A 72,089-nucleotide genomic window follows, 5' to 3' on the forward strand; every position below is an offset into this window, starting at 1 on the left:
TTGGGTAAATTTCCAATACAAGGTTATAGTGCCATTAGTTAAGGAATTTTATTCAAACATTAAATTAAAAAAGGATGACTCAGTGTAAAGGTGTTTGAATACAGTGGATAGAAAAATTGAGTTACAGCTAACACCTTCTATCATTATTGAGATGTTTGAATTACTCAGAGAAGCACCCATTCAAATGTTAGAGGAACAAGATCCTAGTTTTGAAAATGAAGATCTAGCAAAGATATTGGCTGACAAAGAGGATGCAGTTTTCTTAGGACCTAGATTTCCTAAGGCTAGCTTGTCTCCTGATGAGGTTCCACTAGTGTTGGTTATGGTGGGGGCACTAGGCTGGGCTCCCTAGTAGCTGTTGTTCTAGAATGAGTACTTCTCCGCGCTTGGTGGAGTGGGCTTCCCAAGCCAATCGATTAGGTGTTTCTAGTCATTTTGGCTTTTTGTCAGCTTCCCACAGACGACACTAAATTGTTGTTGCCAAATACAACAATAGATACTTGTATGGAGTGAGGGAACCCATCGTCTGAAGCTGTATGAGGTACCATCGATCGAAGGTATAACCATCGAGTGAGCCCTGTCGAAGAGAAGGAACCTCGTGGAGAGAGGTCTCTCAGAGAGAGGGGTGGCTTATAGAGAGGGTTACCTTACGGAGAGGGTCTGATACACCTAGGAAGGCTCAGAATGGCCTAGTATCCGGTTTAACTCAAGGCTCTCGGAGAGGGTCTGATACACCTCTTGGAGAAAGGTAGACTGGCTTCCGGAAAGAGTATGGACCTCTTTCAAAAAAGTTCTAAAAAAGCCTCGGAGAGAACGAGGGCTTTTTAGAGGAACACAGCTGACTTGACCTTGACTTTTGAAAGAGCTACTACACAAGATGGGGGTTAGAAAGCTTGTAGGAATAACCTCCCGCAAGGACCCTCTAAAGTCAGTAGGCTGGGAGAGAAGAAGCTGTAGAAAGAAACGTAGAGTAATAGATACCCATATACTTGATATAATTCATTTTAACAAATTGATATTCATAATTTAAATAACTTCACGTCAATTTAATAATAAAGGAAAATGATATTAATGGGAAAAGCACTAAGAAGCAATGATTACAATGTTTTAGATTGTTCAACAACACTAAGTAAAAAAAAAAAAAATTATTACCTTGGTTTGTTAACAGTGAAGGTGAGAGACAAGAGACATTATAATAAGTAAGTTTTCAAATTTATGGAAACATATTTGCTTTGTACTTTTTTTTAATAGATGAATTAAGATATATTAAGGTAGGTGTTGAGTTTGTTATTAGAATGTTTTAATGATAAATGTCTTATTCCAAAACTTTAATGTTTTCATATGTTATGTTTGTTTTGATAGATTTGTTAATACGTTTCATATATGTGAAAATTATCGTATCCTCCTTTAGGATATGCTAAATTCTCATATTTCTTATGGAGATGTTAAGGATGTGTTAATAACTTTAATATGTTTTATTTGTGATCAAGTTTGTTTTGTTCCTTATCTATCAATATGCCTAATACATTAATAGGTTGTTCAGGATTTCAAGGGATAGTCTAAATATTCACAATGCATGAGTATCTTGTAGAGATCATGATTCTTAGAAGAAAGCATTAGGATCAAGATGATGTCTTAAGTGCTCTAAATGTGTGACAGTATTACTCAAGTTTAAGAGCAATCTGTCTCATATATATATATATATATATTCTTGATGTTTAGGTGTTAAAAACCAAAATTATTAAGTGAATGATCATATTTGCAGACAGTAAATCTTAGGTTTGATTCATAGAGGTTATGTAACGACCAGTTAACAGGGTTAGGTTTTCGTGTCATCTAAGTTTTATAGTGGTATTGGTGTTGTGAAGCATGTAGGATGCTCAAGGGCTAGGTGGCAGGAGGCAACGATCAACCGATTCTTTCAAGGTTGTCGATTGTTTTGCTGAATGCCCAAACTGTTGATCGATTTCCTCAAACTATGGACCATTCAATTGGGAAACGAAAAGCTATCGACAAATCCCTTCAAGGCTGTCAACAGTTTCTATCTGAGTGTAACTTCCAAGGTTACCCAACTAAGGTGGTGTGAAGTGTGTAAGGCGGTGGGAGATCTTCTAAAAGGCCTTGACATGTGTGGAGGATTCCACCAACTCCTTAAAAGGGTAGAGAATGCATTAGATTGAAGGCATAACAAGTTTGCATGGGGGGTGGAAAGAAGGAAAAGAATAAGGGAAGGAATGATATTTTACTCTTGTATTTGGTTTTGATGATGAAAAACAAAATCAATTTATCCCCTAAGTCATTTGTCAAGAATATGTTTTTCAAACAAAATATATAAAATATTGGAGATTAACAAAATGATCAATGATTCTTAATAAATTTCAAATAGGTTGTTAAATCCAAAAGATCTATGATTCTTTTATATTAGTTGGAGATTAACAAAAACAAGTTTTAAGATTTAAAAGAATCTCCTAAATGATTTTTACAAATTGGTTTTGAATTATTGGATAAATTAAACAAAATGTTTCAAAGACAAAAGACCATGTTATTGAGTCAAATTGCTCCAATCATCCTATTGTGTATTTTGATGTTTAACTTCTAGGTCTAGAAGATTAGAGCATTATAAGAACACATATAAGAAAATGTTTTCATTTTGAAAAATTATCTCCCGGTATTTTGATAGCTAATATTCATTGTTGTTAAAATGATTTTTAAAGATTTTTTCAATAAATAGAAGTTATGTATTTTGAGAGTGGTAAATTTGCTAAATCCCGAGTTTGTACTAAAACTAAAATTTTATTTTCTTATGGTTATAGATTTTGATTTCTTGAATATTTTTATTAAATCCAAATGGGTGTACTTTCTTATTTGCATTTATGTATTAAAGTAAATGGAATGTAAAATATAAATTAAAGAAAATGAGGACATTTATTTAAACTAAAGAAATGTAAATATGTTATAATGTGGACGATCGACTACATGCTTTCAATCTGTCGACTAAGTCCCACCCTCTGTCGACTAATTCTTTTAGTTTGTCAACTAACAGAATAGATAAATTGGCTCTATCAACTAACTATTTTCTTTTGTCGACTAAGTCTTCAATTGTTTATAAAACTATAGACTAACTCATCTCATTTGTCGACTATCTTCATGGTTCTATTGACAAAAAAATTTGATTTGTTGACTATCAGTGTGTATCTTTAAAAGAAGTCTTTTCACATATTTGTTTTGTTGACTATGCTTTTAGCTTGTTGACTATGTCTTATTTTTGTTCATATAATTAGTCGACTAACCTCTTGAGTCTGTTGACAGTTTATGTCTCTGACAGTTTCCAATGGCTAGTTTCTCAGTCTCTAAAAGCTCAAAAATGGCTAGTTTTGAGAAAATCTTTTGGGAATCTTTTGGGAATCCTATCAAGGATCATCAAGAAGAGACTAATGGATGGGAATGAGTTAATCTAAAGAGTGCAAATCATTTTACTTAAAGCTTAGAACAGTTTGTGCTTTATTTTTCTCTAAAAAGCTTTGTACTAAATTTGTTTTATTTGATTCAACCCTTGTATCTTTATTGAGAGACATTGTAACTAAGAGTGTATACTCTTAGAAACTCTCTTTTGTATCTTTCTTGTATTTCCTAGCTTGTTGTGCTAGAGGACTTGCTCTTTGAAGCAAGGAGTTGTAATACCTAGCTAGGTGTTAGAGGGTTTGATTGTATAAGCAAGTGGTTTTTAATTTCCCAGTCTTGGACTAGAAGGCTTACTTGGTTAAGCAGAAGATTTTAGTAGATTATTTGCAAAATCCTTAGTGAGGAACTAAGGTAGTAGACTAGACTTGATTAAGTCGAACCACTATAAATCTTTGTGTTCTCTTGTGCTTGTGTTCTTAGATCTTTATCTTTTCAAACATTTATTTATTCCTCAATTGATTCACACATTTATCTTTCTTGATTTACATTTATCATTTTATATGTTTTATATTTTAAATCACTAAAACTTGAATTTGCATCAGAGAGTTTTTCAAGTTCTATCAAGTTTTTAAATTACCCAATTCACCCCCCTCTTGGGTGTGTGCTATAGGATTTCAAACCTATCAAGGAAAAGTAAGAAGAAGGCTACAACCGAACATGTCTAGCCCCTTTCTTTAGTCTTAGACTGTCTAAGGCAAGCTCCTATTTCTTTTTACCCTTTCCATGGTTCGATTTTCCTATTTCTTAATTACCTTTGGGCCTTTTGAGTTATAAACTCCTTTAAGGGGCAAGTTTGTAGTTTTTTTCCAAAAGCTTGAATAAGGATTAGCTCTCCCTATGATTCTTCATGGAATGATGCCTAACCGTGTTGGGATAGGTTCCTAGAGGGTGTTAGGATGTTGTGTGTGCAATTTGGGTATGTATGCATACAGATTTTTAGGTGTTGATTGCAGTGGTTGTCGACTGATTGGTCAACCGTTTGGGTGCATGCGGGAGGGAACTATCAACTGGCTTGAGGAAGTTGTCGACCATTTCCCTCACTGACACAAGCTATCAACCGAGGGTTGAAAATTGTCAACCACCTTTACCAATATTTGTTCTTAGGTATTGTATTGTGGCATTGGGCTTTGGCTTTGCATTATGGGTGGATTATATGATACTTGTGCTTGAGCAAGGACATCGTAAGGTTATTGGGAGCACTGACATTGCATGAAGTGTGTATGTCTCTATGGGCAAAGCATGGCTTGATGCCTAGCTTATGGGGGTTATGATATCATGTTTATGCTTATTCCACCATTGTATTATCTATGTGTTGCATTACATGGTTACTAATGCGGGTGGCAGAATTATCCACTGGGTATGCCCACGAGGTTCGGCTCCAGAGGATGATACGCGTGCTTCGGCTTAAGAGGATGATCTATGAGCATTAGCTCGAGAGCTTGGGTTATAGGAGCTCCAGTCCTTGGACATATGCCAACCAATTCATGGTTGTGAAAAGTTTGTATGCAGAACCCTGGGTGCCAGTATGTGAGCCTTATGTGGGCCCTACGGTTCGTTATATGTGCATTGACGCGTTGCTAATGTGTATGTGTTTTAGTGCCTCATGGCATGTGTTGTATGTGTTGTGTGAGTGATGTCAAGCCCTAGCTCTGTATCCCTTTTATTCCATTATGCTTGCTAAATCTTGTGACTCACTCTTGTTTTACATCATTCCAAGTAAGGAAAATGCGAAGGTCGAGGGCAAGTGTAACAATGTCTGACCTGGCAGGTAGTTATGTGTGTGTAGAGCCATCCAAGCCGACAAGTTCTAGGGGGAGTTGTGTTGGTCTTGGGTGCTGGAGGGCGTCAGTTCCACCCTTTGTGATACACCTATGTAGCTTTTGTGGAGCTTATGCCTTGTTTTTGTCATTTTCGCGCCTTTTTAGCCAAGTTGTATGTGTATGTACACTATGCTTCCTCTATGCGTACTAGTTTCCAATGTGGCCATGTTGTTGTGATCTTTTTTCTGTTTTTCCCTTCCTTAGGCTCCAACTCAGTTTCCCTGACTTTCAAGGTACCCGAGGTAGGGCTCTCACAAGTTTGGTATCAGAGCAAGGTTGGGATGAGTCAGTCCTTGTACACTTAGGAATGTTGGGTAGTGTTGTGGCATCCCGAAGTTGGATCTAGGTATCAATAGGAATTTGTGCTCTAAGTATTTTAATTATGCAGGGTACATGAGTACACGAGGACATGGATGACCGCTTACTCGAGGCTAAGGTTAGGTTACCTCAACACCGGAGACGTTGTGAGACCCTAATGGGGATCTTTAAAAGGAGGTCACCGACATACAAGGGACGCTGGCGGGCATAATGTGGGTAGTCGATAGGTTAGCTGCTAATCAATTGAGGTAAGATCGTAATAATGATAACAGAGGTTAAGCATTCTACTCTGAAGCTCAGGGGTTGGATGGTGGCACTAGGAATGAATTTCTCAAGAATTTTATAGCATTGCGACAACTTGAATTTCATAGGGGATTGGATGTGTCTGAGGCAGAGAATTGGATGTTGACGGTAGAGAAACATTTGCAGACTATGGCTTACACCGATGCACATAAGGCACAAATTGGCACTTTTCTTCTGTGGGGAGATGTGTAGTACTAGTAGGAGACTGTTAGGCAAGGTTACGCAGATAGGGAGCCAACGTGGGGCGGAGTTTCAAGAGATATTCAATGCGACCTGCATTCCTGACTAGGTACATGAGCTGGTTCGGGGGAGTAAGACAGTTGCCCAATATGAGACCAAGTTTATTTCTTTGGCACGATACACACCCATGTTAGTGATGCTAGAGGATAAGAATGCCAATAAGTTCCAGAGGTTTGAGGTTGGATATCCGGCATGTATTGGCTAAGGCTAGGATTACTGATTATCCTACCATAGTGCAGCGGGCTTATGCGATTGAGCAGGACCTGAATGAGTTGAGGAGTGAGCAGGTAGTGCATAACGGAACAATAAATAATGGGAAGAAGAGAATATGGGAAGTAGGCTTTAGTAAGAGTTCAGGGGGACCTCCAGTGTGTAAGTTGTCTAGAAGAAGACACTGGGAACTGTGTCACGTGGGTCGAAGAGCTTGTTATCTGTGTGGGCAACTGGGGCATGTACAGAGGAATTGTCCATAAGCTATAGTTGCAACACCTGACAAGGAGATCATCTTCTTTTTATGTGGTCAGAAGGGACACTGGGTGAGAATGTGCACGCAGTTATCATAGTTTGGTGGACAAAGAATGGGAAGATTGAGACAGAGGTTCACTCTACAGTCGACGATGCCCAAGGTGCAAGGAACGGCACCACCATTACCACTACCTGTAGCCTAACGCCCCACTGCCACAAACAGGCCTTAAGTCCAGGGGTGAGTATTTGCGTTGACAACTGTTGAAGCTAAAGGAGGGAACGACACCGTGCAAGGTATTCTTATATTATATGATCATGATGTTCATGTGCTTTTTGATACAGGATCTATGCATTCTTTCATAACACCGCATATTGCGCATTATGTTCCTATCCTTTAGAGTTCACTACTGTAATACCCCAAGAGCCTAGCTAGATACCTTTTGGGCTGAATGTAGATAAAGAACTCTCAGGTTAAGCGTGCTTAAGCTGGGGAAGCTCAAGGATGGGTGACCCTTGGGAAGTTCGTGTAAGCCCATCAGGGTAAGTTGTTTCGGTCCTTCCTATCGCTTGATTTGCGATGTTACAACTACCATACTATCTGTCTGTTACCACGTCGGATGATGTTGTGTTGTTAGGAAGTGAGGTGATCAGGGGTTGTGAGCTTAGAATGCATGATAAGGTATTACGAGGTGATTTAATGATACTTGCTATTAAGGATTTTGACCTTATCTTGGGTATGGATTGGTTGTCATGGTATTATGCTAAAATTAATCGTCATCAGAAGGTAATCTCCTTTGAATTTCCCCAGCAACCAGTAATTCTATATCGAGGTATTAAGCTAGTAGTTTCGACCTCGATGATTTTGGTGATGAAAGCGGAGAAGTTGATATGACATGGGTGTAAGGTGTATCTCACCTTAGTGACCGTTACAACAAGAGCGAGGAAGGACCTATCGAGCTTTCAGTGGTCCGAAACTTCCATGATGTATTTCTAGACGAGTTGCTAGGACTATCACCACATAGAGAGATTGACTTCACAATTGAGTTACACCCAAGTATCCAACCAATTTTCAAAACTCAAAATAGAATGGTCGTAAATGAATTTAAGGAATTGAAGGTGCAGGTGCAAGACTTCCTGGATAGGGGTTTCATCCGACTAAGTACATCACAGTGTTATTCATGCGGAAAAAAGATGGGTCAATGTGGCTATGTATTGATTACCGACAACTGAACCAAGTTGCATTGAAGAATAAGTACTATAGCGCCCCGCTTTTTCGAGGCATGTCACTATGTTGGGGCTCAACATATAAATATACATTATCTTTTCACGATACAACCCTTAACACCTCAAGTACCGTATTTTAAAGAAAATCCCCAACATATCATTACAAATGCAAAAGCAAGAATCGAACTTGATATGGTACATATAACCGAATTCACTTTAATCATAACTTAGAAAAATGTACCATAGTATAACATCACATCTTTAAACAAAATACATGGAAAACCAACCCTTGAATGTAACAACTGAGTACCTCAGATATAATCAAATGATATCTCAAAATAACATTGAACCATAACGGTATTATATGATCGACTCTCGAACATCATTTGTAATACGTAACATTCTTTTCATTTTACAAGACTGATCATCAATGAAACATAAGTTTCTCAACATGACTAAAACATATTCGAATCCTCACGAAGAAGCAAACACACGAGAACAATTTGCCAAATCCATCAAACACGTCACCTCGTGCTGTTACATCTCAACCACTTCCTTGCCTTTGCTACAAGTCCCAACTGAAACATTTTAATATTTCAGAGACAAAGTCCAATTAGAAGATGAACCTTCTAGTGAGGGTTTAAAAATAGTTACATGAATGAATGATGCAAAGACATGAACAAACAGATGTTCTAGTGTAATTTCCTTGACAAACCAACCTGACACGAAACCCTAGGCAGTCATCCCAGCATGCACACATGGCATGGGAGACCTCTTGTAATACCCAGAAATTTACATATATAATATTTTGAAATTTGTGAATTTTTTGGGTCAAAATGTAATTTTTGGTACATTAGGGGCAAAAGCGTTATTTATGAATTTTGGCCAAAGGTGAAGAAACGATTGTGGCAAAGATGAAAATTAGAGTCAAAGATGAGGGAAAAAGGTCTAGGGACTTGTAAATTCGAAGGATTTGCAAAATAGGGCACAAAACGCGATTTTTGAGCAATCAGGCCTAAGTGCAAGTTTGAAATTTTGGCCGAGAGAGGTCAAGAATAGGGTTTTTTGAAAGTTTTAGGAATGAAATGAGAAGTTTGGAACTCAAGGGGCCTAATGGAAATGTTGGAAATTTCAGGAGCTTTGAGGAGAGGTCCAAACTAAGATTAGAAATTAATCTAGGACCTAAGTGTAATAAATAAAAGTCAAGTGGAAAACCTGCAAAAATTCAATTAGCTGCCCTCTGATTGCCAACCAGCCACCTATAGCCATCAAGAAGGTCGCCCAAGGGGTCCAGGAGATGCCCCAGACAATGATGAACTGATTGGTAGTGGCCATCAGTCGAAATCGGCCACGTATTTGCTGCATTTAATGCCAGACATGGCAAGAAATTTTTGCTAGCAAAACGTGGCGTTTTTCTCATTATTTAGGGCTACTCAAGCCACTTAATGGCTAGATCTAGTCCTTAAGGGGTGAGTAAGCTTGGGATTTGGAGGTTAGTGATCGAGAATTAGCTAAAAATAGAGGGTTCGGAGCTGAGGGTTTTATTCAAAATTTTTACTTCAATTCATGTTGTTTTAGTGAGAATTGAGCGTTCTTAATAAGGGGCCTTTGTTCCTTGAATTTTAAGGAGTGTTTCTGGAGAATTTGAGAGGGTTTGGTATAGGTTTTAACTAGTTTTAGAAGCCTCTCCGAAAAATTGGGCTTCGCTGGAGCCGACCCTATAACTGCCTTTTTGAAATTCGAGGTACCCCTAGGACCGACTTGAGAAGGGCTACAAGGCGGTAAGGTCAGATGGAGCATCGGAGCAAAGTTGTAGTTGTCATTGTCGGAGAAGACGACTGGAGAAGTTAAGATGTGTGTACTGTACGTGCGGACCTCACCCTCAACCACACGTTTGGTGTGTGAGGGTATGTGAGGCATGGTATTTTTCTGAAATTAATTTTATAATTTAAAAAAAATTATTTTAGGAATATTTGTGGAAAAATATTTGAAGAAAATAGATGATAGATATTTATTATGAAATTTTGAGGAAATAAAAGTTTAAGGAAAATAGAGAAAAAATGGGAAAAATATAGAAATATTGATTTCATTGGATACGATTTGGTCATGAGGAAATTTGGCCGTCAGGCTCAAGGATTATCACAACATTCAAAGTCAACACATATTTCAAGGTTTCAGCATAAATCGTGTTAAGGTGAGTGATTCGATCCAGCACTTGATTTTGGTTTATCATAAGTTGGTTAGTGAGTGGTTTCACCCTCCAAACCTTGAATTATACCTTGTGAATGCTTCGCCAAATTAATTGATTTAACAACATATTGAGCATATTATATCCTGTACATAATGCATCAACTGAGTATGTTTCATAAAAATGCATGCACGTGTGGTTTTCATGGCATTGATATGTTGGGATTGTGTCATTATCATAATGTTTAGTGGAACAGGATGGGGTCTTCTTGAGAATATCGCTACGTTAATCCCGTTGGAGCTGTGGAATAGGTTTCCACGGGTGACCACCTATATGCACCCCAGGGATTGAGAATGCTGAGGTGTTTTCTCTAGGTTGACATGTTTATTTGTTTATGCCATGCTCATGATCATACATGCATTTTATAGAATTGTATTGTAATATCCCGAAATATGGAGATAAATATTGATTATTAATTTTGGTGTTTGAAGTCATTAAGAAATATCTGAGGAATTAAGAGAAAATAATAATTAATGTTGTTTGAGGCAGTAGGAAATTAAGGTGATTAATTAAATTAATTGGAAGTATTTATAAGAATAATAAAATAAAATATAGTAGTAATAATAATAATAATAGTTATAATAATAATAAATGTGTAAATTATATTAATTTAATTTAAATGAATGAATTAATATATAAATATATATGTGTATAGGTGCGCAGGGGCATTAATTTGTAAAATCAGAGGAGAGAGAAAGGAAGCCCAATTATTATATATATATATGTGTGTGTGTGTGTGTGTGTGTAATATGGTGTGTGTGTGGACGCGTGGCGTGCTGAGGGCCGTCAAAATTGCCTTGGCCTCCAAGCTCCTGGCTGTGTCATTTATAAGGCCAATTCGGCCACTTTTGCTGCCACAACAGAGAAGGGAATTGAGAGGAATTAATGGGAGAAGAAAAAGGGCGCGAGCAGCCAGGGAAACGGAAGAAAAGTGAGGAAAAATCAAGGGATTTTGGTGATTAATTGGTGTTTAAAATATTCAGGTAAGTGGGTAAAATTAATATAAGTGTTATATGTTTAAATCATGGATTTTATACGGTTAGATTATACAGTTTACGCGTTAGAATTAACTAATTTAAGTCACGGTTGTATTATTTGATAGGAAACGTTTTACTTCGCATCGGGAGCATAAGAGAGTATGAAATCAGCCGTTTTCAGGCAAGATTCTAACCCTCTCCTCGCGTTATTTATTTCTCGCGAAATTGTTCGAGGTTTCTTTTACTCTAAACCCTCCCTCACCTTAATTCGGTGCCACGCATTAATAATAATATTCCGCGTGGCAACCACCCTATAACTTATGTTTTATTAAATGGGATTATTATTAATGGAATGAGTTAAGAAAATGATGATTTGGTGTCATTCTTTCTGTCCGTTACAGAGCTTCGTATCGCTCCGCTTCCCTTGGGAATGATGCCGTACCCGTTGGGCTAGGTTCTTAGAAAAGTTGTTTATGGTTTAATGGGGTTTTATTAATAATTTATTATGTATGTTGAGATGGCTTTATGTGAATTGAAAAGAATGAGAATGGTATTGTGATGATATGTGGATATGTATATGAAGGGTTATGAGTTATGGAGAAATGTTATGTAAAGTTAAGCTGGGAAGATATAAAGTTAATAGTGTCAATAAGTATGTCTAAGGGTATGGGTACAAAGACACTGACTGTTGACCGTGGGTCGTGGCAGTTGATGGCTAGATGTATGGGCGCCAGTTATCGATTGTTACGATAAGCGCTAGACGGCCAGAAGAGCTGGTACTCCAGATTCCCGCCTTAGTTGTGCATTTCATGATGTGTGTGCTACAAGGGGCTGGGTTGCATTCACGTGGGGACATGCTTTGTGTGTGATGAGATGTATGGGCATTTACATGACCCGATTGGTCCAAGAGCCAATTTGGGTATCCTAGATGAGCATATGCATTTAGAGCATGTCGCATGTGTGAATTCTTATGTGTGGGCGTAGCAGGGCCTGATACTTGGTTTATGGGGGCCTTGTCATCACGTTTATGCTACAGAAGCCCTTGCATTTCTTATGTGTTGCATTGCATGGTTCTAATGTTACTGTTATTCTGGACGAGAGTACCGTGCCAGGTGTCGGGAGTACTGACTCATGTGAGTTTCGGCTCGGCTTAGATATTAGCTCGGGGTTGGCCCAAGGGAAGACCAAGATCGCGGAAGTATATGATTATGTGATGTATAACATGATGAACACATGAGAATATGATGGGAATCAGGAAAAGTATGTAACAAGTATCAAGAAAAGACAAATGTTGAATGTCAGGAAAAGCCGACCGTGTCAGGAAAAGGCTGGTCTAAGAGAATGATGATATGGTAGCCTATGTTAGGCTACAACAGATTTGTATGTGGGACCCGGGTGCCAATGTTTGACTTATGTGGGCCCCTGGTTCCTTATGTGCAGTTAATTTTATGTTATGCATGTGGAAGTAAGGTACGTATAGCTCATGACATGGCGTGAATGCATTGGCATGAATTGCATGGGGTGTTATGGGAAGAGTCATATCCTAAACCCTCAGCCTTCCTTTCATGAGCTTGCTGAGTCTTGCGACTCATGTTTGTTTTACATCATTCCAGGTCAGCATATCCTGAGATCGCAGGTGCGTTCAGCGGGGTTTGGGTCCAGACCGTCGAGTCGTGATAGTAAGTGCAGAGCTCTCTCGAATCTAGGTCCTGGGTATTTTTGTGTAAGATTTATAATTTTGAATTAGATATATGTTATGTAAGCTAGATGGGCTCAAGTGGTGATTGGTTATGTAAAAACGATAATGAGATGCTATATAAAAAAATATATGATTTTAATAAGGGGCATATGTGAGTTGTAGTTATATTATTGTTTGGTATTATTTTAGTAATGACCCTCTCACGGATCCTCTATGCTAGCGGGGGCTCCGGGAGGTGGGCTGTTACATGTATTGTACTATCACTTAGATGTTCCTTAGAATATTCAAATAATCCAGACGGGGATTACAGCAAGGATGACGACATGGCTAGTTGAGGGTCGATAGCAGACAAGCGAGATAGTCACTAATTTATAGTTTGAAGTCATGTAATTCCTATTTGTTTTGGGAGGACAAAATGTATGAACGATTGTGGTAATCTATGATATTTAGTCTTGTTATTTTCGTTGTATAATGATACGTCTTACTTGGCTTAAGTTTATTGAACTTGTTAGTTAGGTAGGCAAGACTGGGGTTCTGGGATTTTTATGAACATGTAAAGATTGTTCTTTGAGACACCGCATGAGTTAAACTTTTGTTTGAGAAACAAAAATCCTAGTAATCCCGTATAGTGGCACACCTGGCGAGGTGGGGTGTTACACTTCTATACATTATTTCGGTAAACACCTTTGAGGAATTACGGCTACACTATTAGGGAAACATCCCATCCCATTCACAAGTAACGATATGCTAATAATATCATGCCAAATGAAAAATCACAACTATTGATGCAACAATACACGTACAAATATGTCAAGATGCAAATAAATTACATATAACTTAGCAACCTTTGTGAATAACATGCTTAACATAGGCAAAACATAACATGTATAAGTTTTCGGGGAACATAGTTCACATTGACTTAGCCTCTCAGGCTTCCTCGATAAGTGTGTCCTACCTTAATTTTCAAGTCAGGCCTTAATAATCGCACAAACACTCAATTTTGAGTCTTAATAATCCATAGACATCATATTTATACAAAGGAATATCAACATCTATTTTTTTATAATTTCTTCATATTTTTTTCCTATTTTTTCCTCGATAATTCCAAAATAAATACCTCCTGAAATATTTTTTTTAATTTTTCTTCACCATAATTCATAAAATAAATTTAGAAAAATATTAAAAGAAATTCCAATTTTTCTTCTTTGGCACTAACCACCGGTGACTTGCTGGATTCCATCCTATCCTGATCTACTCAGCACGTTGATCACATTTGTGCCTTTCCTTTCTCGAAAAACCCATTAGAAGGCCCTCGATTGGGCGATTTAATGCTTGACTCCGGCAACCGCCCGATTTTTCAGCCCAAGCTTGGATTTCCCTCATTTTCACTCCAAAACGCACCAAACTCTCCAGAATTATTCCTCTCGACTTGGGGAACAAAAGCCCCTTATCTTTCTCACTCAATTCTTCCTCAAACTCTCGGATTTCTAAGTTTAATCTCTGAAATATTCAGCCAACCCTAAGCCCTATTTATAGTTGATTTCCACCACCTTAAATGTCAAATACAACCCTATCTCGTCCCTTAAATGCTTCAGACATCATCTTATCCCTCTAAGTCATCCAAATCTTCGAGATCTACCTTAGTTCTTAGACTTTTTTGGCGGCCGAAATTCTTTAATTGGCTACTGTCCAATTGGTCGATTTCTTGGCCAACACTCGACCACACATGCCTCATCAGTGCGACTGATCAGTTTCCCATTGTAGCTTTTTGATTTTGCACTTTTGCCCTTCCATTTTGACTTCCTTACACTTAGGCCCTCTTGCACAAACCCTTGGTTTTCTAGAATTCTCACCTTAAATCCTTGAAATTCCTTTTTTACATTTTTAACCCTCAAGCTTTGTTTTATCACTTTTGGCTATTGTTTCACCAATTTTGGCCAAGATTCATAAATTATACTTAGGCCTGAATAAATGAGAAATTGTGCCTTGACCCAAAATTTTTCCAATCTCAAAACACCACTTCAGGGTTGTTCCTTGTGTAAAATTTGAATTCCCTCAGGGTCCCTTTGACCTTTCAAAAGTCCTTACGGCCATTTAGTTTTTCAGACTAACTCATAGCTGCACCAAAAATCGTCTCCGTTCTAACCGCTTTCTATGTCATAAATTATGTCTTCAAACACTTATCAATGACATATATTTTTCTTGGGATATTCACGTACTGGGGCATTCCTTGCAATCAATTCGGTCACTCATAACTGTGAGAAATTACACAATAACATTAAAACTTCTGAGAACTTCATTTTCGCCCCAAGATAAATTACTCTCGAGTCCTTTAGAAATTCTTGGGTATTGCAAGTACCCATTACCTCAAGTGAACGATCTGTTGGATTAGCTTTCATGAGCCTCTATTTTCTCTAAGATTGATTTGAGGTCGAGATATCATTAGGTACGGGTTAGAGACAAAGACACTCAGAAGACGACATTCCACACGTGCTACAACCATTATGAGTTTGTAGTTATGCCATTCGAGTTGACGAAGGCACCAGCAATATTCATGGACTTAATGAATCGGGTGTTTAGGGAGTACTTGTATTGTTTTATTATTGTATTTATTGATGACATCTTGATTTACTCATCGAACCTAGAGGAGGATGAGATACACCTTAGGATAATTCTACAAAAACTTAGGGAGAAGCAACTGTATGCCAAGTTTACCAAGTGCAAGTTTTAGCAAAGACAAGTAGGTTTCCTTAGGCATGTGGTATCGAAAAAAGGCATTTTGGTTGACCTAGTAAAGATCAGAGTCTTGCTTTACTGGCCAAGCCCAACAACAGTGACTGAGGTCCAGAGTTTCCTTCGCGGGATACTATCGACGATTTATAGAAGGATTTGCTCACTTAACCTCACCGATGACCAAGTTAACGCGGAAATGAGTGAGTTTTGACTGAAATGATCATGCGAGAGTTGTTTCCAGGAGTTGAAATAGTGGTTGACTATGACACCTATGCCGACCATTCCTAGGATGTTTCCTATACAGTTTACAACGATGCATATATGTATGCTTTTGTGGAGGTTATGCCTTGTTATCACCTCTGCGCCTTTTTGGCCAATTTGTATGTGTATGTACACCATGCTTCCTCTATGCCAACTAGTTGCCCATGTGGCCATGTTGTTGTGATCTTTTATTTGTTTTTCTCTTTTTGAGACTCCAACTCAGTTTCCCTGACTTCCAGGGTACCCAGGGTGGGGCTTTCACAGGCTAAATTGCCTATTTGATATTTAATATCAAATTCTTAAAATTCTCAAGTCTTGAAATCTAAGAAGGAACTCTTGGATAACTTATAAAGTTAAATGTGTGTTGCTTGATAAGTAAAATCTTCAAAGTATTTGAAAGAAATTAAAATGTTAAATGTTACCAAGCAATACATTCTAGTGTTGTTTGTCTAATCTGTGAATCAAGTTTAATTTCAATGCATTTAAGTAATAAAATTCTAAAGATTTTGTCTTTCAATAATTACTCAAAATATGCATTAGTAGTATATGTGTATGATGGTTTAGAGCTTGTAGAATAGAAATCATATATATGTTTTGTTCAACTTATACGTGTTCTTGGTTTGATAAATATAAATGAGATATCATTATACTCAAACTAGTGCATTTTTGTGTTATATGTTGTGCTTTGTTGTTGAGCAACATATATTGTGTTCAATGTATTTGCAATCTTCTATGTGTTCTGTCTCAGTTAAGTAGCAAATAAGCTATTTAACTTATGTGTGTTTCGTGTGTGCGTATTTGGTAAAGTATATGTGAATGAATGGTTATTTGGATAATTGTATTTATATGGAATATGTCATGTTGTTTGCTAAGTAGAATAATCTTTCTTTGATCAAGAAATAAATATTTTTAGTTGAGTAAGATATATTGTTCTAACTTATTATTAAAGCCATGTGCTTTAGAAATATCTCATTTATCTTCTAAAGCTTTCTATGTAATCAAGTGAATGTGAATAGAAAGTTAGTTTCAACCAACTTTTACAAATAACACTTGTGTTTTAAATGTTTTGGTTTAATGTGTTATGTTAAAGTCATATATTATGTGTTGATATTGATAAGAAGTTTTAGAGATGAAAATTGATTGAATCTTAATTGAGTAAGGCTTAAAATCACTCAAGTATATCAAAATATTAATCGAGTAAAAATTCTTTGTTCCTAAAGTAAAGTGTTGATCTAGGCAAATGAGCCTTTGCATTCATCATATTAATCGAGTATAATCTTATTGTAATCAAGTAAGCCAATTTTGTACAGCATATAATCGATTACAAATTAAAATGTATTCAAGTATGCAAGGATTTATACTCGACTAATTATTCTTTTGTAATCGAGTATTTATTGCAAGTTTCGGTTAGATCAAAAGTATTCGAGTATTATTCTCTTATAATTGAGTATTTTTCCTTTGTAATCGAGTAAAAATTGATTTATAATCGATTCTATTTTATTGGTAATCAAGTATTTAATTTATGTTGTTGAAGTTGATTTGTAATTGATTACAAAAGTTTTGTAATTGAGTAAACATAAAAAATAGTTGATTACAAAATGTTTGTACTTGAGTACAGATATAACTTAGTCAATCACAAAACAAATATAGTCGAGTAAAGATTAAACTTAGTCGAGTAAGCCTCAGTTTGTACTCGAGCAAAGAGTGTGCTGAAGTTTAAAAAACTAATTGTTGTACTAGCTGTTGTAAATGCATTTAATGCATAGTTTTGATTATTAAGGCTTCAAAATTATTCTAAATTTTTCCTCATTCTTTTATCTTGATTTTTGAATATTTTAATGATTATTTTTAGGAGAGTGAAAACTATTTATTGCAAATATTACTCTCTTGACAACAAGTATAAAATGAGAAGATGGAGAAACATGAGCTATTCGAATACTTTCACTACTCTCTTATGCAAAAAAGATATTTCAAGTTTTCATCTTCTATTAGAAAAAGAGAAAAATTATGCTTATCTACTTAATCCTCCTAATCTCTCTTTACTTTGTGAGAAGCTATCTTCTTTGAGTGATACATTATAAAAGCTTATTTGAGCTCTATTTTATTCTTTCTTCTATTCTTGTTCAAAGCTTAAAAGTGTTTGTTCTTAAACTCATAAAAGCATTTTTAAAAAGGTTTTAGTTAATTTTTACAAAAAGTTGTGTATTCGATTATTGTTGAGTCTTTAAAAAGAAGAGTTTTTAACTTATTATAAAAAATGCTATATTAGATTATTGAAATTCTTGGTAAAAAGCTAAGGGAGTGAAGTTGACTAGTTGAGTCGAACCACTATAAAATTTGTATATGTTGTACTATTTATTTTTTACCTTTCATTTTAGTAAATGTGTGTTTGATTGTATTACCTAGAATTTAATTCTAGGTAATATTGCCTAGAAAATAAAAATCATCTCACCCCCTTGGAAAATGAATTTCATAGAAAGAAGATTTAAATGGTTATACCATACATATTTTTCCATGAAAAAATTAAGAGTTTGATTGTTTTCCATAAAAAATGTGTAATAATTACATATTTTTCATGAAAAATGTGTGTAATCAAACACACTCTAAGTTAAATTTTTATTTCTAACATTCAAAATTTACAGTCGCAGTTATATAATTTGATTTTATAAAGTTCTTTTTTTTTTCAAGTCATATTTGCATCATATTTTTTTTAAGCAACAAGAGTTAAAGCCTTCAATAAAATCTGTTATATCTATTTTTCAAAAATTCTAAAAAATCAAACAATTTTCTTTTTGCACAATAAACTTTTAAATTTAAAAATATTTTTAAAACACCAAATTCTCTCTTGAATATATGTTTTTCTCATAATAGGATATGGATAGAGATCCTACCTCACTACTTTACCCATATCCAATTAATTATTTTAAATATTTTAGTATATCATTCTTATAGATATTTTTTGATATCCAAATTTTTTCTATTAACACGGTTGATTTTGACAACTACTTACAAGATAAAATACATATTGTCGTCTCTATTAAAAATAGAAAATTTTTGGTAAATCATTATTTTACTCTAAAGGTGTGTTTGATTGCATTATCTAGAATTTAATTATAGGTAATATTGCATAGAAAACAAAAACGATCTCATTCTATTGGAAAATGAATTCCATGAAAAGAATTTTTAAATGATTGTACCATACATATTTTTTCATGAAAAAATTAAGAGTGTTTGATTATTTTTCATAGAAAATGTGTAATAATTACATATTTTTCATAAAAAATGTGTGCAATTAAACACACTCTAAGTGATATAAAAATATTTTAACTTAAAATTTTTATTTTTATTAAAAATAAAAATCAATATTTTTTTAAATTTTACTTTAAAAGAAACAAAACATCTTCTTTTCCCATTTCACTTAAAAATATTTTGTTTTTTTGGAAGAATTTTCATCACTCCAACAGAGCATGGTGTAACTTTCTTTTGTTACCATAGATTGTAATGAAGGGTAAAATTGATAATTTGAACACTCAAATTGGAAAAATCAGTCTCTCATTTTTATAAGAATAATAATATTTAATTTAAATTGGATAATATTATCAGTTCAGTAAGGTAAAATTTCTACTTGACGCAGTTTCGAGTTTTGACATATTTATTATTAAAATTAGGTAAAGAATTAGAAAAGAGTCAGAAATTGCTTTTGCCAGTCTTAAGACTCATCCAAACCAAATCAGAGAGAGGGAGAGAGAGAGATTGGGGTTTGTATCTTGCAAATGGAGAGGATGCAGACCAACGTTGCATCTGAATCGGCCGAACCGATCCTTGCTGCCCCAGCAAATCCCACCAATATCATCGTCGTCGATTCCTCGTCGTCGTCTGCGTCGTTGTTGTCATCAGGCGGCTCACAACGACCTCAATGGCCGACGATTGACGGTCCTCTGGGCCTTTCAGAAGAAGACTCCATTCCTTACGCCCGCAGGTTCTTCAAGTTCGGCTTCTTCCTTCTCCCCTTCCTTTGGGCCGTCAATTGCTTCTACTTCTGGCCTGTCCTCCGTCACTCCCCTTCCTTTCCCCGGATTCGCCATTGTAAGTAATTGCCTCTCTCTCTCTCTCTCCCACCTATACACGCATACACACATGCATATGTTCATTTGTATCTGCATTTTCATGTATGGCTGCGTGTGGATACTTAAACCCAGATGCGAAATGTGTCGGATCTTGATGAGTCTTTGATGGAATTTTAAGGGGTTTTTTGGGGGCTTTTTGGAGGTGTCTGAACTATCAAATTTTCTTCGATAAGTTTCTTTTCTTTTGGTAGCGTTTGAACTGGTTTTGGTTTAAGTTCTGAAATGGTTGGAATTTGGCTGTTTTTTTTTTGGCTGGGGTGTTTGGATTTTCAATTTTTCATAGGCAACTTTTTTGGATTTTCAGGCGATTTTCTTGACGTGTTGGAATGTTTTGGCCTTCAGTTTCAAATTCGTTTCTGTGTTATGACTTCCCTTTTGGGTGAAATCAAGAGGACCCTAAATCTGCTCTGGTGAAATGGTGATTGTACATTGATGATGAATGCAGTATATTTGAGTAAAATTTTGCGTTTGTGCGTTTGTGGACGGATAATTCGATACAGGGTCTCATTTCTAGCTGTTGAGGTTAATAATCATCCTCGTAAGTAGAAACTCTCACAATAAGTTGCAGGGATTTTCCTACAACATAGACATATTCATGCATCAATAGTCGACTCTAGACACTTTCTTTTTTGTGTGTAAATTACTAAAAAAAATTACTAAACTTTAACTGTTCGTTCAATAGACACATCCAACTCACTTTTTGGTTTCGATAATGGACTGTTGTTTGCCTTTATCAATAATTTCCATTAAACAATGGCGTGGCAATCTTTATTACTGTTTGGATAAAGATATTTAAGATTCAATCTTTTTACAATTAAAAAAAAAATGAAGAATATGATATTATTTTAAAACATATACTTGAATAAAATATATTTATTATATACTTGGACAAATATATTTATCCAAATATAATTTTTAGTTTTTAAAAAGATTCAATATATTATTTATGTAATTTTAAAATGGTATTCTTTGAAATTCTCCTATTTAAATATATTTGTAAGAACAATTAATTTAAATTTCAAAAGAATTAATAATTGATTAGATAAATAATTAATTTTTTTACTTAAAATTCAATTTATTGTTTTTAATATAAATTCACTATAAGAATAATTTATGAAATTGTTTCAAATCTAATTATTAGAAATTTAATATTGTTAGGTTATAAATTTAGAAATATGGAAAAAACTAAAAAATATACGGTAAAAGATCTTTTATATTTTCTCATAAAAGAAAAAGATTTTTCATATTTATATTTATCCGAATAAATCAAATAAAAAATAAAATAAGGAAATCAAAACCAAAAATTTAAAGAGGCAGAGAGGAAACTACTCAATAAGTATACATGAAAAAAAAATATCTATAATTTATCAACAAAATCAGAAAAAATTATTTCCTTATGAAAACCCAATTTGAATTTTAAAGTGAGCATTTTTGGAAAAACTAAAAAATAAATTATTTTCCTACTATTCTTGTGATGGAAAGTCTAATCAATTATTTTGAAATTTGAAATAAACATAAACAATCAGTTGTAGATATAAATGCAAATATTTATTATAATGATAAAAAAAATAATTTACCAAATAGAAGTAGACTTGAAAATTTTACCATAATTTTGGCTATTTGTATTCATAATTAAAAATGGAGGTAGATTCAAAAGTTCAGATGGGGGAAAACATTGGACATAATTGATAAAATTGTATAAAATTGTAGGTGCAAATAAAAAAATCAGAACTGAAATTTTGAACACAAGGAATAAAGAGTAACTATTAAATAAGAATTTTTGTTTCAATGTTGTATCCCAATACCTGTGTCCTATGTTCGGACAAGTCTGACCTCTTGGTAATATAATCGTATCTAACACCTTTACCCGAGTCCATGTAACATAATGATTTCATTTGATACCATAATTTACCCGTGCATGCTATATTGATCATAGACCATCGAACCCAATCTTGCTTATTCTCATTTTTGAGATGCCTTCAACTTAAGCTTAATTGCTTCTCCTTGCTACACTAGGCCAACCATGTTCCAAGTACAATAGCATACCGTCAAGTTTTAATCCCAATAGGGGTTTGGTTGCATGAATTTTTCCTTGTTGAAATTGTCCTTATCCATGGCCGTATATCTTGTAAAGTCATTGCATCCTATGCCATTACTAAGAATGTTTGTTCAGATCTTTTTCTCTCTCCCTCTCTCTCCTTTGCAATAATTTTTTCGCATTTTCTTCCCTCTGCCCACTAGTAAGTTCTTTAATTCTCTTTTCATATGTTCAAACTATCCTAATCATGTCTTGTGCTTCTTATCTTCAAAATGTAATACTCTTAGAAAACCTCATTTTTTATCTTTTTGTTTTTGTATAGTTGCACATCCACTGTAGCATCTTTGTCTCAATTGTGCTAATATTTTTTCTCAATATCATGTATAATGTAAACAAACCAGTCTTATAGTATCTAATAAACCTTTATCCCATTATCTGAGGTTAGCTATATAAATTCTAGCTCGCTTCATTTCATTTTTATTTATGAATTTATCTTCTTTAAGGCTCTTATAGCTTGTGTAATACTAAAGTGTCTCCCATCAAGTTTTTCTTGGTCTTCCTCTACTTCTTTTGTTAGGTACTTGTTTCATTCCATCCACTCTTCTATCAGGGCTCTATTGGTCTTCTTTTCATAAGACCAAACCATTTTAATCATGTCTTGCACATTTTATCTTCAATAAGAGCCACTTTGTTCTTATATCCAAATTTTATCAACAGTTTAGCCTTCTCTTCAACTCATCTCGTCTTTTGGAGGTATATAATGTTGATTTTTTCTCTTAATCATAAATCATCACATCCACCACTTCCATTGATTTTTTTTTTGGTCCTCATATTCCGTGTTCCTATCCTTAATTTATGGTCATGGACTAACCTTTTTACTCAGCCATTCACAAAAATGCAAGAACCTTTGGAGATTTAACATTGCATTTGGGTGTCGATATAGTGACTAGCTTATTTTTCACTGCCCACAAGCAGTGCATTTTTTTGCTATAATGGGTTGCCCCCCCCCCCCCCCCCCCCCCACCCCACAAAAAAAAAAAAAAAAATCATTTGTTTGTGTCAACGATTAGGAGATTGATCTTGTCCATATTCTCGAACAAGATCAAATCAGTTTGATTGTGATTGATTTCTTGATTATATTTTTCTTTCTAAGTTAGAGAATGTAACTTCTAGATGCTGTAAATTTCTATATCTTGTTGTATTCTAATTTGTAAGGTTTCCAAAATTGAATTTGGAAACTATCCTATTTTGTTTTTATGAACTTCCTAAGTTGATAGGAAGGCATGTATATATTCAAATCATTCCCTCTACAGATGAATAAGATTGAAACATTATTTCCATGTCCTCTTAGATATGGTATCAGAGCCATAGAATAGTCATCGTTCTTTGTGACTGTTAAGGCCTTCATCAATCTTCTTCATCCGATATTATGTCTACTACCCCTAACCCTAATCCTATGTCGGATTCGGTCGATTCCAGCAGTGCAACGGAAATTTCATTTGCTGGAACAAATAGTGTATGCTTGGGGTGGAGAATTGTAGAATCTTCAAGTAGCTTACCAATTGAATTGTAAGAACTACTTGAAGTGGTCTCAGCTAATCTGAACTTTTCTAAAGGGAAAAGGGAAGTTAAGTCACCTTTTGGGGATTGGTCCTAAGGAGGGGAATCCCACGTTTGTAGCATGGGATGAGGATGACTCCCTAGTGATGTCTTAGCTGTGGAACTCCATGGTTCCAAAGATCAGCGACATTGTGATGTTCCTCACGACAGCCAAAGACATTTGGGAGGCAATGAAGCTCATCTACTCCAAGGTTCACTATGCTGCACAAATTTATGAGATAAGGACCAAAGTTGCAGCCACCAAGCAAGGAGCAAGATCCATCACAGAGTATGCAAATATATTGCAGACCTTATGGCAGGAATTGGATTATTACCAATGCCTAAAGATGAAGTGTAGTAAAGATGTTGCATTATAGAAGAGATTCGTGGAGAAGGAGAGGACATATGACTTCCTAGCCGGACTCAATATGGCATTTGATGCGGTAAGAATTCAAATCCTTAGTAAGGAGGATTTACCCTCTCTAACTAAAGTGATTTCCATAGTTTGTGCAAAAGAAGGAAGAAGGGGAGTAGGGTAAGGTCAAGTCTATGTGGTTAGCGGCCACCAACAAGCTGAACAAAGGGGTCCAAACCAAGGAGATGGCTTGGAGCTTAACAGGGCTGAAATTGAGAGACTGAGGAGCTTTTTGGAATGTATTGACAAGAAAGCTGAGAAAGGTACTTGTTCTCTCACACTTATAGGTATTTCCTCTTATTCTTTTACCCTGCATGTTTCGGGAATAGTCCAACCTAACTCTTGGATCCTAGATTCTGGGGCAATAAATCATGTGACTCCTCTCTCACACCTTTTTATCACCTATAGTCCTTGTTCAAGCTCTAGAAAAATTGCTATGGAAGATGGTTCTTTAATCGCTGCTACTGGCCAAGTAGATGTTCTTCTTAATGAACATCTCACCCTAAAAAATGTCCTTCATGTTCCTAAATTATTCACTAACCTCATCTCTATCCAAAAGCTTATCCTGGATACTAATTGCAGTGTTAATTTCCATTCTACTCTTTGTGAGATTCAAGAACAGGACACAAAGAGGATGATTGGGCTTGCTAGAGCTAGAGCTAGGGTTGGTCTATACTATCTTGAGAACCCGGGTGAGTAGGAGAAAAAGGAGGAGGTTCCCCTTGTGTCATGCCTAGCTCAATCCAACAAAGATCAGTTATGGTTACATCACTATCGTCTTGGTCATCCTTCTTTTTTTACTCTTAGGGTCATGTTTTCAACTTTATTTAAGAGTCTTGATGTTAAACATTGCTACTGTGCTGTATGTGAATTTGCAAAGCACAAAAGAGTGACCTATCCTTTATCTAACAAAAGAACTATTCTTCCCTTCTCTCTAGTTCATAGTGATGTTTGGGGCTTGTCAACTATACCCAATATTTCTTGGGCACGTTGGTTCATTGTGTTTGTAGATGACTGCACTAGGGTAGTGTGGCTATACTTGTTGAAAAATAAATCTGAGGTGAGTACAATTTTTCCTACATTCTATAACATAATCTAGAATCAATTTGGGGTGAAAATTAAGAAACTTAGGTCTGATAATGCCAAAGATTTATTTAATCAGTCCCTATCAATTTTCTTCCAACGATCATCCATGAATCCTCCTGCCCTTATACTCCCTCAATAGAATGGAGTGGCCGAGAAGAAGAATGGCCACCTACTTCTTATTATCAGAGCACTTCTGTTCCACTATAATGTTTCTAAATATTATTGGGGAGAAGCAGCTCTAACAGTTACTTTTCTTATCAACAGATTGCTTTCTCAAACTCTTGAATCTTATAGCCCAATCCAATTCCTAGCCAAACACTTTCCTGATGTTCATGTCAATAGTTGTTGAAAGCCTAAAATCTTTGGGTGTGTATCGTTTGTTCATGTCCATACTCCTAATAGAGGTAAATTAGATCCTCGTGCTCTAAAATGCATTTTCATTGGATATTCCTCTATCCAAGAAGGTTATTGGTGCTACCATCCCCTTTCTAGAAAATTCTTTATGTTAGCTGATGTGACTTTTGCAGAAAACATTATTTATTTTGGCCATTCACATCACTATCAGAATTTAATCTTAACTGATAAGGGTTCCTTCTTTATATGATCTTGACCTGTTATCATCCTTCCTCCCATCATCAGCTATTCTGAAGGATTCACCAGGTATGATACTGGAGGAGCCCTTACCAGGTACTCCATGCCCGCTACAAGTATACTCAAGGAGAAAAGGGCTGATTTCTTCCCCTATGCAGGTCCCAACATCCAATTCTAGTCTTGAACCTGCTACTGCCAACACTGACAAGTCCAATGGCTCTCCTGACAACTCACCAGGTAAATCTTGTGTTGAACCTTTAATACCTGTTGATGAGCTATTAAACCTACTGAACCCTTACTTGAAATAGAAACTTCTAGGTGTGATCTTGATTGGCCTATTGCACTTAGAGAGGGCACTCTAACCTGCACCAAGCACCCTTTACATCCGTTTATATCCTATTCCGGATTATCATCTCCACATAAAACCTTCCCGACCAACCTTCATACCATTCCTATTCCCAAAACTTTTTCTAAAGCAATAGAGAATGAAATTGGAAGAATGCCATGGAGGTCGAGATGGCAGCCCTACAAAAGAATCAAACATGAGAGGTTGTTGAATTGCTTAAAGGGAAACACCCGATGGGTTGCAAATGGGTCTATACAATAAAATATAAGTCTAATAGGTCATTGGATAGATACAAGGCAAGGCTGGTAGTGAAGGGATATACTCAAGTGTATGGGGTAGATTACCTAGATATCTTTGCACTAGTTGCAAAGTTAAATACAATCAGGGTTATCTTGTCCTTGTCTGCTAATCTAGGTTTGCTATTATAGCAATATGATGTAAAAAATGCATTTTTGCATGAGGATTTAAAAGAAGAAGTTTACATGGATTTACCATTAGGATATGGCTTAATCACTCAGGACAAGGTAGTGTGCAGACTAAAAAAGGCTCTATATGGCCTAAAACAGTCTCCAAGGGCCTGGTTTGGCCGGCTTACAAAAGTGATGCTTACCTTAGGGTATAGACAAAGCCAAGGGGATCATACTCTATTCATCCATCATTCACTACAGGGGGAGTGACAGTGTTAATAGGGTAGGTGGATGACATTGTGGTTACTGGAAAGGATAAGGAAGGCAGGAATGAACTCAGAGAGAGTTTGATGTGTGAGTTTGAAATTAAAGAATTGAGGAAATTGAAATATGTCTTGGGCATGGAAGTAGCACACTCAAAGGAGGGAATCTTTATTTCTTAGCAAAAGTATATTGTGGACCTCCTAACTAAAACTAGAATGGTAAGTTGTAAGGCGGCAGATACTCCAATTGAACCTAATCACAAGTTGGGAAAGGTTCCTGAAGACAATGTGATTGATAAGGGATCCTATCAAAGGCTAGTGGGGAGGCTAATTTATCTAGCCCATACTCGGTTAGACATTGCATATGTAGTAGGAGTGGTAAGCCAATTCATGCTCATTCCTAAAGAAACTCACATAAGGGCAGTGTATAGGATACTGCATTACTTGAAGAGGACACCCGAGAAAGGAATCATGTTCAAGAAAGGAGAATGCATGTCTCTTGAGGCTTACACAAATGCAGATTATGCAGAGTACATAGTGGATAGGAGATCCATATCAGGCTATTGCATTTTCCTAGGGGTAACCTTGTGACGTGGAGGAGTAAAAAACAAAGTTTAGTGGCTCAGTCAAGTGTAGAAGTCGAATTTAGGTCTACGACTCTAGGAGTGTGTGAGTTACTATGGTTGAAAATATTGCTTGAAGATCTGGAAATCGAGTGGACAGCTCCTATGAGGCTCTATTGTGACAATAAATCAGCAATAAGCATTGCTCACAATCCAATTCAACATGACAGAACTAAGCTTGTTGAAGTGGATAGACATTTTATCGAGGAGAATTTGGATAGTGGCCTGATTTGTACTCCATGCATCTCCTCTAATGATCAGTTGGTAGATGTGTTAACTAAAGGGTTACCTGCAGCTAATCAACAAGCTTGGAATGGATGACATCCATTCTCAATCTTGGGGGATTGATCTTGTCCTTATTCTCGGACAAGATCAGATCAGTTTTGATTGTGATTGATTTCTTGATTATATTTTTCTTTCTAAGTTAGAATGTATCTTCTGGATGCTGTAAATTTCTATATCTTGTTGTATCCTAATTTGTAAGGTTTCCAAAACTGAATTTGGAAACTATCCTATTTTGTTTTCCAAAACTGAATATGGAACTTCCTAAGCTGATAGGAAGGCATGTATATATTCAAATCATTCACTCAATGGATGAATAAGATTGAAACATTATTCCCACGTCTTTGATAGTTTGTAATTCATGGTTTTGATCCTATGAGTTTTACACTGGTCGTTAGTTACCCAACTATCTACTCTTTTATTCGGGCTTGGGATCAACTCAACTCTATAGGCAGAGTTGAGCAACCTATGTAATCATTTTTTTTTTTATTTTGTTTTGTTTTGTTTTAATGATTGAGCTGAGATATTTGAACTGGTATTTTTTCAAAACAACTTGACTTTTAAGTCTCACTACAACATCATCCACACTGTTATTTATTCTAAACTTATATTTTGTATGTTTGATTTTCAACTTGTTCAACTTGAAGTCTTTGGATTCTATAATGTCCTATAACTCAACTTTAGTACTCATGTTTACTTTTATCTTGTCTATCAAGACAACATTATCAGCAATCTAATGCTGATTTTCTTAGATGTGAATAGTATAGTCAAACATCTGTAGAACAAAGAGATAAAGGTCCATTGTAGATCTTTGATATAATCAAATTATAATTAGCAAAGTGTTACTATCATTTGTAAATCACATAACTTCCCAAGATGACTTTCTTTGATCTTGTCCATTTTGCTACCTCTACACAATTGCTTCTTAAATGCTTTTTTGTAATGTATCTCATTTATCTCATTCTCAACATCTCTTCTTTCATCACTCAGTGGTTTATTTTGTTAAAGAATTGAAGAATTTATCTACCTTTCATGCATGGTTCTTGTCAAGAAAGATGTGGGAAGGAAAGTTTTCTCTCAATCTTATTCCCCTTTGACGGGTAGAACAAAGTATATATATATATATACACTTCCTTCATAAACTAGGAAGTTCCTAATAAGAAAGCTTCCAAATATGCTTTCGGAAACTTGTACAATTTTAGAATACAACAACTAATGGAAAGATGCAGCTAATAACAGAAAGATACAGCAACAATCTAATCTAGAAGATACATTATGTTTAGGAAACATATAAAACTAAGGGCCCGTTTGATTGGCCACATTTTCTATGGAAAATGGCCATTTTCCACCTAAATTCTAGCTTTTGTAGTGTCTGATTGCCTAATTTTCTAGGTAAATTAAATTCCCACTTGATGGTCACGTGATGGTTTTTACTCACTTTTGCTAGAAAAGGAATTCTTAGGGGGGGGGGGGGGAGGTGTTGGAAAAGAAATTCCAGGGAATTGCAACTCGCAAAGCTGAGGGGAAGCACGAAGGAGAAGAAGAGAGGCCGACGGCTGGCGGTCGACGAAGCTGAGGTTGGAAGCATCAAACTTGGTGTTTGTCGCAATCTCCACAGAAGAACAGCTTCGACTTCTTGTTCGTGGCCATCCACCGCCAAAGATGAGCTCCAACTTCGGCTTCGTTGCCATCTCCGCCAAAGTTCAGGTCAGACTTCGTGTTTGTTGCCATCTCTGAGTTTCAGACCACCAGCGCATCTTCATCTTCTTCATGAAAAATGGTCATCGCTCCTCCGACACTGTCATCCTCCTCGCACTGTGCCTCCAGATGGGTTTCTTCCACTCATCTTGAATGATTTTCGATTTCTGAATTTCTGGGGTTTTGATTTTACAAGGGGAAGAAGCGATTCAAGAAGAAGAAGAAGACAGTTGCAGGCTCAATCCTTGATGATTTTCCTGATTTCTTCTCTTTCTTGGTATTCCCACCCCCGCAGCTCTCAATCCTTCCATGTTCCAACTTCCAAAGCTTTTAGTTGACCCACAATTGAGGCAGTTGCAGGCTTCTTCAATATTTCTTTTTTTTATTATTTTCTTTTCTGTTTTTTTTTGTGAATTTTAGGCTTTAATGATTTTTTTTTATGAATTATACATATGAATGGAGCCTATTTCAAATTTTAAGTTAAAATAGATACGCTTTTCATGAAAAAATGAATATTTTTCATGGAAAAATAGTGACAATCAAACACCTAAACTTAGAAAAGTACAACAAATTCTAGGTAAAAAATTAAGTCAATCAAACACTCTTAATTGACAATTTCTATGCAAATCATTTCTAGGCAATTCAATTACCTAGAACTCATTTTCTTTTCATGCAAGTTCTATGCTTGCAATCAAACACACTCTAATATTTATCAATCACTGATTTGATCTTGTCCGAGAATAAGGACAAGATCTAATCTTTTATTGTTGACAGTTCTGAATAAGAATATAAAAGGTTTCCCAATTCATGAGGCTCCCTATTGTGTGAATGTTTGGGGAGGTGCAAACCACACCCATGACCCTGTTCATGTAGGCACAAATCTTTCTTTTGAATGGCATTTCTCATAGGGCACATGATCCAAGATGTAGCATCTGTAGAGATATGTCCTTTAAACTAGTTCGGAGGCAAAAGTTAGACTCTGCATTGTACCTCTTATGAGTTGGGACTTGTGGATTGTTTTCTAGAGTTCATGATCTCTTCAAGTGACTTCTTCCCCTACCTTCAATCAACCTTAGCTTGATTGGTAATAACGAGATTACATCAAGACAAGTGAAGGGGGATAATTAGCATTCTCTAAAAAGCTTTGTATCATCCAGTGGACCTTGTTCCAAACATGGAGCAGCCACTCTATCACTCACAAAAGTTGCCTCCCATGACATTATAGAGCTAAAGATTAATTATTCATATTGTTGAGCCAAAGAAGATGAGCTAGCTATTCAATGTTGCTATCCAAGTTTATGTCACTGTTCATGATGCTTGGCAATCGATGCTAGCATGCTCTATACAGAAGGTTCTTTCCCTCTTGGAACTTGGAAGATCATTTATCCATCGATCCAGTCCTTGTAAGTTCCAGGATCTATGCCTCATATTTGATTGATGTGCCCTCTGTCTTGTGTTGTCTCCTATGGCTCCATGGAACCATAGCAAATATCATCACTTGCTAGACGTTCCGTACAAGTTCCATGCATGCACAATTCTCTAAGATTACAATGAGTTAAAAGCATAAAACTTTTGGGAAAAATATAACTAATCATTTACTGGAAAATATATCCATAGTTTCGTCACGCTTGTTGAAGATATCCTGGTTCTTGGTTATTGAAAACATCCCTTAACCTTACATTTGGCATTTTTAGGCAACTAGTGCTCACATGCGATGTCAAATTTAGGGATGGTTTTGTGAATAGTGTATTTTAAGATTCATGGTGTTTTCCATGTACTTGGTATTCCTTTGACTACAAGGTTGGGAGCACAAGTAATGACAACTTACTGTGATGAATACTTTTTCCATGGAAAGGGTGATTGTTGATGATATTGGTGATGTTTTGGATAACATGTTTGAGGTACCTTGATAGTGAGAAGTAGTTTGGACTAGAATTGTGAGGCTTGAAACTCTGTTGTACTTAGTAGCTGATTATGGCTGCATCGTTATGTTTTATGTGGCATACCACATTAAATTTAGAAAATTAATTGAGAAAATGTTACAGATAAAGGTGGCTGGTATTTGTTTGAAGTGGTATGGAATATAATTGGATTGTCTTAGAGAAGCTGAAGATGCATTTCCTTTAGAATTGTTTCTCTTTGGAGTAAGAGGGGGGGGTATAAAGTACGCTGTTTTGCCTGCTTGCTTACGCAACATTAAAGCATACATCTTTCTAATTTAAAGTGGTAAGCATCATCCTCAAGTTAAATGTTATTTCCATAATGTGGAGAAGTCAGTCCCCCTCTAATTTAACATTGGTTGATATATGTTTTAGCAAGGATCATGCCAAGTTGCTATTGTGTTAAAGAATAGTATTTTAGTGCCAACAGAAGGATGACTTGGTAACTAGTGGCATATAGATGGCTATAGCTACATCCTTATAGGTAACTAGTGGAAGGTATTAAGAAAGGTAGTGTCACAGGAAAGCACTGTTAGTATGGGGTGAATTGTCATTAGCCAAGTTGTTAGAAATAAGTGGGAAGGTTAGTTAAGGCAGTTAGGCCTGATTTTCAAATTGCTTAAAATTCAAACTATTTGTAATTGGGCAAGTGGCCTTTGGCGCCTATTGGTGAGCCGGATCAGTATAAAAAGGCACATTGATACTGCTTGGAGAATTATCAATACAATTTCTCTCTCTCTCTCTCTCTCTCTCTCTCTCTTGCCAATCTCTCTTTTCTCTCTGATTTCCATTCCCTCTCAATTCTCTCTGTTCTTCTCCCTCATTTCCCCCCTAATTCTCCTCCCTTCAAGGAGAATCCCTCCTGTTAGAATTTGATTTTGGCATTCTGGTATCAAAGCACGATCTCAGGCAGAGATCATTCTCGAAATTCATCATGGCCAATGACACCGGCATGAAGCAAATGGAGGCGCAATTGCAGCAGGTCACGGTGGCGATGGTGACTGACATTGAAATTTGGAAGGGAAGTATGGAGACATCCATGGAGACGGTGGTGGAGAGATGGATCGAAGGAGCAATGGATTGATGGAGGGAAGAGAGTTAGGAGCAACACAACCAATTAAATGAGTAGATGCAGATGTTTGTAAGGATGTTCACAAGCCAAGTCCCGGTAAGACTCTCTTTAGAATTCCCTCTTAGAGAAAGATCTGACCCGATTTTGCTAGTGCACATTCCGGTCACTCGAGCAAAGGATGCCTCTGAATTTGAGGCAAATTCGAGGATAGTAGGGGAGAATACAACGGAGAGGAGGCAAGGAACTTAGGGTGCTCCTCATCACCTTGGCTTTCCATTTCCAAAACTAGAGATCCCCAAGTTTGGAGTGAATCCTAGGTGGTGGGTGTGTAGATGTGAGAGGGTGTTTAGTTTCTATCAAGTGCCTGAACAATAGAGAGTGACCCTTGTTGTTGCTTACCTGAATGATGTGGGAGACGCATGGTTCCAGGGGTGGATTGGTGCTAAGGAAGGATGTCGATGGGTTGAATTCGTGGATGACTTGTGTGAGTGTTTTGGTGATAAGAATATGGTGGATGTAGTGGAGAAGTTAAATAAGCTATGACAAGAAGGATTAGTGCAGTCCTATCAACTGAAATTTGAGAAGCTCAAATCACTGATGTTGATCTTGAATCTGCATTTAATGGAGGGATACTTTGTTTCTAGTTTTGTGAGCGGATTAAATGAGGAGTTGAGACCTACTGTTAAGATACAACAACCCAAAACCATCAAGCAAGCAGCTGAGTGTGCTAGTGTACAAGAGTTGACAATGGAGGCATTGATGAAAAACAGAGGTGGCAGATGAGGAGTTTGAATTGTGGGGCACTCCAGCCAGGAGGAAGGAGTGTAGGAAGAGATGAAGGAATAGTTTGGGGGGGGGGGGGTAGGGGAGTCAATCCATCCACTGCTATTGTTCCAATGCCTATAAACAGTGGGAAGTTAGCTAAGCAGAGGAGGCAATCAGGCTTGTGTTACCGTTGTGGAGACTGATATACTCCGAGGCACTAATGTCGGAGGCAGCTCTTGCTACTAAAAGGAGAAGAAGAGGAAGAAGACAATGATGAAGGGGTGATTTCACGGGTGGAAGGAGATGGAGAGGAGAATGTGGAGATCTCACTCCATGCACTTAGGGGTCTTACTAATAGTAAGATTATCTGAGCGGAGGGAAAGGTGCAGGATAGCAGGTTAGTGGTGTTGTTAGATAGCAGAAGCACAGATAGCTTCCTGGATGAAGGGACTGCTAAGAAATTGAAGTGTGAACTAACAGGCAACCAACCCTTGTCTATGACTGTATCAAACGGTCATAATGTGATGTGCAGGTTTGCTTGTGTGGGGTTTTGTTGGGAAATGCATGGAGAGACATTTGAAGATGATCTAAGGCTGTTGAAATTGGGGGGTTGTGAGTCTTGTGACATTATTTTGGGAGTGGACTGGATGAAGGGGGCTAGTCCCATTAGTTTTGACTTCAATAAAATGGAAGTCACATTTGAGAAGGAGAGTCGGAAAATGACCCTTATTGGGAGTCCAGAGACGAGGGTGTGCAAAATGATCACGTGGAGGAAGCTTCAAAATATCTTAAAGTCCAAATGGGCTTAGGTGGCCCAACTTTTCTCCATCCATGCAATGGAGCATGAGGAAGAGGAGCTGGAGCTTGTGGAAGAGAAGGGAAACCTACTAGACAAACGACATTGGCAGGTACATGAATCAGATTCCCTTTGTAAACTTTTGCTTGAATTTAGGGACCTGTTTAAAGAACCTCACTCCCTCCCTCATAGACATTATGACCACTCAATTGTCCTAGAACCAAACATCGAACCTATTAACATAAGGGCCTATAGCTAAACAAAAAGTTGAGATTGAAAAATTGATCAAGGATATGTTGACTAGGTCAATCATTTGACGAAGTCAGAGCCCTTATGCTTCCCCTATACTTGTCAAAAAAAAAAAAAAAAAAATGGGAGTTGGCGTTTTTGCATTGATTATCGCTAGCTGTTAACTCACACAGTGGAAAACAAATTTTCCATTATGATAATTGAAGATCTTTTAGACATATTAAAGAATGCAATAGTCTTTACAAACCAGATCTTCGATTAGGGTACCATCAAATACGTATGAACCCTGATGACATCCCTAAAACTGCATTCACCACTCACCAAGGGCATTATGAGTTCTAGGTAATGCCCTTTGGCCTTACGAATGTTCCTGCCACATTTCAGGCCTTAATGAACCACATTTTTTAACCTTACCTTAGCAAATTCATATTGGTCTTTTTTGGTGATATCCTTGTCTATAGCCCTTCTTTTCAGCAACACATAGACCACCTAAAGACTACCGTAGAGGTCCTTAGATTCAATCAATTGCTTATTAAGAAATCTAAGTGGCCTTTGCTCAGCCACAAGTGGAGTATCTAGGGCATGTGATATCTTGGGCAGGAGTGAGTACTGACCTTAAAAAAGTGGTAACTATGTTGGCTTGGCCAATGCCTATGAATGTGAAGGCCTTAAGGGGATTTTTGGGCTTGACTGGGCATTATAGATGGTTTGTGAAAGGGTATGGAGTAATAAGCAAACCCTTAACTAATTTGTTGAAAAAAGATGGGTTCAATTGGAACGAGGAAGCAAAGGAAGCCTTTGTGTAGCTCAAAAAGAGCTATGAGTGAGGTACCCACATTAGGGTTGCCTGATTTTTCTAAACCCTTCACCTAGAGACTGATGCAAGCAACACAGGGGTAGGGGTAGTTTTATCACAAGAGGGAAGACTATTGGCTTTCATTAGCCAAGCCCTAAGCCGCCAAGCCCTAAGCCATAGACACCAAGGGCTGAGCGTATACATAGTTTTGAAAGGCGAGAGGCGCAGTGAGGCGCAAAGGGTCTTGGAGCTTGAGGCACGAGGCGCATGAGGCGAGGCGGCGCGCCTTTGCGAAGTGAGGTGCACTTTTTAGAAAAAAAACTCAAAATATTATAAAATCATAAACAATTATTAAATTATCAATAATAACACATTGATATCATTCATGATTCATTATCTTCAAATTCTAAACTAACAACATCGAAATTGATTCATTCATCATGCAAATTCTAAACTAGAAATATCATCAAAGTTCAAACTTAAAGTCTCAAACTCAACCAGCAAGAGAAATTGAAAAACTAATCAAATAAAGTCTCAAACTCTAAACTAGAAATATCAGCAACCAACAAGAGAAATTAAGCAAGAATGCAAGAAATAATCAAATAAAAAACAAGTAAAGAACTCACAAGAGCAGGCTGGAACCAAGAAGAGGGGAGGTTGGAATGGAACCGAGATTGGCAGCTACTTTCGGTGGGCAGCGGGCTGCTTCTTAACAGCTTGAACTTGAAGAGCAGATGAGAAGAGAGGTGAGGAAGAGAGGAGAAGAGCGTGAGAAGAGGAGAATAGAGGAAGAGGGCACGGTTGGAGAGGAAATTAACAAGATAAGAGGCGGGCGTGGCTGGAGAGGAGAGGAAGAGAGGAGGCAGTCGTGGCTGGAGAGGAAAGGAAGAGGAAGATCGGGCCGAGCTGGAGAGGAGAGGAAGAGAGGAGGGGGTCGCGGCTGGAGATGAGAGGAAGAAGAAGATCGGGCCAAGCTAGAGAGGAAGATAGGATGCGGGCGTGGCTGGAGATGAGAGGAAGAAGAAGATCGGGCGAGCTGGAGAGGTGAGGAAGAGAGGAGGCGGGCGCGGCTGGGGCTGGAGAGGAGAAGGAGAGGAAGAGGAAGATCGGGCGAATTGGAGAGGAGAGCCTGGAGAGGATGAGGGTGCGGCTGGATGTTGGAGGAGTGAGGAGTTATCAGGCTGCCAATTTTAATTAAAAGACCTAAGTTTCATGAGGCGCGCAAGGCGAGGGCCTCGCCAAAACCGCCTCGCCTCGACCCAGGCGAGGCGCCAAACTGGCGCCTTAAGGCGCCTTGCGCCTAGGTGCGCGCCTAGGCGCGCCTTTGATAACTATGAGCGTATATGACAAAGAGCTCCTAGCAGTCCTAATTGCGGTGGAGAAATGGAGACATTACCTAGAAGGGGGTAGTTCATCATAAAGACATATCATGAAAGTTTGAAATTCCTCTTGCAACAAAGTTTACATACACACCTCTAGAAGAAAGGGATGGCGCGGTTAATGGCGTTAGATTATGTGAATCACTATCGAAAGGGAAGGGAGAATAAGGTAGCAGATGCTTTATCTAGATGTATAGAGGAAGGATTAATGGCATCTATTACAACAGTTGTTCTTGATTGGTACTAGGAAGTTTTTGCTAGCTATGAAGATGATGTATGGGCAAAGGCAATCATGGAGTAGTTGTTCTTGATTGGTACTTGGATTCACTTTAAAGAATGGGGTGTTGAGATATTAGGGAAGGCTAGTAGTGGGCAATCGGGAGGAATTGAAGAGGAAGATCCTAGAGACTTTACATGGATCCCCACTTGGGGGCCATTCTGGGGTACAAAACACTTACCAGAGAGTCAAGCAATTGTTCTTTTGGCCTAAGTCGAAGAGGTATGTGGCTGAATATGTGATGAAATGTGACACTTGTAGGAGGTGCAAGCATGAGACAGTAGCGTCACCTGGGCTACTCCAACCACTCTCCATTCCTACTCAAGCATGGACTAATATACTAATGGACTTTGTGGAGGGATTGCCCAAGCCCGAAGGCAGGGATTGCATCTTAGTAGTGGTGGACAGATTCACGAAGTTCTCCAATTTTATTGGATTGACTCACCCTTTCATAGCACAAGAGGTGGCCTGCCTTTTCCTAGACAGAGTGGTCCAATTACATGGCATTCCCCAGTTAATAGTGTCGGATAGAGACAAGGTCTTCACCAACCTCTTTTGGAGAGAATTGTTCAGGAGTTTGAGAGCTAAATTGCATATGTCCTTAGCTTATCACCCCAAGTCTGATGGCCAGATTGAAAGAGTGAACTAGTGTTTGGAGACCTATCTGAGATGTTTATGTTTCCTACAGCCTAAAGGGTGGCATCATTAGCCGTCTTTGGTCCAGTGGTGGTACAATTCCTGCCACCTTAGTTCCATTAAGAGGACCCCTTTTGAGGCCCTGTACGGGTATAAGCCTCCTCTACTTCCTGCCATTGATGGGGGATATTACAGTGGATATGGTGGATTCCTACTTGCAGCAAAAGCAACAGGTGCTTAAGGTGGATTCCTACTTGCAGCAAAGGCAACAGGTGCTTAAGGTATTACAGAGAGAACTGGAAAATGCTTAGAACAAGGCTAAGCAATTTGCTGATTGAAGGAGGAGTGACAAAGAGTTTGGGGTGGGAGATAGGGTTTATCTCAAGCTCAGACAAGCTCATCTAAAGGCCTTTGCTCCTGGCCAACACACCAAACTCAGCCCGAAGTATTTTGGCCGCTATCCTATACTAGCACGAATAGGACAGGTAGCTTATAAGCTTCAGCTACCCCCTTATTCTCAAAGACACCCTGTGTTCCATATCTCGCTGCTGAAGAAATCTCCAGGAGCCCATGCAGCAAGCACAGCTCTACCCACCCTATTACCAGATCCTACAGAGGCTTCAGAACCCATGGCTGTCTTGTATAGGAGGATCATATGTCGATACCCTATAGGGCAGGTCTTAATCAGGTGGTCTAATCTCCATCCGAAGAATAACACATGGGAATACCTTTCTAGCCTACTTGGGCAATTCCCTAAGGTGGCTGGCTTGCTGTGAACTTCTTGCGGACAAGAAGTTGCTAAAGGGGAGGGGAGTTGTCACGGGAATGCACTGTTAGTATGGGGTGAATTGTTATTAGCCAAGTTGTTAGAAATAATTGGGAAGGTTAGTTAAGGCAGTTAGGCCTGATTTTCAAATTGCTTAAAATTTAAACTATTTGTAATTGGGCAAGTGGCCTTTGGCACCTATTGGTGAGCCGGATCAGCATAAAAAGACACTAATACCGCTCCCAGGCATCTTGGAGAATTATCAATACAATTTCTCTCTCTCTGTCCCACCAATCTCTCTTTTCTCTCTGATTTTCATTCCTTCGCAATTCTCTCTGTTCTTCTCCCTCATTTCGCCCCTAATTCTCCTCCCTTTAAGGAGAATTCCCTCCTGTCAGAATCGAATTCTGACAGGTAGCTTTCTATTCATATAATTCTTTTTCACCCTTTCTTACCCCTCTGCTGTGATCAATTAAGCTGCTTACCATAGGCTGAGGAACAATTTGTTGGCACTCTTTTTTACTGGGCTAGTGAATGGTTAATTCTATGCTGGTACTAACTTCTTAGAGGATTTGGATTCATTTATTCCTTGTTGGCTTCTTTAGTAACACTCTTCATGCTATATTAACTCTTTTAATGCATGCAAGGTTGTTAAAATTGAGATTTTAAGTGGGATCGAAGGAGAGTCTATAAAATCGGATCGTCAAATTGTAAAATTTTAGAGATAATTAAAATACCCTTTAATTTTTGTAAATATATGTTTATAATGACATAATTATTAATTTTATAAAAAAATGAAATAATATTGTTTAATAACATGACTATTACAACCTTATTCCTTATTATGAATTAATATTGTTTAATAAGTAAGAATGTAAGATCCAACTCGTATAAGTAAGAAAGCAGCAATTAGCTAAGTATAGCATGTTAGCATTAGTAAACAATAAACATAAATCAACGGATGAAGTACACAAAGAGAAAGAGAAAGAGAAAGAGATTGAGATGGAGAGGATAGAGGTTACACTAAGAGCCTAAGAGAGGAAGTAATTTTAGAAGCAAGAAGGCACTTGCAAGTTGCAACGATGACGATGAGAAGGAGATGTGCGAGAAGAAAAAGAAAATTGAGACTAGGCACCATTGAGTAGAAGGCATGTGGCGTAAGAAGATGACGACACTGAGCACCAAGCAACCACGTAACAAGGGAGAACGACAGTAGAAGGTTGTTTGAATCTTAGAGTAGAGAGAGATAAGGGTTCTAGGTTCGGACTTCGCAAGGCAGCCCTCAATTCAGTCTCTAAGCTTCTAGTGAGTAAAAATTAAAATCGTTGAAATCGCGATTAAATTCTCGATTTCAATGATTTTAAAGATTTAAATCGCGATTCACGTCAATTTTACCTCAATTCTGATTTTACATGCTCGTTTGGAGGTCCTTGACACGTAAAAGCGTATGCATTGGATTGGGATTTTAACGACAACTGCATGCAGTAACCATGTCAAGCACTTTGCACAAATGTGTTTTACATGGCTACCAAACTCAAGTATTGTTTAATAGTTGTTAGTTGATTCCAGCATGATATTATGCATTCTGTGTTTAAAAGCTTTTCCATAGTTTGTAAATACCATTTAGCCCTAGGTAAGTGAAGTAGAATTTAATTTATTTGAAATGAAGCAGTGTCCTGGACCTCCTGGTGTCCTTGGGCATGAAAATAAGATTATAAGAGTAATTTGGCACTTACAGGCTGTTTTGACACATGGATTAGCCAGTGGTATTACCACTTGACATAGTTGTACCATCTTTGGGAAATCATGTCCGGTGGGATAACCTAAGCCTGGGATATTTTAATCCCACTGTAGTGGGATTAATTTTATGGTCAAGGTGGATGATTTTTCCCCATGAGTATAAAAGCCTTATATTCTCTCTTAGGGAAAGTGGGTGAAATGGACATTTAGCAATTAATGTTCACTGTCCAGTTTTACCACCTTCAAGAATATTATACCTGACATGGGATAGTATCACTTTAAGGTTATACCTCCTTAAACTTGGGATACTGGTGTAGGACAGAAGAGAATAGAGAAGAGAAGAGAGAGCCAAAGAGGAGTGAAAGAAGAAGAAGAAGATGAAGAAGAAAAGGAGGAAGCAGAGAGGAGAAATTCTGAGGAATTGACCATTAATTGTCCTCAAATTGAAAATTCAAACATGTATGTATGTCCAACATAAAATAAAAACTACCCACAAATATGAGAAATTAAAGAAACAATTCCCAAGTGTAAACACAAATATAAACACTTGTTAAGATCTACTTCTACACCTACAATACACCCCACCTGAATCTCCCTTGAGACAGTCTGGCATCAGATACCAAAAATGGGATGAGATTATTTAATCCCATCACTATTTTATCCCATCCTTAATTCCATCACTATTTAATCTGGATACAAAATAGCTCGTTAGGCATATTTGCTTGAAAGTCCACCTATTGTAGACCTATGTTGCACGGAAACGGGAATGGGAAACATTTCCAATGGGAAATGTTTTCGATAGGAAACAAAAACGTGGAAACGGACATTTTTTTAAAAAAATAGGCATAAATAGGGTCTGAAACGGGAATAGGAAACGTTTCGGAAATGTTTCGAAAATGGGCAAACGGCTTCTATGAGGTGTTTCCGTGCAACATAGTTGTAGACTTGGTGATGCACTTAACTGTTGTTGACTTGAAAGTCCAAAATGATGGAAAATTCCAATGGGAAATTGCAGATGCCATAACCATTTATTTATAGAGGAATTTCCAATGGTGCTGATTTTATGCTGCATTGGTAGGTTATCTTTTTACTGTGTTCTAGATGTAAGAAAGTGTCAAAGCTCCCTTGTGAATACTGTGTTGCTTCAACGAGTAGAATTTATATAATTTCTTGAGTTCTCACTCCCCTTTCTGTAGATGTATGAAATTGTGATCCCCCTTAATGTATGTGTGAGTTCTCACTCTCCTCCCTTGAAGAGTTTTCTATCTGCAAAGTTCTAACATGTTTTCTCTGTCAGTTGGTGTTTTCTAAATCAAGTGGTATTTGGATCAGACGGAAGGAACTCAACATATTTTCATGTGAAATATATATTCCAATACTAAAAGAGAACATTTTTCTAATTTTGTCTTGCTTTGTTTTTGCACCATGTAGTTTACTTTGTAGTATGGTATTTCATGAACTTGCAGTGGATAGTGAAATATGTATGCCATATGTGATATGTCTATGTAGGAAGACACTTAATGTTTTGAGTTTATGTTGTAATTCCCTGTTATTTCACTTGATTTTGGTTGGTGCATTTGGATCTAATGGACGTCTTGCTGGTTGGGACTGATGACATTCTTTGTTATGCATTTAACATTTCAAGTATCCTTTCTTTTTGTGGTGTTACAGATCGTATTTCTTGCAATTTAGTCAATTGGTTCTCCAGTTATTATGTCTTCATTCTGACATACGGGGAGCAGTGAATTTTGTTTGCTAATTTAGTCATTACATAATTCATTATTACTTAGAGAGCTTCTTAATGAGATTGAATTGGGCATCAAAATGGGATGAAATTGTTCATCTTTGCATTCGTGGCTTTCGAAACCACTGCTTTGTCATCTCTGCTAGGCCCTTCCCAAAAGACAAATAATACGGAACCAAAATCTTCTCATGTGCAGCTAAATTGCTATGGTGAGCTAGAATTCTTATAGCTGACTCCTAGTAATGGGATAAAGGCTTGGTATGTTGTTTTACTAACTTGTTAGACTGGAAGTTATTTTCCTGGTTGTGGAAGAACAAACTCCAGAAAGTCAGTGAACATTGCCATGTTTTATGCCTCACCTTTGCTGTGTCTTGCATTTTCCTAACACTAAACTTGTTACGAGAAGATGGTATACTTCCAGTGCAATGTAAATGAGTGACATGCTGTCCAAGACATTTTTCCTTCTGCTTGATGTTATTTATTTATTATATGTTTTTGATTTCGTTGAGCACTTATTATATGGTTTACAAATGCCAATAATAAGGGTTCCCATAACTGGTGGATCTTAGCAAAACCTCAACCTGTTTTTTTCCGCAGATGTGGTTGGATCGGCAATAGGTTTCACGGTGTTTGCGGCAATTCTCTCATCATGGGCCCTTACATTTGCCATTGGAGGGGAACAACTGTTTGGGCATGTTTGGAATGACTTAGTCATGTACAATGTTGCTGATAGATTGGGATTGACAGGTTGGATCTAATTAGTTACTGCCATGCCTTCTTCATTTAAACAGAGTCACTGTCACTGAAGGCAGGCATGTGTGGTTTGTTTGTACTTAATCATCAGGTCCTAGCCATAAGATGCCAGAGCATAAGATTGCTTTGCTTATTGACCCAACGAATATGATGTTGTGGAAAACATCAAGTCTTTCTTCAAGAGTGTAAAAAGGATCATTTCAATGGTTATATTCCTACTTGCTCTCACTTAGAAAGGTAAATATGATTGGCATGCTATAATCTTTCGTATTTATTACCCCTTGTTTTCAGCCTTTATATATTCTTATTGGTTGGTACTAAATGCGTCATGGTTTGTAATATTTTTACAAGTTAATAAGAGTATTATTTATTGCACTTAACCCTTATTTTAAAATTCAATGCGACTTTTGATTGACCTTTGAATGTTGATGATTGATCCTCTCGGTTTTGGGCGATATTTTTGGTCCAATTTCTTTGAAGACTATACTTGGAATTTTAATGCATCATCATTATTACTTGTTTGGTATGAGTGACCTAAAAAAAATTAATTTTTGGAAGGTGTGTTTTTTTTTTTTTTTTTAAGAATGAAAAACTCAAATCATTTTTTATTAACACTTTTTATTGGGCTTATGACTTTAAACTTTTTTTAAGAGTTACATTAATAATTTCTTATAAATTAATTCATAATATATTTAAATTTGTCGTGAGCCATACAAAGTAACACTTCAATTTCAAGCCGTGATTCAATAACAAAACTATCATGCATTTGCAACATCAATGTCATGGAAATAAAAATCACTCCCTAAAAAATTAATTAGACAGTTCTAATATTAATTGGCTTTTAAAATTATATTATGTAAAAAAAATAATATAACAAAAGACGTATTTAAATGCGATAAAGCTTTAATATTAGCTATATAAGAAAAATATAATAAATAGAAATAATTGTTATGAGTGTATTCTATCATATTAGGAAAAAACCGAAGTGGCATTCATTAATTTCAAATACAACTATGCATGCAAAATGGGATGGGGGTGGCAGTGGCACTTCATTTCAAGCCATTGAGGTTCCACTTCGAGAAAAACAATTAAACATGAAAAAATCCAATGTATTTATTTTTCTCCAAAGTATTACAAATAATTAAACACGAAAATATTGCACTGCATGTTCGGGTGGCTGCCATCAAATTTGAAATGCAAATACACGCCACTCATTTGGATATGAAGAAGGTAGGTGGGCCACAAATTAATTAATGAAATTAATAACCCACCACAGAAATTTGGGTTCTTTTTTTGGTGGGTGGGGGGGGGGGTCAATGGAACCCTAAATTTGCCAATAGGAGTGAGGAAATCTCACCTTATCCACACGCCATCCACTGCCTCGACCCATCAATTATCCATTGAGATTTTGATCACTAAGCACCCACAACACACAGTCACACACGAACCCATCTCCAAACCGAACATATTATTCCAACCCTTGCTGTACCTGTGGATCCTCCTCCAAGCTAGTTAGCAGAGAGAGATCATGGCAACCATGAACTCCAGTGTGCTGGCCTGCAACTATGCCATCCCCTCCTCCTCTGGCGTTTCATCCCCAGAGCTCACCTCAAAGTTTGCTCCATTGCCATCCCCATCTGGCCAGAGGTGGCCTGTCATCAGGGCTCAGCAGGCCAGGTTTCCTGATTCCAAGGAAACAAACAGGATTAATGCTGCCAGCCAAGGAAGAAGGGCTGCACTGCTTGGCCTTGCAGCCGCGTCCTTGGCGGCCGTCGCCTCAACCTCCTCCGCCAACGCCGGTGTCATCGAAGAGTACCTTGAAAAGAGCAAAGTCAACAAGGTTTGCATCTTCTCATTTCCCGCAACTCTAGACAAACAATTAGTTACACTCACACTTCGGGGTTCTTGTTATTGAGTCGAGGTGGTGGTACACTATATTTGATTTTTCTATTGGAGGGAGGGGACACCTACCACCTATCTATAGGATTCATAATCAAATTGGGTTTACTTCGTCTCCATTATTAAGATTTGAATTTGAGGGGCTATCTATATATGTAACGTATTCATCTTTGTTAGGAATTGAATGACAAGAAGAGGTTGGCCACAAGCGGAGCAAACTTTGCAAGGGCATTCACTGTTGAGTTCGGCTCATGCAAGTTCCCTCAGAACTTCACTGGCTGCCAAGATCTTGCAAAGCAAAAGGTGATTTTGTACATGCATCATAAATTGATCTCTTAATTAAAGGCTTAACAAATTAGCATGATGTTGGCTGATTGATGGGTTTTGTTTTGGCTAAGCAGAAAGTGAAGTTTCTTTCGGAGGATATAGAGTTGGAGTGCCAAGGGAAGGACAAATTCAAGTGTGGTTCCAATGTGTTTTGGAAATGGTGAAGTCACTAATCTTTGTGCCAACATGTACTTAAATCTTTATTTCATTCACCACTTTTGATCAATTTGTTCTCTAATTTCGCCTTGCTTTCCTCTTCGCCATCAAAGATCTCGCAAACCAGTCATCACAGGTTAAAAAGTAACACAAAAATGTGAAATGGGAAAGAGATATATAAAAGATTACAGTAAATTTCTCTTTTGTGACTAAAAAAAGTTACACACGGTCTTTTGTTGTAAAATTAGTTTCACTACAAAAGAAATAAGTGGACGGCACCATAAAACAAGAAGTCTCGTGTTTAAAAAAAAAATCCTTTTGTGCAGGGGCTTCTATTCCAAATTGTAAATCCAGTGAAAAAAGGAAGGGAACCAAAAAAAGGTATATAAAAGTAGAAATAAAAACTGTTTAGAGGGAACTGTTCAACTATAAAACTGTGAACAGGACCCTTGAGAAAAAATGTAAGAAAATCACCAGATATCTATTTACACAAGGCATTTCAACCCCTCTTCAAAACTTGATCTCCGAGCAAATTGTTTTTGGGTCAATCAATCCTCTTCAACCTCATGGATGCCAAGATGGTCAGCCAAACCAAGCCAACCAGAGCCATGCTTGTGGCACCATTCACATAGACTGCAAGCAAACCCGGATAGCCGTACCAGAATTGATCTTTCTTGTTGAAAACAATTTCTCCAAGTATAAGTTTAGTTACCACTTAAGAAAGTTGAGTAAGAACACCAGGATGAAGAGCTGTTGTTCTGCAACTGGGGACATGGCACTGGAGTTACCCCTTCCGCAAAACCCGAAACAAACTCACAATTCCACTTCACAGACGGCGCCAAGCCTAGTATTCTCACACTTCTCATGCATATGCCTTCATATGGTGCATCTTCAATACCTTCTAACAATGGAGCTTTTGTGGAGTTGATGCTTACCACATTGCTTATAAAGACACCCTTTACTTTTGGAATGGCTTTGGGGTCCCATCTCTCATCTGGGTGATCATTGGCGCCTCTACTGAACCTTATGGGTATTTTAACTCTCTCCATTGTGATGTTTCTAATAGTGATGTTTGCTATATATCCCCCTCTTCCTTTATCGGTTTTTAATCGCACCCCAGCTGCTGAATCTCTAATATACAAATCCTCCACTGTAACATCCGAAACCCCACCAGACATTTCACTGCCTATTCCAACACCAGAACATGTTGGGGTTGTGCCCGAGACTCTCCTTATAATGATGTCGAAACTAGGAACGGCCATTGTGATTCCATATTGGTCCCATCCACTCTTCACAGCTACAAGATCATCCCCACTTTCAATGTAACAATCTTCGATGCACACGTGAGCACTTGAGTCTACAGAAATGGCCCCAAGTTAGGATGTGTACTGGTTCATTTTCTTATAGATTTAGTACAGCAACTGGAAAGAATCAGAGAGTTACCTACCTGGGTCTATACCATCAGTATTCGGAGCATTGAGCGGAGCTAGGATAGTCATGTTTTTTATCACAACATTGCTGGAAACAAAATGGGAGTGCCTTTCAGTTTTCTGTAGGTAAAACTCCAAACATTTTAACTTTGATAAAAGGGGAGAATTAAGCTATCATTTTTACAATCTCATAGCACAAGGCTTTTGCTTCAAATGCTTGTATTCCTACAACACATCAAATTTGAAGGGAGTTCTGCAGTATGGGAAACTCCATCAGTTGGCCAATTCCTCCTTCAGTAGAAGCAATAGAAGTAGGTTCTCCAGTAAACTTAAGCTAGGATATAAGAATGTATTTCATATAAAGTGCGATCCACAAGATCCCAAGGCAGTGGACTATCCATTTTCACAATCTTCAGGCGGGGTATATATGTTCTTATGTGTTATGATCAATACCAATTGCTTCTTTGCTAAAAGGGTATGAAAAATACTAAAAACTAATATATAGGAGCGAGTCAAAATGAATGGCAATTACTATTACGCAGAAATTCAAAGCAGCTTTCAAATTACAGTTATAAGGGAATGAAGCAGAAGGTGAACCTGCAATAGACAGGATGTATGGTCCAGAAAGGAGAATTCCTGAAGGTGAGATTGGAGATGAGTATATTGCTTGAATTCACTAGTTCAAGGAGGTGGCCTCTGGTGTGATTCAATGTTCTGCTCCACCACATGTCCCACCACATCTTCCCCTGACCATCTATTGTTCCATTCTGGCCTGAAATTAATCGAAATTATACCCATCAGAGTTTCCGGATGTTCAGGATAGTCGAGAATAATGATAATTGATTGATGGATGGAATAACCAAAATTTCAGTCAATTTCCAAGGAAGAGTGACAGAAAAGTAAATCAATATATCAAATGATAAAAAGAAAAAACTCATAATAATATGAGTTATTTGTGGAGGGCAAGACTTGGTAACAATGGTAAGGTTGGTTATTTGTGATCGGAAGGTCATTGGTTTGAGTTCTGGGAAAAAAGGACCCTTTCCCTGACTCTCGAAGTGGGAGTCTCACGCACTGGGATGTCCCTTTCAGTTATGAGTTATTTATAGAATCTTCAAGTCCATGTCAAGTTTAAGTTCATCGGAAGTCATACATGAGCGGTTAGAAAGGAACATCTCTGTCAAAAGTTTGTTCTATGTGCCTATGCAAGTAAAGATGGGCGCAACAGGAAGTGAGAAGCACGGTTTTATATCGACAGAATCAACAAATAAGGATAACAGCTTTACTTAATTTCTGGTTCAGCGATAGAAGAATTGCTACTACTTGCAAAAATGAATATCATTCGAAAGGTAACCAATCTACAAGCATATGACTTTGTCGTCCTCATTAGTAACTATTTTTTGTACCAGTTGGCCTGAAGTTTTCCAGCACAACTAAGCTCTGCTTCCTCCTTACACCACCCGACAGAAACTGATGATTAAACATATAAATGACATTATATGATTGAACATATGAGTGAAAGTGCTGCCATATATATGTATCTACACATGCTGATGTAACTATAACCAGCTCGACACAGTACTAGTAGAGAAAAGCAAGTCTAAACAATCAGCGAGTTAATGATGGTGCTGTGACAAGCTTGCTGTCACTGTTGGAAAAATCTTTTTGATTAAACTAGATGTATCTAGATACTTTTGACAAGTTGTGAAGCTTGATTTAAGCTTATTTTTTTTTGTAAAAGGAGTGAATGAGCTTAATTTAAGCTGCATGTCTGCAGATAGGAGTTGGTAGAGTTGGTAATGTGTCTGAATGTCTTGGCTGTAATCTCTATAAGTATGGTTTTGAATCAAATGAAATCAGCTTTTCCAGCCATTGTGTTCTGTTTTTTCTCTATGTCAAAACCAACATTTGGTATTAGAGCCCTCTGATCTTAGAAGGGCTGTGAGAGAAAGAGAGAAAAAACTAGTAAGGTCCTCCCCCCTTCAGAAAACTGAAACACACAACCTCTTTGCAAAAAATTCTAGAAGTGAAACCATGGCAGCCAACAGTCTTTCCATTTCACTACCACCACAATTTGCAGGAGAGAACTACCAAATCTGGAGTGTTAAAATGGCAGCCTATTTAAAGGCATATGACTTGTGGGAAGTGGTCGAGACAGGTAGGGATCCACCACCATTGCCAGACAATCCAACCATAGCTCAAGTGAAGCATCATAGTGAGCAAGTGGCTAAGAAATTTAAGGCTCTGTCATGCATTCATCAAGCAGTCTCAGAGATCATTTTCACAAGAATTATGACTTGTGAAACAGTTAAAGAAGCCTGGGAGAAATTGAAAGAGGAGTTCCAAGGAACTGACAAGAATAGGCAGATGCAGCTGCTAAACTTGAGAAGAGAGTTTGAAACTCTCAAAATGAAGGATTCTGAATCTGTAAAGGAATACATGAATAGAGTAGTGAAGGTAGTGAATCAGATTAGGCTGCTTGGAGATGAGTTTCCTGAAACAAGGATAGTGGAGAAGGTTCTTGTCACTCTTCCTGAGAGATTTGAATCAAAAATCTCTTCATTGGAGGATTCCAAAGACCTTTCAAAACTAACTCTCTCAGAGTTAGCTAATGCTCTTCAAGGAGTTGAACAAAGAAGAGCTCTAAGGCAAGAAGAGGCTTCTGAAGGTGTATTTAGGGCTGCTCATAAAGGAGGAATGCAGTCCAATAAAGGGGGATGGAAGCAAGCCAATGATAGAAAAGAGAAAGAGAAGAAAGAATCAGACGGAAGCAAAGGAAAAGGAAGAAGAAAATATCCTCCATGCTCACATTGCAAGGGAACTAGTCATGCTGAGAGATATTGCTGGTACAGACCAGGAATTCAGTGTAGATCTTGCAAACAATTTGGTCACATGGAAAAAGTTTGTAAGAACAAAACTCAGCAGCAGCAACAACAGAGCCAACAAGCTCAAGTAGCTGAAAGCCAACAACAACAACAAGAAGAGCAACTTTTTGTTGCTTGTTATAACAACAAATTTGATACAAATGTTTGGTTGGTAGACAGTGGATGCACGCATCATATGAGTTCAAATTCAGCAGCATTCAAGGAGTTGGATAGGTCTTACATGTCCTCTATTAAAATTGGCAATGGTGAGTTGGTGGATGTTAAAGGCAAAGGAACAGTAGCAGTGGAGACAAAATCAGGTACTAAATTCATTCCTGATGTTCTTTTTGTACCCGAAATATATCAGAGTTTGCTTAGTGTGGGTCAACTGCTGGAAAAAAATTATACTTTGTTGTTCAAAGATAAATCATGCACTATCATTGATCCTGCTGGCTGTGAACTTATCACAGTAAAAATGAAAGATAAAAGTTTTCCATTAGATTGGAAAACGACAAAAATGCATGCTTTCACTGGTGTTGTTGATGAATCTGTCCTATGGCATAAAAGATTTGGTCATTTCAATTATGCTTCACTTAAACACATGCATCAAGAAGGCTTAGCTATAAATATGCCTGCAATTCATGAATGTGTTGGTGTGTGTGAGGTGTGTCAGTTAGGCAAGCAAAGCAAGCTGCCCTTTTCAATTAATAAAGCCTGGAGAGCAACTGAAAAATTGCAATTGATTCATACTGATGTTTGTGGTCCTATGAGGACACCTTCTCTGAGTGGCAGCAGGTACTTCATTCTTTTCATAGATGACTTTTCAAGGATATGCTGGGTTTTCTTTCTAAAGGAAAAGTCAGAAGTTGCTGCTGTGTTTGTGAGATTCAAAGCATTAGTGGAGAATCAAAGTGGCAGCAAGATTAAAGTGTTGAGATCAGATAATGGGACTGAATACACCTCCAACAAATTCAATCAATTTTGCGAGGAAGCTGGCATTCATCATCAACTTACAGTTAGCTACTCTCCTCAACAAAATGGTGTGAGTGAGAGAAAGAACAGAACTATTATGGAGATGGCAAGATGCTTGTTGTTTGAAAAAAAACTTCCCAAGGAGTTTTGGGCAGAGGCAGTCAACACCTCTGTGTACCTCTTGAACAAGCTTCCAACTAAGGCACTTAAAGGAAAAACTCCATTTGAAGTCTGGAATGGAGTTAAACCAAATGTGGAGCATCTCAAAATTTTTGGTTATCTATGTTATTCTCTTGTTCCAGAGGTAAAGAGGGACAAGTTAGATCAAAAGGCAATTCCTGGTGTCTTCTTGGGATATAGCAGCAATGCCAAGGGTTGTAGAATTTACGATGTCCAAACAAGGAAGGTTATCACCAGCAGAAATGTGAAATTCGATGAGTTTGGAGCCTGGAATTGGGACAAAAATGTTGCTGAAACTTCACAGAAGATTCTTTTTGAAGGGAGTTCTCCCAACAAACAAGATGCAACTATAATTCAAGAGGAATTAAGTTCTGATGAAGAGTTTTCAGTGAGAGGAGACAGATCACTTGCTGACATTTATGTGAGATGCAATGTTGTAGCAATTGAACCCAATAGCTTTCATGAAGCAATTAATTCAAGTGAATGGAAGAAGGCTATGGAAGAAGAATTGAAGATGATTGAGAAAAATCAAACATGGCAGTTGGTGGAGAGGCCAAAACACAAGAAAGTTATTGGAGTTAAATGGGTGTATAGAACCAAACTGAATTCAGATGGCTCTATTAACAAGCTTAAAGCTAGATTGGTGGTGAAGGGCTACTCTCAACAATTTGGAGTGGATTTCTCAGATACTTTTGCACCAGTGGCAAGGTATGATACTATTAGACTTTTGCTTGCTCTAGCTGCTCAAAGAAACTGGAAAATATTCCAATTAGATGTAAAATCTGCTTTTCTAAATGGTTATTTGGAGGAGGAGATCTTTGTTGAACAACCAGAAGGATTTGTTGTTAAAAGGCAAGAAGATAAAGTATATCTACTCAAGAAAGCTTTATATGGCTTAAAGCAGGCCCCAAGGGCTTGGTATAGCAGAATCAATGATTACCTCTTGAAGTTGGGGTTCAACAAGAGCAATAGTGAAGCAACTTTATATGTGAAACAGGAAGATAAAGAAACTTTGATAGTTTCCTTATATGTTGATGATCTCTTGGTGATAGGGAGTTGCATCCCTTTAGTACAAAAATTCAAGAAGCAAATGTGTGAGATGTTTGAGATGACTGACTTAGGAGTTATGACTTATTTCCTTGGCATGGAAATTCATCAAAGCCAACAAGGAATTTTCATTTGCCAAAGGAAATATGCTAGAGAAGTTCTTAAGAAGTTTGGAATGTTGAATTGTAAACCTATTAGCACTCCTTTGGCAGTAAATGAAAAATTACTTAAAGAAGATGGAGCTGAAAAAGTTGACGAGGGAATCTATAGGAGTATGATAGGTTGTTTGTTGTATTTAACGGCAACAAGGCCAGATATTATGTTTGCAGCAAGCTTATTATCCAGATTCATGTCGGCACCAAGTGAGGTGCATTTAAGAGCTGGAAAAAGGCTGTTGAGGTATGTGAAAGCAACTGAAGATCATGGAGTTTGGTTCAGAAAAGCTTCAGAATTAAAACTGGTTGGCTACACTGATAGTGACTGGGAAGGCTCAAATGAAGATATGAAGAGCACATCTGGTTTCATATTCCTAATTGGTTCGGGTGTGTTCAGTTGGAGCTCGAGGAAGCAAGATACTGTGGCGCAATCCACAGCCGAAGCTGAGTATATTGTAGCTGCAGCAGCAGTAAATCAAGCTATTTGGTTAAGAAAGTTATTGGTTGACTTGAAGCAAGAACAGAAGAACTCTACTGAGATTTATTGTGATAACAAGTCAGTAGTTGCAATTGCTAAGAATCCAGTCTTTCATGGAAAAACCAAGCATATAAAAATCAAATATCATTTCATAAGAGAAGCAGAGAATGAGAAAGAAGTTGATCTGATGCATTGTAGCTCTGAAGTTCAAATGGCTGATATACTGACCAAGGCACTACCAAGGACCAAATTTGAACAGCTAAGATTGATGCTTGGAGTTAGCAGCAAACTTGCCAAGGAGGAGTGATGGTGCTGTGACAAGCTTGCTGTCACTGTTGGAAAAATCTTTTTGATTAAACTAGATGTATCTAGATACTTTTGACAAGTTGTGAAGCTTGATTTAAGCTTATTTTTTTTGTAAAAGGAGTGAATGAGCTTAATTTAAGCTGCATGTCTGCAGATAGGAGTTGGTAGAGTTGGTAATGTGTCTGAATGTCTTGGCTGTAATCTCTATAAGTATGGTTTTGAATCAAATGAAATCAGCTTTTCCAGCCATTGTGTTCTGTTTTTTCTCTACATCAAAACCAACAGTTAAGCATGCCTATATAACATATCCACCAAGTTAATTCTTGGGGTGCCTAGAAAATAAAAAATGGTACCAAGCAAAAATGACAAGAAAATGTCAGTATCAGTTCACGGAAGGGAACAAGTACAAAAATAACAACTCTCCTATTCTAAAAGCCATGGCCATTGGCTAAGAGGCTACCAATTCCCATATTACTCAAGAGCTTCGTATCAATCGGCATGGTTCTAGAAAAAATAGTATCATCGTTTGCATTTAAAAATTTTCTACTTCTGTTATATGAAATGATGCAAATACCTGTAATAACAACATTGCTGAGACCATCTCCATGAATAAGGCTTATATGCCGTGCTCCAGGTCTTTCTCTCCCTCTTCCATAAGAGGGCAATGAATCCACAATAGGCCATTCCTCTGGGTCCTATTATTTAAAAAATAAATCGAGATTGTTGAAAATTTCAAAACTAAGGAAAAAAGCATTTTACTAAAAAAAAAATATATACTTCGCCAGAAGAAAAAAAAAATGTTCAACTTGGGAGCTAATGTTGGGGATGACAAGGAAATTTAGTCCATTACAAAAATCTTCATGCACTCCTGAATACAAAATGGATTCATCTCCCCAAGTGGCTTCTTAAGCATCAAGAGTGTCATGAAAATTTGCTGGTCAGTTAAAATTTATTTGATTTACCAGCATATCTGTGATAACCCAAGACGATCAGCAAATCATCATGGTATTATTCACCCAAGTCAATCAGTGACCAAATCTTTCGAGTGACCACTCTCACTATTTAAGTTTTGTGTGACCCTTACCATATGTAAAGGGGCTTATGATACTGTCACCGAAGCCTAACAAGGGGTCTAATCAATCCCTTGCATGGTAGACTGAGTTGGGGGGTATCACTGGAATGCATAAATTACTCTTTAGGGTCAACATGGAACTGACTTAGATTGCCATGTGAAGTATTTCTCGATGTTGGCCTTACCCCTTCTTACCTAACCAAAAAGAAAAAAGAACACTAGTGCACCCTTTTGTAAGGTCTAGATAAAAACAAATTGTTATTGAGGGACCAATATCTATAACATCCACTTCCAAATAAAAATTTAAAAACACACGCACAAAAGAAAATCTAATATACACAGTGGCACCACTAATGGAATATCTTCTTTCCCGCCTCCTCTCTTTTATTCATAATTTGTTGTCATGCAAAAGGTTAAGACATTAAACATCCATCAGCCAGCAACTATTTGGCAGCATATCACTAACAATAGTTTCTTCCAGACAACGGAGCCAAATACAACGGGACATCTGAATTGGTTCCACAACATCCTCCTTTTTCCATCTGATGATTCCTATGTTAGTCCAACATATTCCTCATTGAGTTCAACTTTGACTCTTTCCTTTCAGAACTATTCAAAACCATTAAATCCCACTAAAAGAAAGTTAATTATGGATAAAAGCGGCTTAAAATTAGAATTCATGTACCAGACTCAAGAAATTGCTGTAGTGGTTGTTGATCCAATAAAAAACCCCCTTAAGAATTCACAAGTAATATGCATCTCTCAATCACTAATATAACAATGAGACTAATTAATGAACTTCACTTCCACTAAACAAAATTCTTCCAAATGATGGAAATAAAAACTACCTGCGAACCCAGAATCACAGCTCCCTCTTCCAGAAAGAGCGTGAAATTACTGGTTAGATTAAAGCTGCCCGTGACCCACCTCCCTCTCGGAACGTTCAGCTGGGCCCCACCACTCACGCCAAACCACTGCATGTCCCGTACCGCCCGCCGGAACGCTGCCGTGTTCGAAGTCCGTCCGTCGCCCACGCCGCCGAAGTCCGTGATCGACATCACCACCTTCCTCGGCGGCCCCGACTCCCTGAAGAAAAAGGCGCAACTCTCGTCGCCGGAAGTGCTGCTCCCCTCAGGGGCCGGAGCCTCGCCCACCCACGCCCGCAAAAACGGGTTGGACGTAATCTGCAGCATCAGAACGGTGACGAACGTGAAGACGAGCAACAAGAACGCCCATGCAGGCCTCGTGAACAACCCGCCAATCTTTGCACCAAATAGTCCCTGTTGAATTTCCATCATCAACCCTCAAACAGCAATTCAATCCACGAAAAATCTCGTCGTTCTAGGATTGTTTTTTTCCGCGATTCGAACTCCGTGACGCCCAGATCGTGTTCTAATCATAAACTGTACAAATACGTAAATCTAACGTGTACCTGCACATATATATCAGATATATTTGTACGTGGCATGGAGAATTGGAGGTGTTTTTTTCTGCAATGACGGAATGGAACAGTGAAACAGAGGACTGGGAAGAGAGAGAGCGAGAAGGGGGGGGGGGGGGGGGAGAGAGAGAGAGAGAGAGAGGGTGCGTAGTGCGCGTAGGGGCGTATGATAGAGGGGTCAGAAAGGGGGGGGCAGGCAGGAAAGTTCATGAACGGCCAGATCCTGTTTGTTCGGTGGAAAGGGTCAGAATCAGCTGCAAGCGGAAATAGCTTTTCAATGAAAGCGAAACCCGCCCTCGCTTTACGCGTTTTGCAACGGCCTGTGTTGGAAGATCCATCGGTTGCGTGGCGAGTAGTTATTGGCTACCCACTTTGTTAGAAATAAAGAAGTGAAAAGACACCCCCATTATTCTTTGAATGATCGAGCCAAGCTGGACCATTCGGTTGGACGCCGCTCGTCACGGCTCTCTTCCGCAAATCATAATTAAATGAAAGTTGCTGTCTAATCACACAAATTTAATCGTAATTACAACATTAATTAATCACGCACACAAAAGTCAAAAAAACTTTTCTGATGGCCAGTTCTAAGGGGGCACCAGCGCCTAAAATGCTACTTTTCCTTGTACGTGCAGTGTACTTTTTCTCGTGATTTGGCAATTTCTCATGGGTTTTATATTTTTCATTTTTATGCCATGGCCTCCTGTAAATGGTAATACGTATGTTACGGCATTGGTATCTATTAAAATTCTTTTTCAATACTCCATCGCTATGATGTAATAGTAAAATATTTAAAATTTTATATAAAATATCGAGATTTGAATTTGATGAGGAAAAATGCCCTTAGGTTCATAATTCCTCCTATACCTCCTATACCTCAAGAATACAGTCAGTAATAACAAAGACACGTATTTGCCGAGGAGCCAATCTAAGGTTGCTATCCAACCTAAGTTCGGGAGGGACAAATGATAAATACGTCTCAACAAACCAACTAGCTTTTTGTTCAACGGAGATTTCTCGAATTTTTCAGCCTCAATCATCGTTCTGAAGATCATGGAGGTGGGGATTATCCCAAACCCTTCGAAAACAATTATCATATCCATATCATCAAGATCATGGCTTCGAAAAGGACGGGATCTAGATCCCGGAGGTTCGAACAAGGAATTTTTGTCTTGGCAAGAGGATAAAAAGGAAACAACCAAGACAAGTAGGGGATTCCTCTCTTCCTTGAATTTTAACTACATGCTTTAGCTTGGATAATGTTCGCTTATTCTTTCCCACAAATGAATGAAATCGTAACAAGTAATATAATGATGAATAGAGTATCATTTTCACGAGGATTAGCTTTTAATCCTTACTTTAACCACTATTAGCTTTAATAAACCACACACAATTAAAAAAATACTCACTGTAAGTTTTATATTAACTAAAACTAACTCACTAAATGGAAAATACAAAATAATTATTTAGGTTTTTGAATGTAAAAATCTAATGTACTAGGGTTCATAAATCCACCGTAGTTCTTTAATTGGTTTAATCTTTCAGTGATCGGGTTTTATAATTCTTGCTTTGAGCTGAAAATCAATGATCATAACTTAATCAAAAGTCTCTCTCGATGGTCAATCGAATCTATGCTTACATATGAGATTAATTATCTCTAATTAATCTGCAAATATACAAACATGCATTTATCCACAATGATTATCAAAATAGGATTTCACAAGGCATAACGATATCTCTACCTATTATTGAACCTTATGTCATTTATTACCAAGTGCTAATCTATATTGAATCTCTCAAAAACAATATAAATCACAAACATGTTCTGATGGAGGCCAAGCATCAAACGGAATTAGTGCATAACAAACGATCAACCCGAAAGACAAGAATATAATAAAACCCAAATACTTTTAGTTAAACCATCATTGGACTAGGTTTCATCAATCACCCTAGCCACAAAGTACTTAGCCTAACATAGTTTCAACCAATAAAAAAAAATAATAAAAACAGAGTACATGATGTTGGAGAGAAGAAAGAACAAAAAAATACAACCAAAATCGAAGATCTTGAAGAAAATCTCCCTCCTCATCTTGGATTTGCCGTCTTTTCCTCCTCTAAAAAGCTTCTAAATCTCTCAAGAATCCTTCTTTATATAATGCTTTTTAGGTCTTCAAAGTCGTGCCCCTTGAGAGAGCCCATCTCCACTTGATTTGAAAGGAAATGGGTTCAAAACGGCCTTTTCGCCAAGCCTAAAGCCTTACTGCGGCCTTACCACGGAATGCTTTCCGCGGTAAGGTTGTGAGCCATAGAATGAAAATCTTGTTACGGGCTTATCACAGAATGCTTTCCGCAGTAAGGTTGTGAGTCACATAATGAAAATCTTGTCACAGGCTTACCATAGAATGCTTTCCGCGGTAAGGTCGTGAGCCACATAATACTTCTCCAACCACGATTTTATCATGAAATGCTTTTCGCGATAAGGCTGTGAGCCACAAAAAATAATTCTTACCACAACCCTACCATGCAATGCTTTGCGTGACAGCACCGTGAGCCTTTTCTCTTTGATTTCCAACACTTCACCAATGACGTTATTCTTCCGGTGCTTTGCGACATCATCATCCTCAACCCCGGATGGACCTTTGACCCTGCCTTTACTGCCATTTTAGCTCAAAAAATGTGACATCATCATCACTTTTTGCTCCAATTATCTTCAACACATGCTCCACATCTACATAACCATATATAGAACCAAATCAAGTAGAAATCATTCTCATTGAATGTATAAATGCTAAATTTATAGACCAAAATAAGTGTATAAAAGACACTTATCAGATAACTCTGTGAATTGACTTGAATGTCGGAGTAATCACGGGAGAATGAGTCCCCAAGTCTGTTTTGCAGGTACTTGGTCTGAGACAAGAGAGGTGATTGGCTCTGCATCATCATTTGGCGCCCACCGTGGGGGCAAGACTTTTTCTTTCTGTCTCTCCAATACACTCTTTCTTGAAGTTCAAGTTCTCTCTGTTTTGATGGCAACAAGAAGGCACCAATCTCGAGCTGTTGGTGGTAACCCTGCCCCAGAGCCTAGTTAGAACAATCATCTGAGGAGCCAGCAGTGGAGGGAGCATGGCCCGGATTATAATACCCCATATTTTCGTGAAGATGCCACGTATTTTAACTGAGTTTAAAATACTGAAAAATATGTTTAAAATGGCAACAAGTGACCGAATTGGTCGCAGGGAATGCCCTAGAGCTTAGATACCTAAGGACAAAGGTATATCTTTGATGAGCATCCCGAGGTGAGATTTATGACACTGAAAAAAAATAAAAATAAGAGACGATTTTTTGGTTAAACTAAGTTGTAACCTAAAAAGACTGAATGATGGTAAGGGCTTCCCATAAATTGTACATATCAAGTAATTTTGAGTTATTAATTTTAAGATTTTAGGTATCTCGATAAATTTGATGTTTGATGGTGTAATTGTAATTAGAGAATTATTTAAATGAAATAAGGATGAAATTATAAGCTCATGTGGTAAATTATTAAAGTTGAGAATTTAAAATAAGGGCCAAAATGTCATTTGGAAGAAGTTTGGGTTTTAGCTTGGATTTCAAAAGTTAAATTCATTCTAGTTTTGGATTTGAAAAGCCATTCAATTATAGGTTTGAGTCTTTGGAGTCCATGGCTAAGATTGTGACAAGTGGCACAATATGATTGGTTCAAGTAATCTATAAATAGGCACCATGGGTTGTTCTCAAATCATTCAAGGAAGCTTTGAGAGTTGAGGCATTCTAAGGAGAGGAGCTTGCTCTAGAGAGAGAGGAGGAAGTTCTCCTAGAAGGCGGGAAGAAAGCGGTAGAGAAACGGGGGGCAACGAGCCTCGTCGGAGTTGCATAGGTGATAGAGCACATATTTTCATATTATTTAGCCCTCATATTTAGTCTTTTTGCACATTAGTTATGTCATTTTATTCATCTTGATTTTATTTCATTTTATTTTATAGGAATTGGACTTCACACTATTTTACTTTATTTTTCCAGGTTTAGGGCTATGGGAGCATGAGATGGGGCCAATGATACGTCTTGATGGCAATGAGATATCTTGGAAATTGGAGATAGAGAAGTAAGGGCAATTTTAGCATATTTGACCTCCTGCACTTCCTTCAGTATTTTGGCCAAGATAAAATTCCAGAATAAAGATGATGTCTTCAGAGATACTGTAGAGGACTTCTTGGGATTTCTGGAATGGTATGGTTTGTCCAAATCCGAGTTCGTTTGGGCCTTTAAATAGCGCTTCAAAGTCGGGGCTAGGAAGTTGGGTCAAATTAGGAAAGCTGCACAGATTCTGATTCTTTAAAAGGCCATATCTTGGGCGTCCGATATCCAAATCAAGTGATTCAAAATCCCAAACTCATCTAATCTTCCTGATATACAATTCTTATGAAGAGGCCAAAGCCCAGAACGCACGTTAACCTATCCAAAATCGGCTGTGAAGTTGCAGGAACCTAGGGTTTCCTCCTTAAGCTCTACTTAAGCACCTTAAGAGGTGATTAAAAGAGAGTATTCTTTGGAAGGGCATGAACAGTAGCCAGATTTCCCTCTCTCCATTGTTCTTGTCAAGATGGAGGGCTAAGGATTCTGTAATCAATTGCAATACCATCCTTGTTCCTGGTTTGAGTCTTTGGTTTTAATGGAAATCTATTTTTTAGTTTTAACTTTATTGTTCTCTTGTTTCTGTTCTCTCTTAAATCTGTGTATGTGTTGATACCGGTTGGATGAATGCATGCATTGTCTTTGTTTGAGAATCCAAGGTTTTTGTGCTCGGTTGAGGCTTTAACTAGAAGCAAGAACAACCTGTTTGGATGGTATTTCAATCAGTCTCGAATCTGTGCAATAAGGGGAATCAAAACTGATAGATTGAACTAAGAGGTTTCTGAAATCTTTTTATTGGTTTTCTTTCCAATCTTTGGCGGTTGTTAAAGGATTTTTCTGATTTTCGATTTGAGGATTAGAACTAAACAATTTGTTTATTGAGAAGGCGATGAAAACTGGGATAGAAGGTTGGTTTGCAACTGATTGCATCTCGATTTATTATGTTCTTGCTTAGTTTGTTTTCTGTTTTTCATCAAAACTTTCCCCCCCGTTTAGCCTTGTTTTGACAGATCCGTTTGAGGTTCGTTGGGAGACGACTTTGGGTTGCACCTCTATTGCAAATCCGAATCATCATTCATCTAATCTATCGGTGTTCGACAGCCCCGATCAATAGGTAAGTCCTTTTTTTTGATAATCCTGTAGATGGGGAAGAGAGGGTAGCGTAGGTTCAAACGAGGGTCGAATCGAAGTTAAAATGAGGAAGTTATGGTCGAAATACGAAAACAATATGAAGCTGTTCAAAATCTGGTGGCCGCGTGTGAGTTACATGCACCAGAAAGTGGCTGCGTGTGAAGGCGCGTGGCCTGCCTTTCTAGGGCGCGTGAGAGTGCGTGAGGGCCTCATTGTTCTTCAAATTTTCCAATTTTATCCCTAATTTAATGCCCCTCAACCTTATGTAAAAATATTTGAGGTTAGGTTTATCGAAATGCGTTTTTTTGCAGAAACCTAGGCCGTTTGTAGTGAAACTGTACTGTCCAAGAGATAAACCAACAAGGTGAGACTCCTATACTCCAAATTCTATTTTTTATTCTCTTATGAGAGACTTCTATTACATGAGACGTGTTTTGTGAAGTTCTTGTATGTAAACTCATATTGTTCTCCTACGTGAAATCATGTTGCATATATGAAATGTATTTTTTTGAAAAATATATGCTATTGGCTTTTTAACTGTTGCATTTATAAAATTCATATGGCCATACTGTTGTACCTATTTGTTGTTGGCCTAGGGCAAAAGTCAGATATCTCCTGAGATGTGCTATGCATGCGCCATCGAGAAAGCTCTCGTGGGGAAGACCGTGAGCCTAAGGGACAACGGATGTGGTGCTTGCATGAGTTCTATGAGGTCGGGCCAAGGTGACATGCTTTAGGGATCTCTCGAGAGGCGCTATGCATGCGCCATTGAGAAAGCTCTCGTTGGAGGAGGTTGACATGTTCACGAGGCACTTCGGAGTAGTTCTCGTTATTTTCCTCATACGTTTTATACTTGTTCATGCATTGATATAAACTATTTTTTTTTTTGGAGTTTCTCACTAGAAGATTCATCTTCTAATTGGATTATGTCCCTGCAATATTCAAACGTTCTAGGTTTGACAAGCGGCTTTAAGGGAAAGGAGATAGCTGAAGAATAAGTTTAATTTACTGCTTATAGCATGTTTATCATGTTTATGTTTATGTGTGAACCTATGTATGATTTCGATGTATTTAAGGCGTTTAGTTATCACTTGTGAGAGATGATGTTCATGTAATACATTTTGTAGACATCTTGAACAATTTTATTTATGATAAATAAAACATTATGCTTGTGAACCATATCAGATTCGATCTAGCTTTCGCATTTGAAATTTTAACATTTGTCTTAGCTATTTAATATTGGTTTGTTAAGCTGAGAAGGTGAAAATTAGGGTTTTTGAGAATTTATGTGATGTATGGCAGCGAATGTGGTATGAAAAATTTTTATATTCCCGAAATCCTAAGTTATAACATGCTCGAGAAATTTGGGGTGTTACACGGATAATCCTTCCCCCTCCCCCTGGCCGATTGGATTGCATTTTTGGAGAATCAAGTCAAGCGTTTGACGGAGTTGCTCACTAGTTTCCTGAACCATTAGCACTAATAAGCCCATTATTCTCAAGTGGGGGGAAGGCAGGAGCCTCTACTAGAGAAAGGATCTTGCTAGTGTGAGGCAGAGCCTCAAGGACGGGGACAAGGAGATGGACGTGGGGAAGCCAAAGAATCTTCCAATATGTCGCATGCGCAACAACAAGAAAGGAGGCTGCATCAGTTGAAGAAGGAGATTGCAACATTAAAGTCGAAGTAGGGAGAGTCCCGTGGGACGATTGTGAACCAGCCTCTTAATCCGGAGATTATGGCTGCGGTGCCACCCAAGCGTCTTCACATTCCGGTTATCAAGCCCTATGTTGTTACTATTGACCCGATGGATCACTTGGATCTCTTCACCTCTCATATGAGGGTGCAGGACGTGTCCGATGCAATTTGGTGTAGAGTCTTCCTGGCTACATTGGAAGGGCATGCGCGCGCTTAGTACTCAAATTTGGCCCATCACTTAATAGCCAACTTCTTGAAGCTTCGGAGTAGTTTTTTGGCTCACTTTGCACTTCTTCGGAGGCATCAGAGATCTACTATGGCTCTCATCAGCCTAAAACATAACCAGGGCGAATTCTTAAAGGATTTCGTCTCAAGATTTAATATGGAGGCCTTGAGCATAGAGAACTTCGACCATAGTGTCGCCGTGGTGACATTCCAGAATGCCCTAAAGCCTGGCCCATTCGCTCAGTCATTGGCCAAAACTCCCCCGCTCAGATATTCTTGGCCAAGCAACGAAGTATATTAATGTTGAGGAGGTTATGCAGGCAAAAAGAGTCGAATACACCGAGAAGAATGAGAAAAAGAAACATTCCAAAGAGAATAAGAATGAAGCTAGAAGAGAAGATCATAGAGAGAAGCCCCATCCTTGGTGGGAATCATCGAGTGGTTTCGCTCCCTTGAATGCTCATAGAGTAGAGATCCTTGCCACTATTGAGGGCAAGGACTATTTGAAAAAGACACTTCCTTTGAGGGCACCATCCAATAAGAGGAACATGAATGAATATTATCGCTTCCATCGAGATCATGGCCATGATATGGAGGAATGCCACCAATTAAAAGAGGAGATTCAAGAGCTCATTAATCGGGGTTTCCTCAGGAGTTTAGTAGCTAGGGAACCGGATCCCCAAAAGGGGCGAGAGTGGTGTTCACAAAGTCCTCCTCCCAGGTGGGATCGAGTTGAGGAGCGAGATTGTGTTCAAAATTCACCCCGGAGGGAGAGACCATCGCAAGCGGGAGAAGATCATCCACAACCCCAAGTGTTCCATACCCTCGCAGTGGGGGAAGTCCTAGGAGCGAAGGGCGAGGAGGATTCAGGAGTGAGCTGAACCTCGGGGGTGAAGAGGACAAGGAGAGGGGAGACGATCTCCTTTTTAGATAGCGACCTCCCGGGGTATCCTAACCGAAATGATCCGTTGGTGATAACAACTGAACTTGAAAAGTGGGAGCTTCGGCTGATCCTAGTAGATCCATGCAGTTATTCAGAGATCTTGTATATGCAAGCCTTCTTGGGCATGGGATACCGAATGGAGCAGTTGAGCCCGACCCATGTCCCCTTGGTCAGATTTGATGGAGAAGCAGTGTATTCTGATGGAGTCATTCAACTTTTGTTTGTTCTAGTAAATGGATCCCGAACCTCTCGGGTCATGCTGGATATCTTGGTGGCAGATGTGCTTGTAGCTTATAACATGATTCTGGGAAGGTTAGGCCTTAACGCTCTTCAGGTTATTCCTAGCACCTATCATATGATGGTGAAGTTTCCCACAACTAATGGGGTAGGAGAAGTGCGAGGAGATTTGTGTTCGGCTCGGGAATATTATATGGCATCCATAGGCATGGCACGGGGTACCGAGACCCTGCGAAGGAAGATAAAGGAGAAATCAGTCTCGGGAGAAACTTTTGGTCATAAACAGGGTTTTGATGGAGGAAAAGCAGGGAGACCTCTGCCAGCTACTAGGCTTATTGGAGGGGTCGGGGGATCCGAAGATGGCAGAGCCAGTGGATAGGCTCGATGAGGTACCTTTGAGGGAAGGCCATCCTGATTGATGTATAAAAATAAGTGCTGAGCTCAAAGACCTCATAAGGGGTTAAATCTTAGCCCTCTTGCAGCAGTATGCGAATGTTTTCGCATGGACAACTCAAGACATGCCGGGGGTTGACCTGAAGGTCATGACGAACAGGTTAGGAATATGTTCGGGTTTTCAACCTATCAAGCAGAAGAAGCAAAGTTTTGCCTCAAAAAGAGCCAAAGCGATTGAGGTGGAAGTCGAGAAGCTGATGGAGGCGCAATACATTCGGGAGGTTGACTATCCCGATTGGTTAGCAAATGTGGTGTTGGTACCCAAGGGAGAGGGCAAGTTGAGGCTTTGTATCGACTTCACTGACCTTAACAAGGCTTGCCTGAAGGATAGTTACCCCCTTCCTCGGATAAATGCCTTAATTGATGGAACAACTTGGTGTTTACTGATGAGTTTTCTAGATGCTTTTCAGGGACATCACCGGATTTCGTTGCACCCCGAAGATTAGGAAAAAAAATGGTGTTCATTACTAATAAAGCAACCTATTGTTACACAGTAATGCCATTCAGGTTGAAAAATGCTGGGGCCACTTACCAGCGTCTGGTGAATAAGCTTTTTCAACATCAGCTGGGCCGAAATATGGGGGCTTATGTTGACGACATGTTGGTGAAGAGCCTCGTTGTCGAACATCATCCAACTGACTTGGAAGAATGTTTTCAAACTCTTCTTAAGTTTCATGTAAAGCTTAATCCCACCAAATGTGCTTTTGGAGTTTCTGCAAGAAAATTCCTAGGCTATATAGTTCATCACCGGGGGATTGAGGTGAACCTAGTGAAGGTTAAAGCCATTCTGGACATGCCGGCCCCAAGGAACATCAAAGAAGTACAAAGCCTAAAAAAAAGAATGACGACCTTAGGGAGATTCCTCTCTCGATCAGCGGAGAAGGGTCTTCCTTTCTATAAAACTCTGTTGAAGGCAAAGAATTTTACTTGGGATGATGAATGTCAAGAAGCTTTCAGCAAGCTGAAGGAACATCTGGCTTCGCCTTCAGTCCTCACCAAGCCTCAACAAGGGGAATCCCTATACCTTTATTTGGTGGTGGCTGAAGAGGCCGTAAGTTCGGTGTTTGTTCAAGAAGAAGACAAAAGACAGAGGCCTGTTTATTATGCCAGTAAGCGATTGTCCGGGGTTGAGGTTTAATATTCCCCCATGGAAAAGTTGGCTTTTGCCTTGATAACCTCGATGAGAAAACTTTGACCTTACTTTCAGGCTCATACTATTATTGTATGCACTAACCAACCTTTGAGGCAGGTGCTTAGAAAATCGGAGCTCTTGGGAAGAATGTTGAAATTGGCGATGGAGTTGATAGCTTTTGATATCGAGTATAGGCCTCATCTAGCTATTAAGGCCCAAGCATTAGCAGATTTTATCACCGAGGGGGTTGGATTTCAAGAGGCTTCGGAGCAGGACCAAAGGCCATGGGTGTTGGCTGTGAATGGAAGCTCGACCTTGGGTAGCGGTGGAGCGGGGCTGATAATCAAAAGCACTGATGGGCAGACTTGGACCTATGCCTTGCACTTCGAGTTTTGAGCATCCAATAATGAAGCTAAATATGAGGCCTTGTTGGCAGGGTTAAGATTGGCTGAACAGTTGGGAACGTAGTGAATCGAAGTGAGTTCAGATTCAAATTTAGTGGTGTAGTAAATGAATGGAGAATACGAGGCTCGAGAAGGGCACATGGAAAAATATCTGGCTATGGTCAAGGAGCTGATGGCACGCTTCCAGTCAGTGAAAGTGGAATATGTTTCTTAGGCCATGTACATTAAAGCGAATCTTTTATCCTGAATTGCTTCGTCCTCTTTTCCTACAAGCTCTCGAGAGATTCGAATTGAGTCTTTACTGCAAAAGAGCATCGAGGAGTTAGCCGAACAGATGTGTGTTGATGCCGATCCAATTGGGTAGATCCCCTATTCCTATACTTGAAGGAGGGAAAGCTTCCCAAAGGCGATTTGGAAGCTCTAGAAGTTAAGAGAAAGGCTAGAAGTTTTGTGATAGTCGATGGGGAGCTCTATAAGAGGTCCTTTTTATAACCCTTACTGAAGTGTATTCGGCCCCGAGAAGCAGACTACATTTTGAGAGAGATCCACGAAGGGATATGTGGAAGCCATATTGGGGCCCAAACCCTTAGCCAGAAGGCTCTTCGACAAGGGTATTATTGGCCAACGATGACGAGGGATTCAGAGCAACTAGTCAGAGCCTGCGATAAATGCCAGCGAACCTCCAACCTAGTTCATTTACCAGCTGTCACTTTAACCCATCTGGTTACACCTTGCCCCTTTGCTTAGTGGGACATCGACATCTTGGGTCCTTTTCCTCCAGGGACTGGGCAAGTTAAATATATTATTATCGCCATAGATTATTTCACAAAATGGGTTAAAGTAGAACCAGTGGCCTCCATTACTACTCGGAAAGTAAAGCAATTTCTATGGAAGAATGTGGTGTGTCGATTTGGAATCCCTCGAGTCCTAATTTCGGATAATGACACTCAGTTCACTGATCGATTGGTGCAGGAATGACGCCAGGAGTTGGGAATAAGGCAACATTTCACTTCGGTGGCTCATCCATAGGCTAATGGCTAAATTGAGCTCGCTAACTGAACCTTATTGCATGGCCTAAAGGAAAGCGTGGATAAAGAAGATGGAAGCTGGGTGGATGAATTACCAAATATCTTATGGTCTTACCGAACCACAACAAAGGTATCTACGGGCGAGACTCCATTCAGCTTATGTTATGGTTCGAAAGCTCTAATCCCAGTGGAGATAGGGGTTCCGACCCTCAGAGTGGAGCTTTTCAGCCAAGAGTCCAATGAGCAGAATCTAAGAAACAACTTGGACCTCCTAGATGAACTTCATGATAGGGTGAGGGTTCGACAGGCTGCTTACAATTGACGCATTGAGAGGTATTACAATCGAAGGGTTAAGGCTCTAAGTTTCCTTCTTGGAGATTGGATGTTGTAGGGAGTAGACATTTGAAGCACTCTGGAGGCGAACAAGTTGACACCTAATTGGGAAGGCCTATACAGGGTAGCGGAAGCCCTCAGTCTGGGCACTTATAAACTCGAAACCACAGAGGGCAAACCTGTAAAAAATACTTTGAATGTGCAAAATTTGAGAAAATTCTATCAATAATATTCCTTCATGTTTTGATTCTTGAATTAAATTTATTTTCTCCCAACAGTCCAGCTCCTCATGACAGAAAATTCTAGGGGACTACCCCTAACCAAAAAATAAGGTTAACCTCGGGGTTTTAAAAGCCCCGAGTAAGAAAAAAGGATAAGATGTGATCATCGGGGGCCTTGAACCCCCGATAAAAAGAGAAAAATATCAGATATGATCATTGGGGGCCCCGAACCCCCAATAAAGAGAGAAAATGATCAGATATGATCCTCGAAAAAAGGATTAGATATGATTCTCGGGGGACCCGAACCCCCGATAAAGAGAAGAAATGATCAGATATGGTCCTCGGGGGCTCCGAACCCCTGATAAAGGGGGAAAATAACCTCTAGAAAGATTCGGGAGTGAAGACACTTAACTCTCTCTCAAAGAGTGGGTAATTAGTGTTGGTAACATTCGGTCTTCGTGATCGAAAGAAGAAAAACTGAAAATTTTGTAAGAAAGAAGAAAATGTAAAAAATGTCAACATGGAATTTTATTGCGATGTTGTGTTCACAAATAAAAGGCATCTATTCTAAAGAAGATAAAGTAGCCGAGACATCGAAAGCGATGGAGTCCACATCTAGATTCAGAAAGTGCTCCTTCGCGAGTTTCTTCATATACTTGAATCCACCCCGAAGGACCCCTTCTAGCTCCGTAGCATAAGCCTCAGAATTTCAGAATTCCTCGCGACCATTTTGAAAGGCCACACGGGTATCTTCAAGGGCAAATCAAAGCTTCGCATTAGCTGCTTGGAGATTTTCCTTAGACCGGGTATAGGACTCCATGGTTTCAGTTTGGCTCCTTTTGCTCTCTTTCAGCTCCGAAGATAGCCTCTTTACATTTTCCATGAGCTTCTCATTAGCAGCCTTCATGGCATCCAGGTCCTCCCCAAGCCTAGAGTTGGCCTGATGAGTTTCCAACATCCCATTCTGCGCCAGCTCCAGCTCCTAGCGAGCTTGAGCGTTGGCCTTGCTGGCGAGCTTTGCCTCTTCTCGAGCTAATTTAACATATTTGTCGAGAACACGCACATGGTGCTCGAGATTTGCTACCTTGGAAGAGAGGGCCTCAGAATCTCAGAGCCTCCGGACTTCAGAGTCCAAAGCCTACAATGCGAGCCAAATAGTTAGACTTTTGTTGGGCTATGAAATTCTTGAAGGTCAAGAGACACTTTCGAAAAATACAAGAAGGGTATTATCATCGAGCCCATTGGCATAAGCAAGAAAAAGACTGAAAAGGAAATCAGACGATTAATACTACCTTCAAGGCCTCGACATAGTAGCTTGTGTTGCTAAGGACAAGTGAAAGGTTAGAAAAGGTTGGCTACGAAAGGTCCAATCTAGGATCGGAAGTTGGAGCCGTTAAGATGTTAGGAGAAGTTTCGACTACCTTGGGATCTTTATTCGTTTCAGCTGAAGAAGAAGTGGAAGTATTTTCAACTCTTCATCGCTTTGCTCTTCGGGTTAGAATTTCTTTAGGAGAGAACACAGTAGTCTCTTCCAATGAAGCTCTCCCTGTTAATTTTGGGTGATCCTCTGGTGATAGGGACATTAGTATGCAAACGACGCAGTGTATTAACGTGGGCCCTATACCTGCAGACTGTTAGCTCCTCGGAGCCTCTACTCTAGTTGCCTCGAGTGCCTGGAAGATAGTTTCATCATCACTGCCAGATAAACCTTAAGAAGAAGCAGGCAGTGTTGTCAATTGGTGGGAAGGTTAGGAGTCCCTCCTACTCTTCGGAGCCCGGGACCTAGAGGAAGGGCTCTTTGGGTGAACCTCGGCACTGCCCTTTGAAGCCTCTTGAAAAGTCCTAAGATCTTCCTCAATTATTTTCTTTGACCTAAAAGGAGTGGGAAGCCCTTTACCTTGGGCGGTCTTGGGAGCTTTTTTAGGTGGAGCAGGAAGTCCTTTACCCTGCGAGGAGGTCTTGGGAGCCTTCCCGGCTACTTTCTTTGGTTTGGCTGGGGCCGAAGATCCCTTGCTTTCGGGAAAGTTTAGAATCATCCCCTCGGTGGCGGGACAGTAGGATATCTCCCAGGGATCTTTAACTACATAGAAAGAATAACGGAATCAATGTTCGGCAAAGACAAAAAGAGCGAGAGAGTGGAGAAGAAAGATAAGCGCTAACACTTACAGATCCCTCCATCCAGGCCTGCCTTGGCAAGCGTTGGATGTGAAATCCATTCTTCTTTCCAATCCCTGTTGATGCCCAGGACTACTGGCTAATTCTTTGATAGCCTCGACGCTCGAATGCTTACGCTTGGTGTCTAAAGTCCACCCATTGGACACAGATTAGATCCCTGGGGCAGAGCTAGAACCTCAAGGGCGGACAAAGGCGTAGTGCTCTTTCTAGTCATCTAAATCTTTGAATCCCTTGGAGAACATGAGCGACGTGGTCGTAACCTGAGGAACAAAACCCTTATTGGACACGAGGAGGCAGCTTTCCTTCACGATCCTTGGCAAAATAGAAATCCAACCTCTTGGATCGCGGTTGGTGGTGAAGAAGTAATCAAATAGCTTCCTCAAAGGGTCTACCCGACCAATAAAACCCATCAAATACCTCCATCTAAAAGGGGACAGTTGGGCTAAAATGATGGTGAGATGTTAAAAGAGTGGCATGACCCTCCTTCGGGGGGCAAGCAAAAGCCCCTGTTGAAAGCACATTTGTAGACACAAAGACGGTCGGTACTAGGATGGCATGCCCGTAAATGGGTGTTAAACTCAACCTCCCAGTCTTTCGGAATATTATAATTTTCTCTAAAAAGATGGCATTTCGACTCGTTCATTCATTGGTAGGGGATGGAGAAAGCAGGGTGAGTTTCCCATTTAACTAGCTCTGCGCCGACTGAGTTGAGTCTTTCGGATCCAGTAATCACCATGGAAAGAGAAGTTGGAAGAAAAGACGAGAAAGTAGTAAGAAGAGAAGGGAACGCACGCTAAAACAGTAGCAAGCTAGATAGAAGAAGATTGGGAGAAGAAATAAACAAAAGGGCGAGAGTCACGTATTAAAGCCTTATAAGCAGAGAATAAAGAGGCAGGTAATGATGAGCATTAATTACCCTGAATTGCACGTCTTGAGAGTGAAAAATTCGGACAGCATCAGGAAAAACCAATGTTGACATCGAGAAAAATTGATAGCCACGCTATGAAAAGGCAAAAAAACTCCTTGACTCCCCTATGGATTTCAACCTTTGGAGGAAAATGGAGCTTGCCCTCTGAGATAATCGACGTGCTATGCTCGAACCCTCGGAGATAATTAATGCTTCGGGCTTGAAACCTTCAGAGACTTCGACACTCCTTGAGCCATTGAATTGTTAGTGTAGGTGCTCTAGACCCAATCAGATTGGGCATGTTGTACACTGACAATTGTAATCATGTTATTATTTGAATAAAGAGTTATTCAAATTCACAAGAAGTCATTCTATTAGTTTCTTGTTATTATTGTAATAACCGAATGAAACTAGATAGAAGTCCATATGATGTATACTGTGAATAATCTATAAAGATGTGAGATGATGCATCACAGTTTATAGACATCATTAAACGTCCCAAGTCATAGCAATGTCAAGAATGGACATTGACAATTGCGGTAAGACTTGTATGTGCTATGTTTTTGCTATGTGATAGCAATGGCGGTCTCACACCCATAGGCATGGGGATGCCTAGACAAGTACATAGGTGACCAATGTTGGAGAACGTGTCACTGGACATGACTCGCCATGAGAATCCATTTTGGTTATATGTTGATGAAATTCTCATACGAGATGGGTGTAACTAATCCTTGGACCTGAGGTTGTCACGGTCATCTCATAAGAAGACTGGTATGCTTTGACATCGTTTCGATGGGCCTAGACAAAGGCTGCACGTGGGCGATCGTTGGGTATATCATGAGGCTTATGGAGATGGGTGCATAGCCAAGATGGGACTCGTCTATCCCTTGATAGAGGATGATGTATCTAAGGCGCCTTCGGTGGATATTCACTTTAAATCCATGGCCATGGTGAAAGAAATCAATAAGGAGTTATTGATTCACTTTCTATTAAGTGAAGATATCCGAAAGACCGAAGAAAACTCATGTGATCATTATCAAGCAACACATCGCCATACTTGAGATCACATAAGATGCATTGACGAGAGGATCGTATTACACGGTAACCATGCTCGTGAAAGGTTATTTGCGGATTATGAATCCTTCTGAATAATTGGGTAGGCATGACGCCTTGCTAGAGGCCAATCTTGTCTTATGTGTTCGTACCGACACATTGCCAACATATTCGGAAGCCTAATGAGTCATACGCAATAGGCACGGTCCCTGGCTTAAACCAGGAGAGTGGACGTATGGTTAAGTGGGACACTTCGGCAAGAAGTTGTGCCGTCGTAGGTTCTCACGGAAAAAGAACAGATAGACGTAATGACGTCGATATGACGAGGAGTCATCGTAATGGAAAGAGTTTCCTAAAAATGGCATTTGATTAAATTAGGAAGGAGTTTCTAATTTAATGATTTTCTATTTGTTGGAGTGGCAAATAGGAAATAAAATATTTTTTGAGCTTAAGTTAATATTTGGACTAAATTAGATTTGGGCTAAATATTAAATTAAATATTATATTTGGACTAAATTGGATTTGGGCCAAATATTAAAATAAATATTATATTTGGACTAAATTAGATTTGGGCCAAATATTAAATATTATATTTGGACCAAATTAGATTTGGGCCAAATATTAAATAAAATATATTTGGGCTTGAATTAGATTTGGGCCATAATATTTTATTTAACCTATAAAAGAATTGGGCCATTTAATTATATTTCTAGTTGGACTAGAATAAGCCCACTTATGATTCTAATTAAATTAGAATTAATGGGCTAGCCCAATCCATTAGGGTTTTAGAAACCCTAGGATATTTCATTATAAATATCCTTTTATAGGTTGTCCATTATCGAGGTGATTTTTGGTGTCGTTTTTCAAGAGTTGAAAAACGCATTGCCGTTCACTCTTCCCCGTTTCTTTTGGCATCGATTTGAAACGTGGGTGTTCTTTTACCGTCCATACACAAGCCGCGCAAAGGAGAAGGAGCTAGCACTCCTATTCCGCTCTCCTTGCCAACGGACGCGTGCCGCGTTTCACGAGTTAGAGGCCGGACGCTTGGACGGCTCGAATCCGCGAACGACTCGATAATCTAAAGGTTAGATTTATTTATTTGTTTGTGAATGATTTGATTTCGACATTGATCCAATCGCCAGGATCGGGGTAAGGTTCAAAATTTTTGAACTACGCTGCTTGCCCCGTAGCGATCTTGCTTCACTTTCATGAAATTGAATGGCTCAAGGAGTGGAGGGGAAAATGATGAGGGAAAATGCCCTCAGGTTCATAATTACTCATATATCCTGAGAATACAACTAGTAATAGTGAAGACACGTGTTCGTCGAGGAGCTAATCTAAGGTCTTCATCTAGCCTAAGTCTAAGAGGAACACGTGGCAGATACATCTTAACAAACCGATTAGCCTTTTGTTCAACAAAAATTCCCCAAATTCCTCGGTCTTAATTATCATTCTGAAGATCATGGAGGTGGGGATTATCCCAAACTCCTTTAAAATGATTACCATATCCATATCATCAAGATCATGGCTCTGAAAAG

At 38.7% G+C, this 72,089-nt stretch overlaps 3 protein-coding genes across 4 annotated transcripts; 2 read left to right on the top strand and 1 right to left on the bottom strand.

Annotated features, from left to right (window-relative positions):
* Positions 1–19,433: 19,433 nt before the first annotated feature.
* On the top strand, positions 19,434–42,518 carry LOC127800336 (probable gamma-secretase subunit PEN-2). 2 transcript variants are annotated; one of them, XM_052334891.1, is made up of 3 exons: positions 19,434–19,836; positions 20,182–20,295; positions 41,983–42,130. In XM_052334891.1, the coding sequence occupies exons 1-2, from the start codon at positions 19,524–19,526 to the stop codon at positions 20,289–20,291; spliced, it is 423 nt and encodes a 140-aa protein (XP_052190851.1). In that variant the 5' UTR covers positions 19,434–19,523; the 3' UTR covers positions 20,292–20,295; positions 41,983–42,130. The 2 variants fall into 2 exon arrangements, with proteins under 2 accessions (XP_052190851.1, XP_052190850.1); XM_052334890.1 differs by lacking the exon at positions 20,182–20,295 and having other exon boundaries at positions 19,438–19,836; positions 41,983–42,518.
* Positions 42,519–43,666: 1,148 nt separating this feature from the next.
* LOC127799407 (photosystem I reaction center subunit N, chloroplastic) lies at positions 43,667–44,590 on the top strand. Its single transcript, XM_052333418.1, has 3 exons — positions 43,667–43,978; positions 44,215–44,340; positions 44,439–44,590. Exons 1-3 carry the CDS (start codon positions 43,667–43,669, stop codon positions 44,526–44,528), a joined length of 528 nt encoding a protein of 175 aa, XP_052189378.1. The 3' UTR covers positions 44,529–44,590.
* A 298-nt stretch (positions 44,591–44,888) lies between these two features.
* LOC127799406 (probable polygalacturonase) lies at positions 44,889–54,575 on the bottom strand. Its single transcript, XM_052333417.1, has 6 exons — positions 54,457–54,575; positions 53,873–54,304; positions 52,527–52,647; positions 46,548–46,722; positions 45,968–46,038; positions 44,889–45,877 (listed from the first exon to the last, which is right to left on the bottom strand). Exons 1-6 carry the CDS (start codon positions 54,490–54,492, stop codon positions 45,225–45,227), a joined length of 1,488 nt encoding a protein of 495 aa, XP_052189377.1. The 5' UTR covers positions 54,493–54,575; the 3' UTR covers positions 44,889–45,224.
* Positions 54,576–72,089: the final 17,514 nt, after the last annotated feature.

This window comes from Diospyros lotus, chromosome 4 (assembly GCF_014633365.1).
Source record: "Diospyros lotus cultivar Yz01 chromosome 4, ASM1463336v1, whole genome shotgun sequence".
Classification (NCBI taxonomy): Eukaryota; Viridiplantae; Streptophyta; class Magnoliopsida; order Ericales; family Ebenaceae; genus Diospyros; species Diospyros lotus.

Coding starts and splice junctions, on each gene's coding strand:
- LOC127800336 (XM_052334890.1), top strand. CDS start 19,524: ATGGAGAGGATGCAGACCAACGTTGCATCTGAATCGGCCGAACCGATC. Junction 19,837..41,982: donor CTTTCCCCGGATTCGCCATT/GTAAGTAATTGC, acceptor TTTTTTCCGCAG/ATGTGGTTGGATCGGCAATA.
- LOC127799407 (XM_052333418.1), top strand. CDS start 43,667: ATGGCAACCATGAACTCCAGTGTGCTGGCCTGCAACTATGCCATCCCC. Junction 43,979..44,214: donor AAAAGAGCAAAGTCAACAAG/GTTTGCATCTTC, acceptor CATCTTTGTTAG/GAATTGAATGACAAGAAGAG. Junction 44,341..44,438: donor AAGATCTTGCAAAGCAAAAG/GTGATTTTGTAC, acceptor TTGGCTAAGCAG/AAAGTGAAGTTTCTTTCGGA.
- LOC127799406 (XM_052333417.1), bottom strand. CDS start 54,492: ATGCCACGTACAAATATATCTGATATATATGTGCAG. Junction 54,305..54,456: donor TATCTGATATATATGTGCAG/GTACACGTTAGA, acceptor GAAATTCAACAG/GGACTATTTGGTGCAAAGAT. Junction 46,039..46,547: donor ATACATCCTGTCTATTGCAG/GTTCACCTTCTG, acceptor TTTTGTTTCCAG/CAATGTTGTGATAAAAAACA.